The sequence below is a fragment of the Pongo abelii genome, chromosome 2 (genome assembly GCF_028885655.2).
Source record: "Pongo abelii isolate AG06213 chromosome 2, NHGRI_mPonAbe1-v2.0_pri, whole genome shotgun sequence".
Taxonomy (NCBI): domain Eukaryota; kingdom Metazoa; phylum Chordata; class Mammalia; order Primates; family Hominidae; genus Pongo; species Pongo abelii.
The window spans coordinates 25,744,363-25,805,310 of record NC_085928.1 but is presented as its reverse complement, the minus strand read 5'-3'; the positions used below and the strand labels follow the sequence as shown (position 1 = coordinate 25,805,310).

At 40.0% G+C, this 60,948-nt stretch overlaps 1 protein-coding gene across 6 annotated transcripts; it reads left to right on the top strand.

Annotated features, from left to right (window-relative positions):
• The first annotated feature begins 4,170 nt into the window (after positions 1-4,170).
• Positions 4,171-35,522, top strand: CD200 (CD200 molecule). Of its 6 annotated transcripts, none has more exons than XM_054550285.2 (6): positions 4,171-5,276; positions 13,486-13,567; positions 17,468-17,794; positions 20,063-20,335; positions 22,227-22,334; positions 34,251-35,522. In XM_054550285.2, exons 2-6 carry the CDS (start codon positions 13,495-13,497, stop codon positions 34,256-34,258), a joined length of 789 nt encoding a protein of 262 aa, XP_054406260.1. In that variant the 5' UTR covers positions 4,171-5,276; positions 13,486-13,494; the 3' UTR covers positions 34,259-35,522.
• Positions 35,523-60,948: the final 25,426 nt, after the last annotated feature.

The window sequence follows — 60,948 nt, the reverse complement described above, 5'->3', positions numbered from 1 at the left end:
TGTCTACCTATAGGTGCACTCATAACATTTTAATTTATTTCATGTGTTGTCATTGTTATCCTCTGTATTACTCTGAGAAAGAAGATGTTACCTGTTTGTGAAAAAGAGGGTGAGTGAAACAGGGCTAGTTTCAATCATTAAAAAAAGAAATTCCAAGGGCTCTGGCAAAATCCGTCATGAAAAGAGTTGTTATGAAAAAACTCTTCCACATGCTTGGTAATTCCCGCAGTGAAGGGTATATTTCTGTTAAAGTGATAGTTTACTCTGGAATATTACAAAGGTAGGCTGTTAGTTATCATTAATACTTATGGTAAATTGAGTTTAAGAGTCTTTATTGAGGACAGATTTTTGCACGAGAGAATATGGACCACAGACAACTGGTGGGAGGAAGCTCATTGAGAGGTAAAAAAAGGTAGAGACTGGAAGGAGATTTTTCAAAGAGACTATTGCAGTAGTCAAGATGAGAGTTGATGGTGGCCTGGACTAGAGTAGCAGCAAAGGGGACTGAGGGATTAAGGACAAGTTTAGGATGGCAAGATTTGCTGAAGGAACAGCTGTGGTAAAAGAGCAAAATATAAGAATTGTCCTGATGATTGTTTGCTTTTTGGTGTTAGATGAAGAAAACTTTTACAAATATGGGAAAGATTAGAGGAAGAACAAACTTTGGAAAGAGAATCCAGAGTTCAATTTTGAACATGTTAATTTTGAAACGCCTATTCTACATACAAAGGAATAGGTTAATTATCTCTATATATGAATCTGAAATATATGGAACATACAAGGACCAGTGGTGTAAATTTTAGAGTATAATGAATAGACTCTCCAAGGGGACAAATCATAGGTTATGACTCTCACTATTATAGAGTGGAAATAATATGCAAGTTCTGTAATTGGAGTATTTTTATGCCCAACTAAGCATTTGAAAATATACTTTGGTCAATCTCAAGAGAATTTGAATCTGAATCTCCCAATTTTTTACTCATAGCATACTCTTACAATGTACTGCCATGAGGGAGAGTGTTTGGGCTGTATTCCTCTTATGGATACATTAATGTCGCTATATCTCTAGGTCACAGAATATGTGTGAACCAATACTTCATTTGAGACAGCCTCACATGGAGAATGTAATGAGCCATTCTCTTCTCACATACAGGTAAATTGGAAGGTTTGTGAATTTGTTACTGTTATTTTGTACACTTCAAATTTAAGATTTCACCTTTCAAATTAAATCACGCATTTGGTAGCAGCAATTATTTTAGGAATAAATGAAAACAATGATTTGGTTAAATATATAATCAAATTTCATGAATTACTGGTTTCCAATGAGGTTATATTAATATTAATGTCTTTGAATATTTCTATTCATTCCCTGACTCAGATCCCTTCCCATCATCACCAATTGAATGACTGCTTTGATTTGCATTTTTTCAGATTATTAATAAGTATGAGTATGTATTCATATATTTGTTAGCCATTCAAGTTTCCCCTTCTGTAAAGTTCTTGTCTACATCTTCAAGTAATGTCTGGTTGGCTGTTTATATGTGCAAATTTTTTTTTTTTTTTTTTTTGAGACGGAGTCTTGCTCTGTCACCCAGAGCTGGAGTGCAATGGTGCAATCTCAGCTCACTGCAACCTCCGCTTCTGGGTCTCAAGTGATTCTCCTGCCTCAGCCTCCCAGGTAGCTGGGATTACAGGTGCCCACCACCACGCCCAGCTAATTTTTTGTATTTTCTTTTTTTTGAGACGGAGTTTTACTCTTGTTGCCCAGGCTGGAGTGCAATGGTGTGATCTTGGCTCACAGCAACCTCTGCCTCCTGGGTTCAAGTGATTCTCCTGCCTCAGCCTCCCAAGTCACTAGGATTACAGGCATCCGCCACCACGCCCAGCTAATTTTTCTTATTTTTTAGTAGAGAAGAGTTTTCGTCATGTTTTGAGGCTAGTCTTGAACTCCTGACCTCAGGTGATCCACCTGCCTCGGCCTCCCAAAGTGCTGGGATTACAGGCGTAAGCCACAGTGCCCCTTTTTGTATTTTTAGTAGAGACAGGGTTTCACCATGTTGGCTAAGCTGGTTTCGAACTCCTGACCTCAAATGATCCTCCTGCCTCGGCCTCCCAAAGTGCTGGAATTACAGGGGTGAGCCACCACACCCGGCCAGAAATTTTTTATATCTTAGATCCTTTACATACTAGATATTGATTACTTCTCCCTGTTTGGCATCACTCTGTTACATTTTTCAGTTATACCATTAGGGGAACAGAAGTATTTAATGGAAAACCAAAAGTCCACTTTTTATCCATAAAAAGTGGGTGGATTTAACAATGTTAAGTCAAACTATAAGTTGTTAATAAGTTTGAGTTTGGGGCATTGATGTCTTTATAGTGGAATTTCCTTCAGCCATAAATATATTATCCATTTCTAAATGTCTTTTAGGAAGGTTTTACAATTTTCTCAATGTAGGTGTAATTTTTGCTAGGTTAATTCTTTGGTACTTTTAATTTATTCACTATAATTAATGATATATAAAAAAATTTCTAGCCGGTTATTATTAGTGGTTTAGGAACATTTTTGGATTTTTTAAGTTAACCAATATTTGGAAACTGTGCTAAACTCTGTATTTAAGTTTTTCTGTTGATTTTGATTGTTTTTCATGAAGTTGATTCTCTCTCTTACAACTAATGACAGTTTTGCTTCTTTCTTTCCAATCGACACCTCTTTTTATATTTGATATCTGCAATAACAGTTATCTTTTTCTTGTTTCTGATTTAAAAGACCATGTCTAAAATTTCCTTACAGTTAAATATGACATTTGCTGCAGTTTGATCACTAAGCATAAGGTTAGGAAATATTTTCTTATTCCTATCTCCTTTGTTTTTATGATAAATATGTTGTTGAACTTAAGAAATAATTTATTGGTACTTGTTGAGATAATCATGAATTTTTCATAGCAATTTACTAATATGATAAATTACATTGACAGTTTTCTAATGTTAAGCCATTTTGGAAATTGTTCTGCTTTATATTTATAAGTAAAATAGGACTATAATTTTATTTTCTTGGATTATCCTTTCCTGGCTTTAAAATTAAAATAACACTAGCCTCAAAGAAAGATCTTAGTAATTTTATAATTCTCCCTTTTGAACATGAATAAGATAGATCTATTCCTCAACAATCCTCTAGGTCTGTTATTTATTTATTTATTTTGCAAAGCAAGTCTTTGATTTTGATTTACTTGCTTACTAAGTTATTGGCCTATTTAATTTTTAAATTTTTATGGCCAATTTGCCACTTTCAGAAATGTATTCATTTTGTGTAAGTTTTCATATGACTGTTCACAATATTGTTTTGTTATTTTTGCTATTTGTTGCATCAGTATTAGTTCTCCCTTTTCATTCTATATTGTTACTCTGTATTACAGAAATAATTTTCTGAGTATTACATGCCACCAGTTTGATCAATTAATCTCTAAAAAAAATTATATTTATTCTATTTGTGTTCGTTTTTATTGATTTCTGCCTTTAGTTTTATTATATTTTTCCTTCTCATTTTGTTGAGTTCCTTGTTTGCTTCTTTTGCTCAATATTGACATCTGATATAGTTAAGGTGATATATTAATTCTGAATGCTCCTTTAAATCTGTCCAGTAATTTTAAATGTCATTTTTTCCTTTTTCCCGCAGACCTTTTTTTAAAAAAATTATGTAAGCAAATTTCTCCTTTTTCAAAGGGTTTTTAATACAATGTTTATGCTTCATTATGGCTTGGAGTTTTTCCCCTTTTGTTCACTCTTCTGTGTCCCAAGTCTCTTTTAACCTAAAAATGTTGTTTTTAAGCTACTTTTTTTTTGTTTTGAAATAGGGTTTCACTGCATCACCCAGGCTAGAGTGCAGTGTCTCCATCATGGCTCACTTCAGCCTCAGCCTCCTGAGCTTAAGCAATCCTCCCATCTCAGCCTCCTGATTAGCTGGGACTACAGGCATGTGCCACCATGTTCAGGTAATTTATTTTTATTTTTTGGTGGAGATAGGGGTCTCACTATGTTGCCCAGTATGATCTTGAACTCCTGGCCTCAATCATTATGAAATTGGTTGCTTAACTGTATAATTTGAATCTGGATTTAAAAATAATAAATGTAAGATTTTGTTTTTAAAAAATTAGAAAATAAGATTATGAGAGGTGAGGAGAATTATGCTAAGGTATACATGTTGGGAAATTTAAGAAATTGACTTAAAAAAATAAATATATGTATTGTCCTTAGTAAGTTAGGAGAAAACAGCAGAATAATAAAATATAGCTCTTAATGTAGCAAGATAATATTTAGCCTAATGAAAGATAAGACAGAAGAAAATATACTAAAATGAAATATAAAAAAATTAAAAGTCCTATTATATCAGTAATTACAACATACAAATAGGTTAAGGCTGAGTGCAGTGGCTCACAACTGTAATCCCAGTAGTTTGGGAGGCCAAGGTGGGAGATTTTTTTTTCCAAGTGTGCAGTTAATATTCCTCTAATAGGGGAAGGTTAAAAATAAAGTGATAGGAAAATATATGGGAAAAATAAATGTAATAGAATGATGTACATATGCTTATGAAAAGACATGTATAGGAATGTTTATAGCACCACTATGAAAAATGCTTCCAATTTGAAAAACAAAGAAATGTTAATTAATAGAAGAATAGATAAATAAATTGTAATATACAGTATTTATAGAATAGGATACTATACATCAGTGAGAATGAAAAGCCACACTACAGGCAATAACATGAATGGATTTTTAAAATCTACTGTTGAGTAAAAAACCCAGAAACAAGTGAAGACATATGCTACGATGCCATTCATATAAAATTAAAAATCAGGTGAGCCTAGTCTATAGTGTTAGAAGTAGGAGAATAGGGGCCGGGCGCGGTGGCTCACGCCTGTAATCCCACCACTTTGGGAGGCTGAGACGGGCAGATTATGAAGTCAGGAGATCGAGACCATCCTGGCTAACACGGTGAAACCCCGTCTCTACTAAAAATACAAAAAAATTAGCCGGGCGTGGTGGCGGGCGCCTGTAGTCCCAGCTACTTGGAAGGCTGAGGCAGGAGAATGGCGTGAACCCGGGAGGCGGAGCTTGTAGTGAGCCGAGATCGCGCCACTGCAGTCCAGCCTGGGAGACAGCGAGACTCCGTCTCAAGAAGAAGGAGAAGAAGGAGAAGGAGAAGGGAAAAAAGAATCCTCATCATTAATGCAAGTGGAGGGAAACTCTTCACCAAAGAATTGATCACATCACGAAAGGTGAAATCATTACGGAATTGATTGCTTAAATATATAATTTGAATCTGGATTTAAAAATAATAAATGTAAGTTTTTTCTTAAAAAAAAAAAAAGTCCATTGGTTAAATTTAGCTTGAATCCTTTGCTACCACATCAAGAGCTAACAGTTCAACAACTGATCTCCACAACCTCCCACCTCATTTCCTTTCTCAGTCCAGGTAGCAGGAAAATGGAAAAAAAAATGATTTTTTTTTTCCAAACACTTTCTCAGTTTCCCCAGTGGTCACCTCTGAAAAGGGAAAAATGTCTGAAAATAGGCAAAGCTGAGTATAAACATCATTTAATTCCCCCTACACAGACAGCCTCCGCTCCTGTGAGGGCGTGGGGAAAAGGGAGTGGAAGAAGGGGGCTAGGGAGGAGGAAGAGGCGGGAGGTGCGGCGGGGGCACAGGTGACGCTCCTCCCGCCTCCCTAGCAGAGCTCCAGGCGCACATCCGCAGTCAGCCACCTCGCGCGCGCCTCCAGGAGCGAGGATGGAGAGGCTGGTGAGCTGGGCCGGGGCTTGGGAAGGAGGGCGCAGGGCGGGCGATGTCGAGCCGGTGGCCCTGGGGCGGGCGACGAGTGGAAGGCGCGGAGCTTCGGCTCTCGCCACAATCTGGTCCCGGGACTAGATCAGTGGTGTTGATGGCAGCGCTCTTCTCTAAGCGCTTTACCTTGCTGAGAAGCGGATTTTGCCTTCCAAAGGGTGGTTTACAGGCAGCTTCTGGCGTCCAGATTCTCCATTCCAATTGCCTGAAAAAAAGATGCACCAGGCCGGGGCTCCGGGGGCGCTTGATCCGCGCTGGCGAAGCTGGCGCATCCTCCGGGCAGGCTCGGCTCGGCTCACTGGCTCCAGCTCCCAAAGCTGGGGAGGCACAGCCTATTTTAAACTGCCCCCAAAAGGGAAGGAGAAATGCTGTATTGGTTCCATGTTGGCACCAAAAGCTGCGGCGGAGATACAGATTTCCAGGCTCGCTCCCTCCGGGAGAGCTCCTGCGTCTCCTCTTTGTTATGCAGCTCCTTTCTTCCTCCTAGCCCTTGCCTGGGGGAAGCCATGAAGGATCAGTTAAAGCTGAAGCTACACTTGAGAGAGCTGAAATGCTCTGTGATTATAATGCTTTGAAGGGTTAACCCCGGGTGTCTAGAGAAACAGACATTTTGTTTACTCGGAAGCAGCTTACAAGACAAAAAACGGAGAAGGTTTTCATATACCCCATTGGTATATGAAATCCAAATACAATGGTATTGGTATAAAAATCCAAATACAATGAATGCCTCAAGATAATTTTTTCATGTATGGTTTGTTGGCAAGACCACATAACCAATGATTTCACTGTCTTTCTTAACAAAGGAGAATGGTGGTCTGTGAGCTACGGTCTACTGCAAGCTAGACGCTGTTAATCTTCTTTATAACTATCCTTCTAAAAATGAATTATTACCTCGTTTTACACATAAACAGGCGGAAAGGCTGATATTTCCAAGTCCTTGTGACTATATGTGGGGTAATGTGGATTTGGACATAGAAACTTGCTGAGGAAGAGGCATGAATAGGGGCAATATTGCTACCAGGTGGGCAGCTGTCCGGTAAGACCCAGGTTTTTGTGAACCCTGGACTGCATGGCAAGGATTATGAGTGGGCTTCTTTGTTTTCAGGACTGTAGTTCCCCCTATATGATTTGATCGATTAATTTTTTTAGCTACCTAACACGTATTGGCGTTTACTATAACCTAGGCTCTATGCTAAGTGCTTTAATTGCCTAATTCTCATAATAACTATGTGAGATAACAGCAACATTTATTTAGTGCTTATTTGTACTGGCAATATTCTAGGAGCTTTATATACTACTTCATTTACTCTTTTTAACCATTAGATTGGTACTATTACTTTTCCGGAGTCTCAGAGAGGTAAAATGATTTCTTTTGCTCACAAATCTAGTATTTGTTTTAGCCCCGGTCACCTCCCTGTAAATATATAAATACTGTTGTTTTCAGATTGGTCATATTTTCAGTTATTCTGCACGGACTCGAGGAAAAAAAAAACTGTAAAATAAAAATATGTATCTATTTAAGAGTAAGGCTTTCCTTCTGATTTCCTTTGCCTCAATCACTGTGTTTTGTTTCTTAACATTGCTGGCTCCCAGTCCACAATATATGGTTTGGTATGTATCTGCTTTCTCTCTTGTCCTAAAACACAGATTTTCTCTATGAGAGCTTGTCCATTCTGCATTCTTCATCATGGCTTCTGGTAGAGCCTGGATTTCCACGTCAGAGAGAAGCCTAATGGTTTAAAAAATATCACATAGAATTGGAATGCCAGTATCTGTCTCCACAATTGCCTTAGCTGAAAATAAAACAAAATGTGTTGGGTGGGCACTGGCAATGGAGCCTGAGGAAACATTTGGCCTGATTTTTTCTGACTTTCCTAGATAATTAGATAGGATGGAACAGTCTCAGTAATACTAAGAAAATTATCGAGTTATATTTCTTTTCACTTCAAAACCAATGCCTTTGTGAGTGTAATACCCAGCAGTGGATGGGCAGGGTGAGCAGATCTTTGTAGGCTGTGAGTATGTATTCAGGCAGCTGAACCATCTTGGATTTCTCAAAGAGCAGTGAGTATGTTATTAGTCTTAGACCTATGAAGACAGGAAGAGAAGTCACAAAGAAGGGATATCATGCTTATGGTATGCTTGGGTATCGAATAATAAAATATATCTGCAAAGCATAATTTGTCCTAATGGCACCTTCAGATGATATAACCTTGAATTCTCTGTAGCCTTAGAGATGTAAGGAAAAAGCAACTTACATCACAAAGATCAGTATTACTGTGTACTATGATGCCACTGCATGGGGTCTAGGATGAGAGTCTAAGTGATTGGTTCTCTCTAGCTGAAGACAAGAAGACACTCAGGTATGTGGCAGCACTTCGGATAGGCCACAGGGAGGTGAGACATCATTCCTTCCAGGACATCTATCCTGAAAGATCCATCAGGAACACTGTGATGGAGATAGTGATGGAGACTCCCTGTCTCTGGCAGTTAGAGTGAGTGCTGAAGAAGAGCCCTTTTCCAGCAGGCCAGTCTCTAACATGATGCTGGGTCTTCACCCAGACCATGACAGCTCTGGTGCTGAACACACACAACCACCTCCAGGGTACAAGTTGGCCCCAAGAGAGCTGAGACAATATTGGCTCCAATTTTTATCATCTCATTGATCTCAAACCACAGACTCTAACCAGTACCATTGGGGGCCCTCTCCTTACAGCTATACTCCTAGGAAAGACCACCATCAATGATTACCAGGTAATTTTCTACCTCTACCTATGAAGGGACTTGGTTAGTAACTTCTCTTGCTAGAGGAAAAATGAAGCTTATTATATAAGATTCATGTTTGTGAAACACCTGTTATTTGGAATTGGTTTGGTACTTCCTCTTGAAATTTCCCTCATTAAGTTTAGGTCATGGCTGTTTCATAAGGAAAGAAAAGGGCATGTATTGACCAGAATTAAAATTAACAAATCCATTGAGTAGGAGGATATTAGAATTGAGTGGCTCCTATTGGACAGGAAAAGGAAGAGAAATCCTTGTGGCAGGTAAAGGAGGAGAGATTTAGATCCTTGAGAACTCCGTTCCCCCCTCGCTGCTCCTAAGCCCACAGGAAGAAGGCTATCACAAGACAATAAAAATCCCAGAGAAATTGAAAGGCAAACAGAAAGACCCAGCTTGGAGTGATAAGGAAAATGAATTCCAGCAGGGAAGTCATTGTATCTAAAAGGAATTGCAAAAACAGGGCTTAGTTAAGGCAAACACTGAGAATGAGGGGATGGGATTCCCACAGGTAGAATACCACCCTTTAGCAATGATCCTGACCCTAAAGCAAGGTCATTTAAGTGATTATCGTCCCATATTCTAGAAATAAGCTTCAAATTATAGTAGCAACAAATGGGGCTAAACAGGAGCCGATAAGAACATATAACTTCATAAAGGGATGCCTGTGATGGGTTTATTAAGGAAAAAGTGGTCAGGACATCCCGCTAAAGCAACAGGATTCAGTGGATATTGAGGTTCTTGGGGGGCAATGAGACAGGCACAAAGAGACCACTACTTTATGGAAGACTATGATCATACTGCTAAATACCATAAGAGAATAGACAGAGCCAAGTAAGAGACTGTTTCTAATGAAACAAGCAGCCAATGTCCCAACCTCAGGAATTTAACTCAGTCTGAGAAAGAAGAGTAGTTTCAAAACTGTCAAGTCTGCTTTAGTGCTATATTTTTTTTCACTGACAAGAGAGAATGAAAGACTGATAGCTGGGGGAGTGGCGGGGGGTGAGGGGTGTTGACAGGTATTAAGCATGCTGAAAACAGTGTCTCAGGGTGTGGGGTGTATGGTGGGTATATTTGGGAAGTAGTCATCTTCTGTCAAACTGGAAAGCAGATGGGTGTGTTCAGACAAGATCTGGAAGCTGTGGCATGGCAGACAAAGGGAGATAGGACCCCTTTGGCACTGGAGGAAGAGGCTTGAATCTTCTTGGAGCACTAAAAGTTCCAAAAGACCTAAGCAGAAAATGCTTCCGAAGAGGAGGATCTGTATAGCAAGATGACTGTAATCAGGCTCATAAAAGTAAGACCTTACATAAATACAAGTGAGGGGGAAGACATTTCATGTAGGAGGAATGGCTCAAGCAAAAATACCAAGGCGGGAAATTGCGTGGTGCATTTAGAAGTAGAAAAGGCTAGCTGGCAGGGAGGGGATACATAGGAAAGCAATGGAAATGAATTTGCAAGAATGAAAACAGGCTAAGAACTTTGAACAATTTTCTCTAGATAGTTAGGGGCTATAGAAGGGGATGGCATCTTGTGCAAAGAGGAATTTAAGGAAAATTAATCTGTTAATAGTGTGTAAATACATAAGCTGGATAGTAAACTTAACTAAGTTAGGGACTATATCTGCCTTATGCACCATTGTCTCCAAAGTACCTACCATAGTGCCTGGCATGAAGTCAGACTCAATAGAGATGATTAATAATCGAATAAATGAAAGAAGTATAGTTGTCCCTTGGGATCCATGAGGGCTTTGTTCCAAGACCCTCACAGATACCAGTTGGTGGATGGTGCAAGTCCCTCATATGAAATGCTGTAATATTTGCATATAACCTATGCATATCCTCCCATATATATAAACTCATCTCTTGATTATTTATAATTCCTAATACAATATAAATTCTATATAAATAGTTCTTATGCTGTATTATTTAGGCAATAATGACAAAAATCTGTGTTTGTTCAGTGCAGATGCTTTTTTAAAAAATATATTTTCCATCTGTGGTTACCTGAATCCACGGATACAGAACCCACAGATACAGTGGGCCAACTATATTGGCAAAAGTTCAGTTCAATAGAAGACAAGACTACCGCACAAAACACTTAGCGTTATGAGCTGAGACTAGGGTAGTAAAGAACAGACACTTCATGTGGGTACCAAGGAACAGACACTTCACATGCGAGAATCTAATGTGTAAAGTGACTAATTCCATATCTAGGTAGGGGAAAAATGATTCATCCTGGATGACTTGAGTGCCTGGGAGATAAAAGTACAAAAAAGTAGCTGTTTTGGGTCAAATGACGATTAATTTGATGTTATTCATAAATTTAATTATTCATCATTGGTTCATTTTTTTTTTTTTATTCAACTGACAGCATCTTAGGCAGAAGGAAAGATAAAAGAACTAATGTAGGAAATAGCTTGGTAATTTCAAGTCATTGAAAGAATGGTGAAGTGGAGCTTGGTGTTCAAAGTGGAAAGAACAGTGACATGAGATTGGATAGCATGTTTGTAGGTGCTGAGCTGCAGGTAGTGACAGATGGGGTCATGCTTTATTACTAGCAGAGCTTCTAGACAATGACTCAATGGCTTTCAGAGATTCCTTGGCTCTGTGGAAACCGGTTTAAATGCTTTTTAAAAACAGCTTCAAAATTGAATTTAACATATTGTTGCAGGGCAATGAATCAGGGACTGCTATGTGAATAGCAGTTTGGTAATTCCTCACAACAATGATTTGGTCATAGGCAATAACAATGTACTTTTGTGACGATGTGTCAAAATTTTTAAACCAACAAAACTTTATACATAGGAGAGGCAAGATAGTGTGGTAATTATGGTTATGAGCTCTGAAACCAGACTGCCTGGGCTTAAATCCCTTCTCTGTCACTTCACAGCTGTGTGACCTTGGGCAAGTTACTTAACTTCTCTGTGCCTCATATTCTTTATTTTGAAAATGATGATTAATAATAGTGCTTCCTATATAGATTTATATGAAATATTGGATGAAGTGCTTTATCTCAAGTGCTAAGAACAGTGCCTAGTACATAATAAATGTTCAATAAATGTTAGTATTAGTGGTTGAGTAACCTTATGCAAAATATAAGTTGGAGTATTATTTTAATGTATCATCTGGTGTGATTTTTTATTCCAGTACTTTATTTTTGTCCTCTGGTCTTTCAAATCAGACAATTAAGCTTCCATTGCCTTAGAGAAGGAATACTAAGCAGAAAATAAATTTTAGTTTCAAAAGCCAAAATTTTGCAATACGAAGAGCCTTGGCATTCCAGTTTCAAATGACTAAATGCTAGAAGACCAAGGATATAATGTTCATGCTAGAAACGGTTGATTGGATGAATGCAGAGTGGTGGAGGAACCAGCTTTTCTGGCTCAGGGAGATAAATATTTTGTAGGCTGGGAGAGCAAAATGGGACTGATTGATGTATATGCTCAGATACCATTTTGCCTCCCCAAAATAAGGCCCTGTGCCCAGGCCCCAGACATGGGAAGTTCAGGAGAGTAGAAAATAGAACCTGCAAGTAGTTGTAGAGATCCAAGAAAAAAATAATACCTGTGTCTCACAGTCCCCTAAAGGGACTGTAGGAAGCACCATGCTTGTCCATCATGGCAAGTGAACAGTAAAACAGGGATGGATTGATACACAGGAATTTAGGCAGAAAGGCTTGTAGAATTTCCTTTCATCCAGCACAAGGGGAACCCAGGGACAGCCTGGAAGAACATGAGCAAGGACCAGTTCATCTTGTGAGCTATAATTGCACAAACTAATGACAGTGATGACTTGAGGGGAACACAGCCATTTTAGCAAATGCTAGCATTATAGATGGTTGTAATCAATGATTAGCAGTCCTGTCTTACAGCTGGGTATTTTGTGAACCCCCAGGAATGCAGAGGCAATGCTAGAGATTGGGACAATTATGGGGTATTGTGGTGGTGAGAGACTGAATTGACAGAGATTATGCAACATTGATTGGAAGTAAATTATTATCTCCAGTTGGAATAGTAACATGAAATAAAAATAAAGTTCAGTTAAAAACAGATAAAAGTTACATTTTTTACTCATCTCTATTATGAAAAATAGAAATATAGAAAAAATAAAGGAAAAAGTTACGTTTCTTGCCTTTGCCCCTTAGTATGAACATACTTACAGACCAAATGAATGGATCCATGGCACTATTGCAGAGAAAAGTTCAACTGCCTCTATCCTGACTTATCATTTTATAGAAGGATGATGCCCAGAATAACATTATCTTAAATACTCCCAAGATTTAGAAGAAGGCCAAGGATTTCTGCCCAGACACATGAAAATAAGGCAGTGAAGGAAAAAATTAAAGCCAGTACTGCTTTTTAAAACATGCAGTTTATATATAAGACTTGCAGAATTAAAATCAACCTCAACAAAATTCAAGGCACTCAAATAATGTTCTTGAAAAGTGGTTACCCTCTGAGTTACATTTTTAACATTAACAGATGTGGATTTTTTGGGAAGTGGATGCTGTCTAACATTTGTATTCTCAGCATTTCCTGTATTTATTTAAGCCAGTTTGTTTTCCCCAGTGATCCTATGTCTTTGAGACCTCGCTCTTGACAATGGTGGCTTTAGGAGCAAGGCCCCAAATTGCCAGGGATTGCTATTGTGTTGAAGCCACGCTGCTGCTTTTCCCTCCTCATATCCTGAGCATGCTTTGTTATTTCTTCCATTTATAACCTCTAGTTCTGCTCCCACAAAACCAAAATTCTCTGGGGAGTAAAAACTTAGCTACAACATTCCCTGAAATAGCTATTAGATTGAAGCTTCCTTGGATTTGTCCAAATCCAAACCCCCATTTCTGTACTTTGCTTTCTGTCTTCAGGTGATCAGGATGCCCTTCTGTCATCTGTCTACCTACAGCCTGGTTTGGGTCATGGCAGCAGTGGTGCTGTGCACAGCACAAGGTAAAGAAACTCAATTCCCTTGCTTGGAGCCCAGCAAACACAATTTCTGGGGTGAAGATATTTAGCCAGTGTTGTTTGTGCTGTGCTGGTTCCATTTGTCTGCATGAATTATTTAAGCATGTAATCTGCCTGGAGTAGTGGAAGTGGTTCTTTTCCGCTTTCGACATTTTTGTTTTTGATGTAGAAGCACACTTTGATATTTAGAAGCTGTTTCCATAATAAATGAACCAGACTTATGAAAAAATCCTCTATTTTAAAATGTCATTTTTCACTTACTGAATTGAATTACAAATAGTGATTTCCTCTGTTTTTAAAGATATGGGAATGCTTGAATTCAATCTTTTTGGAAAGTAATCTGGCAGTAAGCCTTAAAATTGGGTGTGTTACCTTTTTACAGAAAAATGTAGAAAACAATGAAATGTGGAAGTTATATAGGCTCATATTATCTATTGTATAACAAATTTGGTTGTGCCATCTACTTATCTACCGAAGTTCCTAGCTCTTCCTCCTCAGTTCCTTGGGAGGCCACACTCACTTTACCACTGGCCTTTTCATCACTTGCAGTGTGATGTTGCTCAGCATCAGCCTCCACAGATGTGGGTGATGCTGGTGAAGATCAGATGGGCTTCATGCCCATCTCCAACTCTGGTCCACAACATTCATCACAGGACTTATCAACTGACCAGAGGAATCTAAGTAAGATTCCATAGAGGTAGCAAAGAATTGTAAATTTCTCCTAAACGATTTCTTCCATAGTCAAAAAGAAAAAAAAAAACTCATCTAAAAGTTGAACTCTAGTTTTGAGTCCCCTTTCACTCTGCCTTCTAAAAGCAGTAATTTCTTCAAATCTCTGGTCTGCAAAATCTCAACAAACTTTCAAGAAGTCTCAATCCTAGCAACAGATAGTTTCCCAGAACTTTTAACATCTTCCAGGAGTACACGTCATTTAGTTTTGAATCATGCAATACTCAGGGGTTCCAGCCTGTATTTGTTATACCCATCTTTCATTCCCTGATATTGTGGGGGAGTTGCTTGTTTGCTCAGCCTTCTTTTTTTTTCTACTTATACTTGGCAACATTTTATCCAGATTATCAGTCTTTAAAAACAAGTCTGGATGCTTGTGATCAAGTTTACATTTTGTGTAACATTTTATTAGTGTCTTTATCTTTATTAATTCACTGCGATATTTGAAAGGGAGGGTAGGAAGTTTGGAAGTAAGTGTATTCATTTTTAAATATCTCTTCTTTTCTATTAAATGTTGCTAGAATTAGATGTTTCTCTGAGAACTGTCTTTCTCTCTCTCTTCTTTCTTTCTCTTTCTTTCTTTCTCTCTCTCTCTCTCCGTTTCTTTCTTTCTTTCTTTCTTTCTTCTTTCTTTCCTTTCTCTTTCTACAAAATTTCACTCTGTCACCCCGGCTGGAGTGCAGTGGCACAGTCTCAGCTTACTGCAACCTCTGCCTCTCGGGTTCAAGCAATTCTCCTGCCTCAGCCTCCTGAATAGCTGGGATTACAGGTGCCCGCCACCACGTCTGGCTAATTTTTGTATTTTTAGTAGAAACAGGGTTTCACTTTGTTGGCCAGGTTGGTCTCAAACTCCTGACCTCAAGTGATCCGCTCGCCTCGGCCTCCCAAAGTGCTGGGATTACAGGCATGAGCCACTGCACCAGGCATGTCTTACCCATTTCTATAGATTTTTAACATATTATGTTCTTATTGTCATTCAGTTATAGTAATTTATGATTTTTTCTATGCTTTCCGGTGTACCTAAGACTTAAAAGAAGTATGTAAATTTCTAATTTTATTGTATTATGAACAGTGTTCAAGACCATACATAGGGTAGCAACTTTTTGTAGCCTATTTTGAGTTCAATTTGGAGGAATGTTTTGTGTGTGTTTTGAAAAGATTATACATCCTTTCTTTGAGTAAAGTGTGTGTGTGTGTGTGTGTGTCTTATGATATCTTTATTCGTTTAGTATGAGTTATTGGGTTTGTAAAGTTTATTATTTCTCTTTCATTGTATTGACTTTCTCAAAAGTTTGGCTATTTGTTATTATTTTGAGATTTTCCATCAAATAATCTATCATAGTATTAGTTGCTAATATTGGAGAAGAGAAGAAATTTATATTTATACACAGAGAGAGAGAGAGATCTACATACATATAAAGTATATAGTGTATATAATATAAACATATAAAACATTGATAATATTAAATACCTAAAGTACATATATAAATATATATTGTTTTTCAAATTTTCTTTTCTTTGTGACATGGACTTACCTTGTCACCCAGGCTGGAGTACAGTGGTGCGATCATTGCTCACTGCATCCTTGAACTTCTGGCCTTAAGCAATCTTCCTGTGCTATGCTCCTGAGTAGCTAGGATTACAAGTACATGATGCTACGGCTGGCTAATTTTTACATTTCTTGTAGAGATAAGGGTCTCATCTCTTGCCCACGCTGACCTTGAACTCCTGGCCTTAAGTGAGTCTTCTACTTTGACTTCCCAAAGCACTGGGATTACAGGCATCAGCCACTGTACCTGGCAGTTTTTCAAATTTCCTATATAACTTTTTTCCTTTAACAATTGTTTAAATATATTAAATTGAAGGTTCTCAGTATGATTGTGAATTTAACTTTTTTCTTTGTAATTCTATTTTGCTTTCTATATTTTGGAGTTATGTTATTAGGTGCATAAAAGTTTATGATTACTATAATAGATCTGATTTTAAATTGTTCCTTTTATCATTTTGAAGAATACTTTTTTCCCTTGTTACAGTGGTTTTGTCTTCCATTCTTTTTTTCCTCTCCTTTTAGAAGTCTTACTGAACTGATTTTGGAACATTTAAGTCTACTTATTGAATTTTTCCTTAATCCCTTCCATATCATTATCTCTTTGTGCTACATTCTAGAATAATTTCACGGCCTGTTCTTACTTTTTACTAATTTACTCTTCAGTAGCATCCATTTTGCTAAGTCAGCCAATCTGTTGCAATTTTATATTTCTTATTTTCTATATCTCTAATTTCTACTATTCATAATGCTTTTATTATGCTTTTATTACACTTATATAATCACATGTATTCATGTCAAAGTATTTATTGTCTTACGATATCTTTATTCATTTTGTATGAGTTATTGGGTTTGTAAAGTTTATTATTTCTCTTTCATTGTATTGGCTTTCTCAAAAGTTTGGCTATTTGTTTTTATGTTGAGATTTTCCATCAAATAATGTATGATAGTAGGAGTTGCTAATATTGAGGAAGGGAAGAAATTACCACCATAGCATTTAGTGAAAGTGGAGGGTGTGTAAATTATTATTTGTGTGCCAAAGCTTCAAGATCTTCCAGAACATTGTCCCATAAATCTCTTTACCTATGTTCCTATACACACTCTTGCTTCCTGGAGGCAGACACCTCTGTTCCACCTGCTTCCTTTGTAGATTGTGTATGTTTGTGTGTTTATGTGGAATGCATAGGGCTGCTCCATCTTCTTTACTTGAAGTGGTCACTCTGCCTGTTATCCTTTGGCCTTTTCCTGCTCTTTGCTTCTACTTCTCCAAGCATGGACAAGATTGGTGAAGCTGCTATCCTACCTGGCAGCTTACATCTTCAATCTCATTTTACCTACTTCGCAGCTTACACAGATCATTCACAATTTCTTGTAACTGAGAGTTGCTTTCTTGTTTTTCTACTCTGCTACTATTCTTTAAAGATTGAACAAACATATTTGAACCTATATATTTCTCTGGCATCATGTAGGAATGTAAATAAATGTTTTCTTCTTTGCATTTTCTCTATCTTTCCTATATTTGACATTGAATATACATTTTATTTATAATCAGGAAAAAGTGTATGTGTGTTACAATCTTTAAATATAAATGTTCTTTTATGATTCCATAGTGCAAGTGGTGACCCAGGATGAAAGAGAGCAGCTGTACACACCTGCTTCCTTAAAATGCTCTCTGCAAAATGCACAGGAAGCCCTCATTGTAACATGGCAGAAAAAGAAAGCTGTAAGCCCAGAAAACATGGTCACCTTCAGCGAGAACCATGGGGTGGTGATCCAGCCTGCCTATAAAGACAAGATAAACATTACCCAGCTGGGACTCCAAAACTCAACCATCACCTTCTGGAATATCACCCTGGAGGATGAAGGGTGTTACATGTGTCTCTTCAATACCTTTGGTTTTGGGAAGATCTCAGGAACAGCCTGCCTCACCGTCTATGGTGAGAGTCTCTGAGAATCATTGTCTGTGTCTGGAAATACTATTTGCAAGAATGTTTGGAACATAGCTGTAGTGCCCAGTTTTTCAGGATTTTAACCACAGAAAGGGTCATGAGAAGATAGCCTTTCATGTCTACTATAGCTGTGTTTATGATTATTTGGAGAGTTCATGGGGCTACACTGAATTCTTTGGCTGGAGCTATCTTTTCTCTGAGGGATCCTGCTGTCAACAGGAGAAATTTGAGGACAATGGTGAGGGCAAGAAGTTCTCCATAAGCAGTGATATGATTCAGACCTGGCTTTGCCACTAGCAATCATGTGACCCTAGAAGGGTCCTATCCACTCTCCACTGGAGTTTCATTGTCTGGACAATAAGTGTGAAATAGATCATTTCTAGGGTCACTTACAACTTTGACTTTTTGGATCTAAGGACAGAGCCAGATTGGACTAGCCTTGAGCCAGTTATGATTGTCCTTCTCATTTTGCTTGGGGAGATAGCTCTTTCAGGATTGATAAGGGCACATAGAGCAGAGCCCTTTCATACCTGAAATGATGCCAACTAAAGATATAACTGGGCAAGAGCATCTTTTAAAATCCAAGAGGCTTAGTTTGATGAGATTCTTCTTAACTGACACACAGCTGAGATGAAAGATTAGGAAGTGGGAATAAGAGATTATTTTGGAGCATGGCACACATGGCAGTAGTTTTAGGGAGTAGAGGACAAACTTATGGTTATTAGGAATATTAAGGTGAGAGTTTAATCATGCCAATAATATTGCCCACAGGGAAGAAAAGGCTTAGTAGAAGAGAATGCAAGGGAGATAGGACAATGCCAAAGAAATTTCTTTTACTTATTTTGCCTATAATGGGTCCTCTCTGTAGAATCTCATGTCGTTTCTTTCTTGATTTCCACTTCTTTCATTCTCTCTTTTTCTGTTTCTCCTACCTGTCTCCTTCCTTCCTTTCCTCTCTCTGCCTTCCTTTCTTCTTTCCTTCCTATCTAATTTTTCTTCTTTTTTTCTTATGTCATATTTTTCTCATTTCTGTTCCTTTTTATTCTCTTCCTCTTTTCCTCTCATCTTTCTTTCTGTTAGTCTCCTTCCTTCACCCATAGACTTTTGTATTTTTTTTTTCCTGAAAAGCAGATGTCTCTGAGCTTTAAAGCTAGTAATTCTGTTCTCTTCCACACTGACCTTTTCCAGCCACACCTTATAACTTTCATGTAAGCCATTCTTTGATACATCATAGGACCTCAACACTCAGTCTGGCCCATCAACCATATTCATATTTTTTCACTTTTATTTCCCTTCTTCCAGTGCTCACAGACATTAGTAATCTTAGCCAGAGCCACAGTTCCATAGCCCTACTTCCCCAACCCAGTGTCTTCTACCTGCCTCTTGAACCTATAAGCACAGCCCAGGCTTTCAGTTAGCACTGCCATTTAATTATCTTGTGGGCTCCAAAGCCAACCACAGAAAGACAAGTTTACATTTGCTTAGAAAAGAAAAATTCTATATTCCAACAAAAATGAACTCACTAGTCAGGGGATTATCAAAAGGGTAGAGGCTACAGCTGACCTGGAAACAATTTTCTCACAAACTAGTTATTTTTTCTTAACTTAGGTGATTTCCAGTGCTCTTCCAACAGTCATTTCTTAATTTTTATGGTTATTAGCTATGAATTCCAAATTTGCATTTTGTGTAGCTCTTCCAAAAAGGGATTTTCCAGCTCTCCTCCATGTGTCTAATTCACTGGTCCAGCTCCAAGAAGAAAATGGCTATCTCTAAGCAGTAGCCTTTCTATGGGCTCTCTGTTCCAAAACTGCCCTAGTGCCTCTGATAGGTACAGGACACATGTATGGCAGTGCTGGTTGGTGGTTATTGTCAAGCCATTTAAGAGGAATACCCAGAAGAAGGCAGAGATGCTGCATTGCCCCTGGAAGAGAACAGAATAATTAGGACTGTTTGGGAGAGAAAAGTATCATCTGACTTCTCAATACTCTATGTCCATCTGACAAATTCTGCTACAGACAAATTACAGAAAGGGTCTTTCTCATCACAGGTTTGTACTAGGACAGTCTCCATCCTGCAGATCAGAAAATTAGACACAAGAGGAACTGGAAAGTGCCCAGTTTGGGTAGGATATGCCACGCTATCCTTCTAGCCTCCATTATCTTTCTATAAGCATATTTCCTTCATCTCTCTGAGGAGACTGCAGTACTCAGACCAGGTGCTTAACTGATAACAGATCATATTTATTTTTTGTCCCAGTACAGCCCATAGTATCCCTTCATTACAAATTCTCTGAAGACCACCTAAATATCACTTGCTCTGCCACTGCCCGCCCAGCCCCCATGGTCTTCTGGAAGGTCCCTCGGTCAGGGATTGAAAATAGTACAGTGACTCTGTCTCACCCAAATGGGACCACGTCTGTTACCAGCATCCTCCATATCAAAGACCCTAAGAATCAGGTGGGGAAGGAGGTGATCTGCCAGGTGCTGCACCTGGGGACTGTGACCGACTTTAAGCAAACCGTCAACAAAGGTAAGAGAAAGTGAGCAAGGTGGCTGTGGCTGTGTCTGTGTGCATGCACCTGGAAAGCAGTGAGTGTCTTGCAGAGGTTTTCAGCCTCTTAGCGTCATCTATTTGGAGAAAGAATGGGGCAAATAAGGAAAAAACAAAACAAAATTGAAGAAACAAATAAAGCAAGTTTTACTTTCATAAATGTAGTTCATTGCCCACACACCAAATGCTGTTCCTGAGATCCATTCATTTATTTATTTCTTCCACTCTATTAACATGTAATTAGGTCTGTTCTGGGCCAGATTTTGGGTTGAACACGGAAAGTGCAGCAATGAGCAAGACTCAGTCCCTAAGCTTCTGGTCTACTAGGGAATAGAGATAAATGAATGGGCAATTGTAAAACTGTGCATTGCATTCTTCAGTGAGAAAGCTATGATGCACCATGGGAGGATTGGAGGTTGGGAAAGAGGGGCTCAATCTGGGGGAGATTTGGAAGATTTCCCGGAAGAAGTGACATCTGCAATGAAATCACTGTATAATCTAGACTGTGAGAAAGGGACCTATCTGAAGTGCTTTCATCACCCATTTTAAAGCAAACTGCCTCCTATCCAAGTCCCTTTTTGCTTTCTTGTGTTTTTGTCTAAACTACTGTCTCTGGGCCTCATAGATACAAGAGGTAAGAATGACAGAGGAGAGAATAAAGGGAGCAGAGATTATAAAGACAAGAAGTTTTAGCAATAATAGCCACGTCTTTTCTCTGTGTAGTTTTGAAGCACTGACTCCTGATGAAGCAGTCAGTAATAAGCCTCCTAAAAAGTATTACTCCTCTTTTTTGGAGAAATTATGAGCAATAAACTGGAAAAGCTTTCTACACCCACCTCTTTACTGCAGTGGCCTTTGGAGTCCCTGAAAACCCAGACTAATCAGAAATTGGATATTTAGGCAAATTTGGTCAAAAAGACTTGCAGTGTTGGATTTGGATATTTGTGAAGAGATCTTCAGATTCAGCCATGGCAAAGGGTATATTTCCCGGAAAAACAAGAACCTAAAAGAGAATGTCTTTTTTTTTTTTTTTCAAGAATGCCAGATTTGACGTATATCACTTACACTGTTTATATACCACTTGTATAATGTTTGTTTATTCTGTGAACATTTACCAAAAGTCTTCCATGCTCAAAGCATTATGTCAAGCATTGGAACTATAGAAATCAAACAAATCCCTGTCTGAGGTCTGAGGTGTTCAGTTAAATAATGATGTGACGAATCCCATTATGGAGGTATGGAGAAGATGCTAGAGACTCCCAAATCAAGGAGTTCCTCATTTGCCTTTGCATTGCAACATGACACTGAGAAACTGATATTTAGGCTGAGTTGCATTAAAGACATAGATAAGGAGAAATTTAATAAAAACTTTGGGATGAGTTATCTCTGGGGGTTGAAATCATGAGATTCATGTTTCTTTCTTTGTACTTCTCTGCATTTTCCACAATTTCCTCAATAAACATATATTCTTTTAATAGACAGTATGGCAAAGAATATGTGCTTTAGAGGCAAACAGACTTTCAACCGAGCCTTGGCTATCCCATTTGTTATTCTGATTTTGATCTCAGTTAAATTCTCAAAGCCTCAGTTTTCTTTAAATCTGTTAGAAAATAATAACTCTTGGGGTGTTTTGAGGATTAAATGAGATAAGTTTAAAGCTCTGATTACATAGTAGCCAGATAAAACATGTTAGCTATTACTAATATCTAAATATTATTAAAATAATATGAAGTCATACGTATAAACTTACATATGTATGTATTTAAGGATAATTTTAACTAAAAGCTCAACTCTATTGCTTTATCACTTTTTGCCTCAACAATTTCCTCTTGTGACGTCATTTTCCTTTTTCTTTCTTCAATATCTATAGGCTATTGGTTTTCAGTTCCACTATTGTTAAGCATTGTTTCCCTGGTAATTCTTCTCGTCTTAATCTCAATCTTACTGTACTGGAAACGTCACCGGAATCAGGACCGAGGTGAGTTGTCACAGGGAGTTCAAAAAATGACATAAATTAAATTTGATTTTTAATGACAATTTGTGAGTCATTTGAAGACATAAATAAGGGAATGGCAACAATGTGTTTTGTTTGTTGTTTCCAAAATACAGAAATGTTGATGCTGTTTTAAAATGCGTTGGGGCATTTTCTTGCAATTGGACATTAAATTGGACATTTCTGCTTTTTGTTTGCTAAGATGACTTAAAAGCTAATGAAATCAAACAATGGTGATAGAACCAAAGAAAGAAGTCTGGCACCCACACAAGGTCCTTTCCACTCATTAATGAGAACGACAATCTCTTCTCTTTTTATAGCACTTCACAGGCCATCTGCCCATTTAAGAGACTGCAATTGTCCAATTATGATCACTCATTAAGTAGCACTTTCTGTGTTATACTCCCACGATGCCTCAAACACTATTAGCATCATGCAAGTGATCCATACTTACAGTAACTGTGTCATGTCGTTCTGCCCTTCTAGACTGTAAATTTCTCTTTATCTTTCACAACTCTCACAGCATCTTATATATACCAGGGACTGAATAAATGTTAAGTTACTGAATGAACTGATTGAGGACAGAGAGAATTTTTAAGGTGATTTTTTTTCAATTCCCTTTCTCCTGTTGTAAATTGAGTACCTCATAAATGCCAGTCTAAGATATTGTGAGAAATTATAAAACAAGAGACACTATAAAGCAAGAGCAGTGAGCTAGATAGAGAGGAAGAATGAAATGTCTTTGGTTTCTGTAGACAGTGCATAATTTATTGAAGCGAATACAAAGCTGCACTTTATTTTTTGTGTAATGGAAATTTGCTAGGGTGAAGGGGTAGTGTGGGAGTTTCCTCCATTTCAGATGACCGAAGGATAGGGGTCAGGAAAGAAAAAAAGTTGGCTTTGATTGCTATTTTAGACTTTGATTAAAAATCTCACTCATTTTTCCTTTCATTTTATGTTTTATAAAAATGTTTCCTTTTCGTTTTATGTTTATATTTTTATGTTTTTGTTCATGTTTCAAGTTTTTGACCACTTTATTTTGCATAATCTTCCAGATTAATTCTTCTGAATTTATAAAACACACAAAAGGCCTTCAGTGTCAGTGGCCCTTTTGCAAAAGTAGGTAAAGGTATTTGTTCTGTCCAGGAGAGAAGATCACAAATCAGTTAATCTTACTGCACATAATTATAAGCCCGTGGAACTCATAAGTGCTCCACAGAATAAAATCAAAGACAGAAGTCTGTTTGATTCTACTTTATCCAGACATTTTTATTTTCCAATTAGGAAACTGAAGCCCAGAGAGGAAAGCTGACTTCCTTCCGTAAGTTCATACAGCTTCTTAAGAGCAGGCTAGGACTAAACCCCGGTGCCCTGACCTCTGCCAAATGTTCTTCCTGTCATTACTGATGCCCCAATGTCTTGACTTGAAAGGAGCTATTGTTATCAGTTGCATTCACTTAATCTGTGCTTACTGTCAATGCCCTTTTCTTTTGGAAAGTGCAAGCAGACAAGTATAAAGTATTTAAATTCATTTTTAAAAGTCCCTCTTGGGCAAAAGTTTTATAATGCAATCTACTCAAGCCTGAGGTAAATTCTACTGGAAAGAGACACGCGAAATAATTACCCTTGTTCATTAAGCAAGTCTTGGATTTTCTGGGAAATATAGTCATTCAATGCCAATATCTGATTCTTGAAGCAAAAATAATCAGCTTATTTCTCTGCCCAAGTTTTTCCTCACTTATGAAATAAATACCTGAACCTATGTTGACTCCTGTACGCATCAGGATTGCCATTTACTGATGATGTCTTCATGACATATGGCCAATTGAATTAATTCCTCTGAATGTTCAGTGGCATATTTTCAATGACTGGATTTTTGACTCATTTCTTTTCCATTTGTGTTGCTTATAAAAGATACCTGAGGCTGGGTAATTCATAAAGAAAAGAGGTTTATTTGGCTTCTGAAGGCTATACAAGCACAGTGCCAACATCTGCTTCTGGCGAGGGCCTCAAGCTACCTCCACTAATAGCAGAAGGAAAAGGGGAGCCAGTGTGTGCAGAGATCAGAAGGCGAGACAAGAAAATTAAAGAGGGTGTTGCCAGGCTGTTTTACCAGCTCTCATGGGAACTAACAGAGAGAGAACTCACTCACACCAAGGGCATTAATCAATTCCCGAGAGATCTTCCCCCCTTAAACACCTCCCATTAAGCCCTACCTCTAACATCGGGGATCAGATTTCAACATAAGGTTTGCAGGATCAAGTATCCAAACTATAACAACTGATTTAGAAATTTTAACAGCCAGATAATTTGGCTTCATATACTTACAGCTAGTAAAACCAAGAGTCAATTATGCTGAAGCGTAAATGCTCAGGGCTAAGCAAATACTGGTTCATTTAGACCAAACTTCAGGTTATACAAAAAGTTGGGACAAAGAAAAGAGAAAGGAAAGAAAATCATAGAAGATAGTGACACTTTTTATTTCTGCAATTAACAAATTCTGGTTGATATTTTGTGAGGAAGGGGAATAGTCCTACACAATTGCCCTCCAGTTGTTTTCATCCTTACTTTTCTTTTCTTTCTCTTTTCCTTTCCATCATCTGAAAACATAAAATTTCCGAATGGGCAGGAAAACACGACTGGTCCAAAATAATACAAAGGTTTTGAACTTGGTGACCTCAAAAATGGTGATGTGAACAGAAACACTAAAGTGAAGAGGTGGAACTGAGAGAGAGAGAGAGAGAGTGTTTAAAGTTTGTAGAAAAGCAAAGGAGACAGACCAATTAGTTTTTGAATTTATTGAGTGTGAGCAGACAAAGAATTATCTTCATGTAGCTGTCCAGTAGCCAATAATAAAAATCTGGTGTAAGTAAGGTAAGTCTGTTAAGTAAGGTCAATTCTGTGTTGGGTAAATGACCAAAACAGAAGTTTATTTTAGGTCATAATCACTACTCATTGCTCACAAATGCCTAAGCAAACTTATAGGTACTGGTGTTATTTTTACGTAGAAGTTAGACTACCATTACTTTTCTTGTGATCCTGTATAATGCCAGAGAGCATGACGTTGGTTTTTTCCAACTGTGAAGTAGCACAGGCCATTTTTCTTCCCAGGAGAAAAATTCTCCTGGGAAGAATTATCACAGTTACTCCCCAGGGGACTACCATAGTAAGACTAATAAGATTTCAAAGAACATTCTTTTCTCTTTCATGAATCCAGTACTTTAAAACAGTAAGTGAGAAAGAATTAAAATTTCCTAGGGAAATTTTCCACCATCTCAAAATACTTCTTTCTATTAAAACCCAGTGATTTCATAAAGTTGTGCCTTTCACGTATATGACAATGTAGTTAAATTTGGAGTTGAGAATAATCTTTTATTTCTCATTAGTCAACTCGCCAACAATTACCTGCTTCTCAGAAACAATAAAAGAAACTTCACTTTGGGGCAGATCATCATAGACAATCACCTAATTTTTAGGCAGCTTTATTTTGTTTGGTTTGGTTTGCTTTGCTTTGGTTTGGTTGAGTCAAGGTTGCTTTGGAGAACAATAGAAAATTTAGACACTCATGTAAAATTTATATGCCAAACTTCACTTTTTTTTCAAGTACTAGCTAATCTGTGTAGAAGTATGTTTTTCATCTACATGAGCTGTATATTTATCTTGATTTCCTTCTCTTCACAATAACCTAACCTATGAATGGGTTCCTGGCAATGTATAATAACAATGGCAAAGTTAATAAAACGTCATTTCCTGGATAACAGCATGTGACTTTCTCCTATTTTAAGCTTAATACTTAATACTTAATACAAACAACAAAGGTGTTCAATAAACAATTTGTGATGATGTAATTGGTCATTAGTTGAAAGGGGAAAACAAAAAATATCTGTTCACCCCTCCTGAAATAACAACCTTTGCTTTGCTCAGAAAGCACTTTTGCTTCCTGTACAAAGGCTGTGTGAATGGGTAGCCCTCTGTCCAGGCTGTATGAATAAGAACCTTTGTTTTGCTCAAAAAGTACTTACGCTTCCCTGACAGAGGCTGGATGAATGGCACTACCCAACCCCACCCCAGTATCCTTATAGTTCCAGGAGGAAGAAATGTGATGCTTTACATGAGAAAAGCGATAAAGAATCTTCATTGAACTGCTTAGATTAGTATTGCTGGGAGAAATCTTGAATTCCAAGGCTATTTTTCTGCAAAAATTTTACAAATTTTATATGATTTACCTATCATGCCAAGATGACATATATAATCTTATCACAAAACCCTTAGCAAACAGATTCTTAATGCCTGGACATTCTTGCCTGGAGCTGTTCTTTGCTGTTCTCTCTAACATCCAAACCCACATGGGCATAGATGACCCAAATTTTAAGTTTCAGTCTGTATGTGGGGAACATCTCTAGGACTCAAGACATCTCAGTCTCCTGCCCAATAATTCAATGTGTGTTCAGTCCTCAAATGGCATACTCATTCCCTTGGCTTTTTGGCCATGGGGCTGTTTAAGGAGATTAGCTGTCAGTACCTGTTAGACTAATTAATGAAAAACAAAAAGGATGAGAAAATCTTCCAGCTGAAAAACCCTCTAACATCTCTGCTCCTTTTGCATTTTAGCTTGCATATATCCTTTACCTAGTGTCTATTACCAGTTTGTTTTTTTTGGAACCGTTGTGCATTTCAGTAGTATAGTCACACCCATATAATAAGCTTGCCTCTAAACAGATCCAAGACTCTAGCCTCTACTAACAAAAGAAACCACTGTATGCTACTTAAACTGGAAAAGATTGGGCCACTTAATGAAAGTACTCAACATGGCTTACAGAAGGGGAAACATCATAAATGCTGTATTAATTTTCTATTGCTTCTTTACCAAATTATCACACACTTAGCGGCTTAAAACAACACACATGTATTATACTACAGTTCTAGAGATCAGAAGTCCAACATGGGTCTCACTGGGCTTAAAACAAGGTGTTTGCAGGGAGACATTTCTTTCCGGAGGCTCTAGGGGAGAATCCTTTTTTTCCCTCTCTCTCTTTTCCTGCTTTTAGAGACTGCCCACATTCCTTGCCTTGCATCTTCAAAGCCAACAATGTCCAGTTGAGTCTTTTTCACATTGAATCACTCCTTTATAAGGAGTTTGTCTCCTTTTGCCTTTATAAGGATCCTTGTGATTACAATGGGCCCAACTGCATAATCCATCTCAGGGTCCTTAATTTAATCACATCAGCAAAATTCCTTTTGCCATGTAAAGTAACATATTCACAGATTCCTGGAATTAGAATATGGATGTCTTTGGGGTGCCATTATTATGCCTACCACAAATGCTAAGAGGGTGTGGGAGTGAGTTACTTAGAGGGACAGCTGTTTACTGACCTCCCAGTGGAAGCATTCTCTCTCTGTAATTCCATAGCCTTTGCTCTGTTCCTGGCAACTCTCTATCAGAGAACTTCAAAACCTGGTCAGAACCTCTGACCAGGCAAGGCTTTATTTTCCAAGTTTATATTTTGTCTCTCAAATCTGTAATGCAAAAGCATCACTTCTGCTTTCCCTTGTTTTCTATCACTAACTGTATGTAATATTACAAAATCTATCACTAACTGTAATATTAAAAAAACTTTTTTTCTTAGAATCTCAGTTCTTGCATATTTCCTGCTTCTCCCTATTTCCACCTTTTCACAGAGGAAGCAATTCTGACTTCCTTTCTCTTAGTCATAAGCATCCCGTAAACACAAGTTCACAGGGAACTGTGAAAGTTCAAAGTGGGAAAATTATATTTATCACTATGTGTGGTGATAGTAGGCCTAACCAAATTGGTCTTTCCCCATTTATCATAACTTATTAAGCTGGGAATTTCTCAGTCCCTAATACTTGCAGAGTCATGTTATGAGGTCATTATAGATTTTACGAGCCTCAATGCTTTTCATATCATTTTCAGAATTCTTCAAAATTCCCATTTATAGGCCCCAATTGATTTCAGCAGCCCATATGCAGTAGAGCAGTTCTTCCACTAACAATTTTTTTAAAGACAGCTAAAAATATATATTTGATGGAGTATATTAAGTAGAAAAAAATGTTAGAAATATCAGGAAAAAAAATTAAGAAATGAAAGTATGTTCAGTACAATTTAATTGAATAATTTTAATCTCTAAAAATAACCACATTGTAAAAAAATACAATTTCTTCTAGTAAATAAAGAACAAATGAAATTTTGTACTACAAACATGCAATACATGTTTTGCAAAAATCACAACTTCAATGTTAAGTTCCGCATTTCATAAGGCACAATTATGGAAATTTATGAATGAGAGGCTATCAAAAGAGAGCCTCTTGCCCTTCTCAGTATTCGAACTAGATAGAATTTCATGATGACTGACCAATGCTGCTAGTTCTGAGTCTCTGTGGACACTAGTTTATAAATTCTCTAACCTTCTCCCATTTTTACACAATAAAGAGAAATGCTAGCCTTGTATTTTGAAAGTCCTTTAAACAGTTCTCATTAAATACCTTTGGGATTGTGTACACAATTGTCTGTTAATCTTTTTAAAAACTATTACTTATTATGAATTTTTGTTTTTATTTTTTAATTGAAAACAGAAATTGTATGTATTTATGGTGTACAACATGATATTTGTATATATGTATACATTGTGGAATGGCTAAATCAAGCTACTTAACACGTGCATTGTCTCACATACTTATTTTTTTGTGGTATGAACACATAAAATCTACTCTGTCAGTAATATTCAAGAATACAATACGTTGTTATTAACCGTAGTCACCATGTTGTACAATAGATCTCTTGAAGTTATTACTCCTTATCTAACTGAAATTCTTTTCATCTTAACCAAGGCTGCGTGAAATAATTGAGAAACTGAATGCGATATTTATTTCTACAATATTTCTCCTTCAAGAGTTTAAAGTTTTCAACTGTTAATTTTGGCAAGGATGATTGCAAATGACATATAAAATTGGTTGTTTTCTAGTCAGTCATTTTTATTTGCAACAATGAACAATTACTTAGTGATTTTGATCAAATCCTGTCCTTTACAAATTAGCTGAGTACCTTTGGACAAGCCATTTAACTTCCCTGTGCCTCCTTTTCCTCATTGAGTAAGATGGGGATAATAATTATAACTGTATCTCATAAGAATGTTGTGAAGATTTAAACGGGAATACATACAAGTGCTTAGAAAAGTGCCTAATGGCCAGGCGCGGTGGCTCACGCCTGTAACCCCAGCACTTTGGGAGGCCAAGGCGGGTGGATCACGAGGTGAGGAGATCGAGACCATCCTGGTTAACAGGGTGAAACCCAGTCTCTACTAAAAATACAAAAAATTAGCCGGGAGTGGTGGTGGGCGCCTGAGTCCCAGCTACTCGGGAGGCTAAGGCAGGAGAATGACGTGAACCCGAGAAGCGGAGCTTGCAGTGAGCAGAGATCGTGCCACTGCACTCCAGCCTGGGCGACAGAGCGAGACTCTGTCTCAAAAAAAAAGAAAGAAAAGTGCCTAAAACGAATGATACGCTAGAACACTGGCCTGGGAGGAGAGAGCTGGAGTGCTTATTTGTAGCTGTCGCCAACTTCTGTGAAGTAAAAGTTCCCACCATAGCAAATTTCAAGCTACTAACAATTTAACCATCAGCCTGAGCCAATAAAGCTCTAGCACACCAATGCGGCAGACTAAGTTTGTAACAAATGTTCATTTTTGTAATTACTAAATCTAAGGTCCTTTTTCGTTTTATCGATGTATATTTTCATGAATTGTACAAATGTTCAAGGAGGGACGAGTCTAGAGAGGTAAATGGAGGGACAAACTTAGGAACTGTAGCAGTTAGGAAAGCTTTGAGGAAGATTTCAGGTTATCTGAATCTGTTTGGACACATGGGCATGAGTATTTGGAAGGGAGAAGAACTCATACAGTAAGTCTTAACGTCATCAATAGGTTCTTGGAAACTGCAAGTTTAAGCAAAATGGCACGTAACAAAACCAATTTTACCACAGGCTAAATGATAGAAACAAGACTTAAGTTTCTGGCCACAAAAACATCACCAAACTTTTAATAAAGACCAAAACATTTCTAATATTAAACATTGAAATAAATGTGAGCTATGCATACATTTAAGAGTAACAAAAACAAGTGAGATAATTATTCACTCAGTGATTTCAGCTCAAGGGCATGGGTGACCAGAGCCTATCCTGGCAGCTCAGGATGCAAGGCAGACACTGACACCAGACAGGACGTCATCCCATAGCAGGGGGCATTCACACATGCGCGCGCACACACACACACACACACACACACACACACAGTTACTCAGACTGGGACCATTTGGACATGCCAATTTACATAACATGCAGTACATGTTTGGGACGTGGGGGGGGAACCGGAGTATCCAGAGAAAACCCATGCAGACTTGGGGAGAATGTGCTAACTCCACACAGTGGTCCTTGATGGGATTCTGTTGTTTTTCTCATCAGCATTATAACAAGATGTTGTGGAATGAAAGGATGTTGTTGGAGGACCTGCTATATAAGTCATTTCAGTAGCGGTCTTGGGAGAAATTTGTGGGGACCCACTGGGGAGAGAGAATCAGAAAATGTGCGTTCTAAAAACATGCACGTACTGAAATGAGCTTGTGATGCCTAGATGAACTTGTGATGCCGAAAACTGATTTCCTGCTAGTGCAATTGTATCTCTTTTTGAAGACGAAAAACTGTTTTGCTTAGACATTTTTTTTGTAGGAGTGTGGGAAGAAAAATTACTCACTGAAGCTAGTGCAAGTCAAGGGTAGAGGAAGGGCAGTTCCTGTAAGGATGTGTATAAATGGATTTCCAGGAAACTAAACTGCCACATGTCAAGAAGAGCGGCTACCTGAAGGTGCTTGTAGATCCAAAGCTGCCCTAGGTTCCCCATCAGCACTGACGCATGAGTTTTGCATCAAGTTTCTCCTATCCTTACCACAACTTGGCTGTTCTATCTTCTCTGCACTAAACAATTTCTTCACTCTCTATTCCATATGTTTTAAACTTATCTTATTATTTTTGTTCCCTCATACATTGCTTCATAGATTACCCAATCCAAAAAGAAAGAAAAGAGAGAAAGAAAGAAAAGTGAGAGAGAGGAAAGAAAGAAAGAGAGAGAGAGAGAAAGAGAGAGAGAGAGAAACAGAGAAAGAAAATGGAAATATATTCCTTAACCACACAAAACGACAAAGAATCACATTCTCTACAAGTGTCCTGTGTATTTGCAAATTAGCCAGTACTTCAGGTAGTCCTTAGGTATTCTAGAGCTTAGAAGAATCCTAAAAGGTTTTGCTCTGGCAAGGGCTGTGAGTAAAGCATGGCCTTTGAGGCGACGGAGGGAGAAAGATATATAGAAACTTTATTTTAGAGAAAGGAAAAACTTCTTCAGACCAGATGCAGAATCAAGTAATCAACCATTCAAAGTCAGGCTTAATTTAAGAGCTTTTTTTTAAAAAAACAGACAAACAACAACAACAACAAAAATGTATACTAGTGATCTTTAAAGGAAACCATGCTATCATTTAGATTATTATTCTGGATTCCAGTCAGTAGTTAGGTCATATAAGAATTATAAATTCTGTTATTGATAATTGATAGTTCAAAATGCACAGTCTTACCACTCAGGGAAAACGCACTTAGATTTCACAAGATAAAACTTTATACGTGGGGATGAAAGGAGGGCATGGAGGGTGTTCTTAAATATTTAAATGGATGTTCATGAGACAAAAGGACTAGACCTAGAAGTTATTACATTTAATTCTCACAGCAATTGATAAGGAAAGTATCACCATCTGATAGGTGATAAAACCAAATTCACAGAAGTTCAATTCATTCATTCATTTTATAAGTATTTATTTTATAAGTATTTATTAATAATTTTTAATATGCTTGGCATTGTAATTAGCACTGGTAATATGCTTGGCATTGTAATATGTAACATGTAATAAGTTACATTGTAATATATAATATTACATTGTAATATGTAACATGTAATATGCTTGGCATTGTAATTAGCACTGGTTATTATACTATATTGAACTATATTATACTATAATGAACAAAACACAACCTTGCCATTTTAATGGAGATGACAGGTTAGAGGGACAGGCAGAGAAACGACAAGTGAATCAACAAATAAGGATACTATTAAAACACGAGATTTTAGCACAAGGAAATAATATAGAATAATATAAAATATAGCATGCAATGAAAGAGGATAACTTGAAAAGGGTACCAGTTACTTGGAATTTGTTACGGAAGACTTCACTGAGGTGGTGACTTTTAATCAGAGACCTGCTAGGAGAGAATAATAAGCCAGCCATGGAGGAGACAAGGGAAGAGTGGCTTTTAGCAAATTAATTGCAAATGTGAAAGCTCTAAGGCAGAAAAATCATTAATATTTTACAGGGCGCGGTGGCACACGTCTGTAATCCCAGCACTTTGGGAGGCTGAGGTGGGCAGATCACCTGAGGTCAGGAGTTCGGACCAGCCTGGCCAGCATAGTGAAACCCCATCTCTACTGCAAATATGAAAATTAGCCGGGCACAGTGGCATGTGCCTGTACTCCCAGGTACTCAGGAGGCTGAGGCAGGAGAATCACTTGAACCCAGGAGGTGGAGGTTACAGTGAGCAGAGACTGCGCCACTGCACTCTAGCTTGGTTGACACAGTGAGACTTCATCTCAAAAAATATATATATATACATATATATGTGTATATGTTTTAGAGCAGTGTTACTCCAAATGTGGTCTGAGGATGGTTGCCCATCCAAGAAGTGTTCTTTACTAGTCTGAAGCACAATAAGTATATAATTGAGAAAAAATGCTTACACTCTATGATAAGAATTTGACAGTAATTTATATCTGTTAAATCTGATAATTTTAAAATGAATTATGTTATTTTATGTCATTTTTCTAGTAATTCGTTTTTACTATTGAAATTGAAAATTATTGTTGGGAGAAGATGGTCTTTCCATGGTCCATTGATATCTGATGTTAGAAATATTGGGCAGGATCTAAAATGTGCAGAACTTTGCAGGTTCTGGTAAACAATTACCTAAGATTACACAGAGAGTGAGAGGTGGTGCCAAGATAAAATTCCAAGTCTTTTACTTCATCATCTATGTGCCTTGAGAGGTTTCCAGGCTCCCAGTATGTGCCAGAAAGCCACTGGCCCTTGGAAAGACCTCTACTTCATGACCATTTCTACGTGACATCCAGTGAGTTATTACCCATCAGAAACAAAGCTTATAAATAGAATACATTTTGATCATTTGGAATTTTTGAACATGTTCCTTTACTTGTAGTCTTAGGTGATTTGCTAAACCATTATTTCCTAGGATTACGTATGCCCTTTTATTTTTGTTTTAGTTTTGTTTTTTTTGTTGTTGTTGTTTTTTAGAGATAGTGTCTTGCTATATTGCCTGGGGCTGGAGTGCAGTGGTGAGATCATAGCTCACTGCAGCCCCAATCTCCTGGGCTCAAGTTATCCTCATGCCTCAGCCTCCTGAGTAGCTGGGACTACAGGTGCGTGCCACCAAGTCCAGCTATTTTTTTTATTTTCATTTTTTGTAGAGACGAGGTCTTAACTATGTTGCCCAGACTGGTCTTGAACTCTTGGGCTCAAATGATCCTCCCGCCTCAGTCTGCCAAAACACTGGGCTTACAGCCATGAGACACCACATCCAGCCTACTTTTGTTCTTGCGAAGAGACATAGTCCCCTCACATCATACTGGGTCAGAAATGTCTACTTCCTTGCCAATGAATATACACTAGAATAATTCTGTGTTTCTTAATCTCTCTATTATTTATCTTCTTAAAATCTATTATGATAGAATTTACAAGTGTCCAAAGTTAATACCTTGTTTTTCTTTTATCCAGAGCCCTAAATGAGTCACACAGCACCCTGAAAGTGATTCCCTGGTCTACTTGAATTTGACACAAGAGAAAAGCAGGAGGAAAAGGGGCCATTCCATTCTCCAAAGGACCTGAAAGAGCAAAAGGGTGGGAGCGAAAGCCTTAAGGATCCCACGATTTTTTACTGCCATCTGAGCTATTCAGTGTTTGAATCCCAAGAGGAAGTCATTTTACCTCTCAGGTCTGTTGTAGGACTTGATTTTGTAAAGCAATGCCATGTTATGTGGTTGAAAGGGCACTGGACTTAGTATCAGGAGCACTGAGCTCACAGACTGACTTGGGCTCCTACTGGTGGGGACCTCTGTTAGTCACTTTACCTCATCCAAAGTATAAAGGAATTGGACCAAATAATTTACCACATAGCTCTAAAACTTAATTTAAAGTGTAATTCCAGAAAAAAAAAAGGGAATAAGCAAAGGGGGAAGAATTGAAAGAGAGAGAGAAGAAAGAATACAGAGAGCTTACCTTTTGCCTTTCTGTTGATGTTACATCTCTTCTTCCCGTGTTCTTAGGTCTATGAGTCTGTTTCCCCATCATTTGGTATCTAGTCCAGTTCCTGCTTACTGCTTTGCTAATAGCTGGCCTTGCTAGAATCCTTGGTTTCACTGCTGTTCTTCATGTGCTTCTATGAGATTTACTCCAACAAAAATAGGACTGAATTTATTGTGAAGTAACATTGGCAATCTTAACTTATTCATTTAACTTATTTATTTTTATAGCTAGATAAATATTGTTAGTCTTAGACAATAGCTCACATTTTTTGAGAAGCATGCTTTCCCTGTCCATTTGTCTTATAACATGACCCAGCCCTATTTTACATCATTCTAAATTCAGCCTCATATAATGAAAATACATTATGAAAACAGATGTTTAGGAGATTTCCTGTATAGCAGTCAGCCAATTCATATGCTTTGTCTCTGCTGGCTTCTTTTTCCATGCATTAACTTTTCACAATAGCAGAGGAGGCAAATATGAGCATACAATCCCTTTGTTCTAAAGATATTGTTCCAGCTATGGAATGATGTTGAATCTTTAATAACCATAATCAGTTGCTTTTTCAGTATATTCTGCTTTGTCTGTGTCTATCCAGTGGCCTAGGAATTAAAGTGTAAGTTGTTTTCGCTGTTAAATTGGATATTTATATATATATAGCAAGATTTTCATGTGTTATTTAATTCTGTATTGTTTCTTATATTTGTAGTAAAATATTGAACAATTAAAAGTGTTGACTCCAAATATTTGGCTTATGATATTCTCTTGGGAAATGTGGAAATGAATGATAATCCTTGTCTTTTCCCATCACATGTAAAACCCTCCCCTCCTCTCTATCTTTCCCCTCCTAAAAGATGAGCTGGGCCGGGCGCGGTGGCTCACGCATGTAATCCCATCACTTTGGGAGGCCGAGGCGGGCGGATCTCGAGGTCAGGAGATCGAGACCATCCTGGCTAACACGGTGAAACCCCGTCTCTACTAAAAATACAAAAAATTAGCCGGGCGCCTATAGTCCCAGCTACTCAGGAGGCTGAGGCAGGAGAATGGCGTGAACCCGGGAGGCGGAGCTTGCAGTGAGCCGAGATAGGGCCACTGCACTCCAGCCTGGGCGACAGAGCGAGACTCCGTCTCAAAAAAAAAAAAAAAAAAAAAAAAGATGAGCTAGTGTTTCTGACTAATCACAAAAACACAAATCAGATGTCTGGCCGGTGTCAGCTCCTTTGAGTTGGTGCCTATGTCCTTTTGACATGACCCTGTTCAGTTCTGCAGCACTTCCTTATATGTGTTCTTTTGATTTTGCTTTTAGATACCAACCTTTGCAGACTGTTTAGCTCACATAGTTTTGAATTTAGTGAGAATCATCCCCTTGTATTTTTCTGTATTTCTAGTATCTCTGCTAAATTGGTACTAGATCAGGCAGGATGACTTAATGCAACAGTTCTCAAACATTTTGATCTTGGGACCCCTTTATGCATTTAAAAACATCATTGAGGATCCCAAAGAGCTTTTTCTGTAATGTGAATTATATCTGTTGATATTTAGCATATTTGAAATTAAAACTGATAAAATTTAAATACAAAAATATATAACCATATATCCTATTGGCTATCAGAGTGATGCCAACATCATACATCATATAGCTTCTAGAAGACTTCAGAGCACATTTATTAGAGAATGAGAGTGAAGAAGTCAAATAATTTATTGGTGTTATCATGACAATAATTTTTTGATTATGTGGACGCCCTGAGATGGTCTTAGGGAAAATGCTAAAGACTACTGTTTTAAAGTATTGGCAAAGAAGAAAACTACCTTATGGGAAGATTTCATGAGTCTTTCTCAAAGGAACTCTTTGCTAAACATCTATCTTCATGGTACCTAAGCCTTTCACCTTTTAACTAGGACTTTAGGCCATTGCATTACTGGGAGCTCCTCCTCAAAATGCAGAGAAAGCTCAAAGACTAATTTTTATCTATTGTTAATTATTCAATTTAAATTGGCTTATTAAATGGCTTTTCAGTTACTTTTCAGGATGTTGAGATACTTGGACTTAGGATAGGTATGTTTGATGGGGAAGACTTGGGAGGTTATAGAGAAATAAAGAGGAGAAGGAAAGGGTAATTGAGAGCATGCCTCTCTGCTGAGAAGGTGGCTCCATGTGGAACACCACAGCCTTGCTTTCTCCTCTATGTCTCCTGCCCTCTCACCCTGGGAGGCTGCTCACCAGCCCTTCCATACTTATCCTAAACTTTCAACTATGGGTGCTTTTTTGTATTTGTGAATTAGAAAGAGGTAGCTTGGGCTTTGCATATTTAAGCAGATTGGGAAAGTTGTAAACTTTTGAGTCCCTTAGAATAACTCTGTCATGTGTTTCTCTTCTTAGTAAAAATTTAGAAAAATTCCAGAGTAGTGCAAACCTGCTTAGAGAGAGGAGAAAACAGAAGAAGCCTGTTGTGTTTAACTGAAACTGAAACTGCAAATGAAGGGTTTTTTTTGTCATTTTGTTTTCTTTTTGGTTTGTATTCCTCAATCCGTGACTTGATAACGATTCATAAATCTAGGTTCAAAGAGAACAAAATCCATATTACTACTAGGAATCATAAGGCTTTGATTAAAATAATTTTTTTGAACTTTCTTCTATGGCTATTCTGAGCTTAGAAAGAGTATTTTATTTAATTTTTGTTGTAGAGACAGGGTCTCACTGTGTCACCCAGGCTGGAGTGCAGTGGTGCCATCATAGCTCACTGCAGCCTTGAAATCCTGGGTTCAAGCGATCCTCCTGCCTCATACTGAGTAGCTAGGACTACAGGCACGCATCACCATGCCTAGCTAACTTTTTATTTTTTGTTGAGATAAGGTCTCACTATGATGCCCAGGCTGGTCTCAAACTCCTGGCTTCAAGAAATCCTCCTGTCTGGGATTAAAGGGGTGAGTGACTTTGCTCGGCCTTTGCCTTTTAAAATAAAGTTTCTTAAATTATTTCTTCACAGCAGTGATATTTTTATTTTTTGTTTGTTCTCAAAATATTCCAGATTTGATTTCATCCTCCCCTCCACAGTTGCTCAGGCTAATAATTCACTTGCACAAAGTCACATAGAGCAGTGACTCAATCCATGCAAGCCAACATTTACACAGGCGTCATAATCATTTGTCTTGTGAGGTCCTGAAGGTAATTAACCCCATTTTTGTAGGTGTGAAAAATCATACTTTTCAGTGACTTCATACTTTTCAGTGACTTTCATACTTTTCAGCGACTTTCTTCCAGTAGCATTGTAAATGTGTTTTCGGCCAAAATTCCAACTCAGAAATCCCGGCTTCCCGTCTAGTGAACTCTCTTTTCTGCCCACCCTGCAGTGATTTATCTCAATCTTACTTGCCAGCATATCCTGTTTGTTCTGTACTTATATTCAGAATCCAGCTCCTACCTCCAGTCTTACACCTGACCCAAACCATTATTATTTTTTTCCTAGATCATTGTTATTCCTTTCTAATTAATCTTCACGCTTCTGCGTTCTTCCTCTTTCAGTCTATTGGAAACATAACTGTTCTAAAATATGTCAAGTCAAATCACATAATTCTCCTGCCTAAAATTTCCAAGTGCTTCCCATCTCACCTAGAATACAAGCCAAAGTCTTTACGTGGGCTATAAGGCTCTACATAATGGGGCTCGCTGATACTCTCTGAAGTCACTTTCTGCCACTCTCTCTCCTCATCACTTATCTCCCGGCTATTTCACCAACATTTCAGACATGTTTCCATCTCAGAGCCTTGACATTTCCTCTTCTCTCTGCCTGGAATGTTCTTCCTGCAGGTACCCGCATGGCTCATATGACTTTTCCCCTGAAAAATACTCCATAGATACCCTAAAGTTACTTTAATACTTTTAACTGGACTCATATTAGTCTAGATAGTGGGACACTTATCTCAGAAATTTGAAACTCAAAAAGAGAGAGAGTTGTGTGTTTCTAGGGGTAGCTTTTATGTTCCCGTGCAGTTAGAGAGGCACTGAAGCCCAGCCGCTCAGGTGAAGCATTTCAGTTACCACGATTCTGGATCTGGTTGTGTTTAGCTCAGTAACTTGTATACATGTTAGTTTATTTTCTAATAAATCAGAGACAATATTGCAAATGCAGTCAGCCCTCCCTATCTGTGGGTTCTACATCTATGGAGTCAACCAATCACAGATAAAAAATATCTGAAAAAAAATAACAATACAAGAATAAAAATAATACAAATTTAAAAACAATACAGTATAACAACTATTTGTATAATATTTACATTGTAATAGGTTTATAAGTAATCTAGAGATGATTTAAAGTATGTGGGAAAATGTGCATTGGTGATATGAATATACTATGCTTTTTTATATTAGGAACTTGAGCATCTGCAGATTTAGGTATCCATGGAGGTCCTGGAACCAATCTCCTGAGGAAACCGCTCAGCTGAGAAAACCATTTTCTAAGTTTATATATCTATATTCAGGACCTGAGAGCTTACCAAAACTTTCCTGAATCGCTTTACCTTATGTGAGGTTCAATGTTCCCGTCACTGGTGTTTGATGTCCCTCCAACTACTTTGGCAGTGAGAAGGTACTCATCCTGTTTGAGAGATAATATGCACAGTTTTGACATTACACTTTATTCTGGAGAATCCCTTTTCCATTGCATAGCTTTCCCTTGGCTAGAGTTGTTTTGTTTTCAACAGCATGTTTTTTAGCTTTGGATCTTGAAGAGAGAGAGCAGGAGAGCCAATAAACAAGTCTGGGGAGGGGAATGTTTCCAGATACGTCAGGTTAAAAATAACAAACCAAAACCCATGAATCACTCATTACAAAGACAGATTTGAATGAATTTCCATTCACTCTCATGAAGTTTCAAAAGCTAAATATATTGGAGAGAACATTTCAACAGTGGTGCAAAGATGAAAAGAAAGAAAACAAGTAACTTTATATAATTGAATCACAATTTTTGTTTCATTTATTTAACCAAGAGATGGAATAAAGGTGCTGATATTATTAGGTGAAGGTTGTGATAATTTTATACCGAATAAATATATAATTTTCTTATCATAAACTTTATGTTTTAATGAGTAGTTTTCATTAGAAAGTGACACTGCATTTCTCATCATTAGATTATGTGTTTCTGCCAGTAGCATTTATGCTGATCAGAACAACAGCATGTGTCTCACAATAGATAGCATTTATCAAGCACCATTTTAGGCATCTCACTGTACTGGGTCCTGAGAGGTATTTGCAGAGGAAGACACTACTAAAAATCCTGGTTCTGAAGAAATTAAATATTTAATAAAGGACAAAATAAATCTACCTGCATGTGTTATTTAGAAATGACTTGTGGAAATTCATGAAGTACTATCATGAATAGAAAATGAAATTCAGAAATACGTTATTTGTTGTTTTCTTCTTTCTCTTCCTTCCTTTCTTTTTTTCTTTCTCTCTTTCTTCCTTCCTTCCTTCCTTCCTTCCTTCCTTTCTTTCTTTCTTTCCTTCTTCTTTCTTTCTTTCTTTCTTTCCTTTCTTTCTTTCTTTCTTCTTTCTTTCCCTTTTTTACAGAGCCTCACTCTTGTTGTCCAGGCTGCAGTGCAGTGGCGCGATCTCAGCCCACTGAAACCTCTGTCTCCCAGGTTCAAGTGATTCTCCTGCCTCAGCCTTCCGAGTAGTTGGGATTACAGGTGTGTGCCACCACACCCGGCTAATTTTTCTATTTTTAGTAGAGACAGGGTTTTGCCATGTCGGCCAGGCTGGTCTTGAACTCCTGACCTCAGGTGATCTGCCTGCCTCGGCCTCCCAAAGTGCTGGGATTACAGGTGTGAGCCACTGTGCCCAGCCAGAAATATGTTTATTATAATTCAATTTATACTTTGATTCTACATAATTACAGATGTAATGCTATGATGTTTTGGGTATGGATGATAGGGAATAAAATTGGCATACATCGATCGTTGTTGAAATTGATGCCTTTATATTCTCCTCTTTATTTTGGGGTATGTTTGAAAATCTTATAATCCAAAGTTTAAAAAATACTCATATCTTACTTTGCTAAGCAAGAACACTAGTATCTCCTCTCTTTTCACAATATATTCAACTCTGCCACATTTTCATCTGGTTTCCAAATAAAATTTTTTCTCAACAACCTTGAATTCCATTACTATAGATTTCTATCAATGAAAATAGAATTCCAAACACTCTGCACTCAATCATTCATCAAAGCATGGGTGTTAAAATGAGTATACAACCATTCTCTTGAGAAATATCATAGTAGGAAAGAGCTGACAGGAAATCCAGGTACTGATGCAGTTTGGGTAAGCAAACAGAATATAGTTTTGGATTTAGAAAAAAATAAGTGTGGCCAGGATACATAGCACAGAGGTTTCCAATAGTTTCTCTTACCAATTGGTGTGACTCTCTTGACCACCAATGATTTATCAGAGGATACACTATTGCAGACAATCAAGTTGAAATGATACTCTCTTTACGCCTCTGGCAGCATCACTTCTTCATCTATGACCAGACTATTCCTGCTCGTGGCTTGAACTGGATGCAGGTGGGAGGTCACCCATCTGCGCAGGTGCCTCATAATTTCTGGAGTTATGCTACATACCACATAATTGCAAAACTTTTAACACATATTTTATTTATTATCCTTAGAAACTCCAAGCCATTATAGCCAGCTCCTAACACATTTTCAAATTCAGGACTGTTAAATCAGACATAGTAGTCATGCCTTTACACTCACTCCTGGCCTCATTTGACAGTGATCCTAAGGGACAATTGACTGAAAACACAAAATCCATTTAATTAGCATTTATTGTTGAACCACATGATCTTAGCCCATTACAAAATTGCTTATACTCCTTGCATTTCTGGAACAATGCTACAAGAAGCATTTTCAGGCATTGTCAATGTGTTTGCTGAAAAATGATTCTGAAGTTAAACTACATTATACTTCTTAGCGTTCCAAGTGAAAACCAATACTAGAAAAACTATTTTCCTGAAGCAATTGGCACACTCTCTCCTTTAAAAAAATTTTCTTTAAGTTCCGGGGTACATGTGCAGCATGTGCAGGTTTGTTACATAGGTAAACATGTCCTACTGGGGTTTGCCGCACCTATCAACCTATCCCCTAGGTATGAAGCCCAGCATGCATTAGCTCTTTTTCCTAATGCTCTCTCCCCTCCACCCAACCCTCCCCTGACAGGCCCCAGTGTGTGTTGTTCCCCTCCCTGTGTCTCCTTTTTTGTTCTAACTATACACAATCATGTGTTGCGTAATGATGATTCTGTCAATGACAGACTGCATATTCAACAATGGTCCCATAAGATTACATAACGGAGCTGAAAAAATCCTCTCACCTAGTGATGTCATAGCCATCATAAGGTTGTAGTGCAATGCATTACTCACAACATTTGTGGTGATATTAGTGTATACAAACCTATTGTGCTGCCACTTACATGAAAGTATAATACATACAATTATGTATAGCACATAATACTTGATAATGATAATAAATGATTATGTTACAAGTTTATGAACTTACTATAGTATACTTTTTATTGTTTTAAGTGTACTCATTCTACTTTTAAATATATAGTTAATTGTAAAACAACCTCAGGAAGGTCCTTCAGGAAGTATTCCAGGAGAAAGCATTATTATCATAGGAGATGACAATTCTTTGGATGTTATTGCCTCTGAAGATCTTTCAGTGGGATGAGATGTGGAGGTGGAAGAGAGTGATATTGATGATCCTGACCTTGTGTAGGTCTAGGCTAATATGTATGTCTGTGTCTTCATTTTTAATAAAAAAAAATTGAAAGAGTAAAAACAATTTAAAATACAAAGTGTTCATACAATAAGAATATGAAGACAATATTTTAGTATAGCTGTATAATGTGCTTGTGTTTTAAGATAAGTGTTGCTACAAGAGTCAAAAAGTTAAATTAAAAAGTTTATAAAGTAAAAAAGTTATAGTAAGTTAAGGTTAATTTATCATTGAAGAAAAATTATTTTTATAAATATAGTGTATCCTATATGTACAGTATTTTTTAGTCTACAGAAGTCTACAGTAATATCCTAGGCCTTCCTGTTCACTCACCACTCACTCACAGACAGCCAGAGCAACTTCTAGTCCTGCAAGCTCCATTCATGGTAAGTGCCCTATACAGATGTACCATTTCTAAATCTTTTCTATCATATTCTTATTGTACATTTTCTATGTTTAGATATGTTTAGATGCACAAATACTTACCATGATGTTACCATTGCCTCCAGGATTCAGAACAATAATATGTTGCAAAGGGTTGTAGCCTAGAAGCAATAGGCTATACTAGGTAGCCTGGGTGTGTAGTAAGCTTTAGTATTTGGTTTGTGTAAGTATACTCTATGATGTTTGCCCAATGACAAAATCACCTAACAACACATTTCTCAGAGCACATCTCCAATATTAAGTAATGTGTGACTATAAATGACTAATTTTCCTTCTTGCCTTGATGGTCAAGAAGCCAAGGTCCGATTAAGATGCTTCTTGCTGATTATTAAAAATAATACATGCTCATTATAAAAAATTGTTAACTACAGAAGAATAAAAATAAAGGAAGTAGAGACATAAAAAATATTAGTCCATTACACCACCATCCAGAAAAGCCACTATTAATTTGTTTTAAGAGCCAAATATGGTACTCAATCAATAGAATTGTATTTACCATTGTGGTTGGTACATGATTGCTCAACTTTTCTTGGTTCCAATATTCCCAGGTTACTACTTTTTAAGTATATATATTTTGAAACTGCTTCAAGTTACTTTGGTGAAAATAAGGGGCAATCAAAATTAATCCTTAAATAAACAAATATAGTGGAAAATATGAGGCAAGTATTTCCAAGTCTGGGTTTCCTGACATAATATCTACCCAACTATGTGATTATGAGGATTCATCAGATGAGTCCCTCGTTACACATAGAAAACTGTAAAGTGCTATAAAATAATAATAATTAAAACAGCTAACATTATTGATCACTTTACTATTTCACCAGACGCAGTGTTTATTGCTGTTCATACTGTGTCAATTAATATCCACAACATCTCTATAAAAAGGTACCCTTATTTCATTTACAAAGAAACAGCAATAACAAACCCTAGATGCTCGGGAAGGCTAAGTAATTTCTTCAGTTATAAAGCTAGATATTACTAGATGAAAAGAATTTTGATGTGTTAGAAATTTTTGAAGTGATTTTAATTAAAACCTCTTTGAGAATGTCTCCAGGAAGTAACACCTAAAGTCCAGCCTTTAGTCATTAAACAGTCCACTTCACTAGTTTGTAAGGTAATGAAAGAGTAGATTGAGGTCCTGTTTGGGGTTAGTAGTATAGCTATGTAGAAATATCATTCCTCTATTAGAAGAAACAAATAAAAGTGAGAAGGACACCTAACTGACATATTCAAAAGTTTGATGGAGAGCAATGAAGCACAGAGAATAAATGAAGAATCCACTTCAGAGAACTGAAGAAGGAGGGAATGGAGTGAAAAGAGAACTGCTTCTATCCTGAGCTAGACTAGGAGGTAAGAACTACTGGCTTAATCACGTGGTTGAGCATTCATTCCAACTAATATTTATTGAGCATCAATTATGAGAAAGGTATTCTGCTTGGCTCTATTGACATAAAATAAATAAAACAAGATGCTTTCTCTAGAGATGGTGTGGGAAGTCGTCATATAAACTGTGACAATGCTGGACTACAGGATGACAAATATTCCAGGCAGACATATCAGCATATGCAGAGGCAGGAGGTGTGGAACACCAAGTGAGGCTAAGGAAGGGAAGCATTAGGCTAGAGGTTAGGGTGGGCAGTGGAGAAAGGAACATGCAATGAACTGGAAACATAGGCTGGGTTCACACCACAGAAGGCTGTTCCAATATAGGAAGTGTGCCTTTGCATTTTGACCCTGACACTAAAAGGATGTGCAATCTAATGTTAGATGAATTCAATTGAATTGGTGAATATTTCCCTCAGTCAGATATCTGACTCCGTAGACTCAGGGTTATTCTAAAGACAGAAATTTGATATATTTCATTCTGGTCAATGGCAGGCTATATCAAAGGAATAAACAAGGAAATTTCTTGGTTTTGCCATTGTTTCATAGCACAAAGGGGACAGAGGAATTGGGTGATATATTCAGTTTCTGTAATTTTTGTTATATTTTAGTTTTTGTTATATATTTATTTATTTTTATTTTATTATATTTTATACTCAGGGGTACATATGCATGTTTGATACACGGATATATTATGTACTATTGGGGATTGGACTTCTAGTGTACCCATTATCCAAATAGTGGATTTCCTGTTATTTTTTTCCACATTGAATTGTATACGGGCCCCCATCAGATAATAGTAAAATCATTGAGCTAAGAGTCCCCAGAACTATCATGTCTGACCCCTATATTTTACAGATGAAGAAATACATTTTACTCAAGATTACACACACAGATAATGATGCAATTTTGGTTTTGGCTGAAAGGTCTTCATGGGTGGTTTCATTCAGAGGCGTCAGGAAAGGAAGCAAAAATTCTGAAAGAGTGTGAGATGGAATATTGAGTTTCATTGCTTCATAAATCAGTCAGATTGTTGTGTTCCTTATTCAGCTGCTCATGGTAATTCCCACTGAGGCAGTTGAAATAGTTGAGAGACAGGTGACTATGCAACAGGACTACATACACTGAAAGAATGGTCAGTTGCCCATACAACTTAATTTAATCCTCAGGACCAGTATCTTCAGGCCTTTCTCAAGCCTAGGTTTATATATACTAATTCTGTTTGACGATATACTGTCGTTGGGAATGCCCGACTTTATGGCTGGGTGGATCAATTACACAATTCATAATTATGGGCAAAAAGTAACTTGGCATCCCAATGATCAAGGACTTCCAGGGCTCAATTGCAAGCCAAAAGCTGTTTCTCAAAAGGAAATAGTTTCATTTTTCTGAAAATGTGCATGGCTTCACTCCAAAACCAAGCTTTGAATTGTAATTTTTTTTTTTTTTTTTTTACGGAGTCTTTCTCTGTTTCCCAGGTTGGAGTGCAGTGGCACAATCTCGGCTCACCGCGACCTCCACCTCCTGGGTTCAAGCAATTCTCCTGCCTCAGCCTCCCAAGTAACTGGGATTACGGGTGCCCACCAACACACCTAGGTAATTTTTTTGTATTTTTAGTAGAGACAGGGTTTCACCATGTTGGCCAGGCTGGTCTCAAACTCCTGACCCCAGGTGATCCACCCACCTCGGCCTCCCAAAGTGCTGGGATTACAGGCGTGAGCCACCACACCAGCCAAATTGTAATTCTTCTGTTGAGACTTGCCACAGGCTCCTTGTAGCATCCTATTTGACAGTTTGAGCACAATCACATCTACCCATGCACCCTCTTTCATGGGATCCATAGACCGTCTCCCTGTCTCTGCTCTTTTCCTTCTCTCTCCCCACACGTGTGCTGATTCACTTTACCCAAAAGCTTGAGATTTTAGCCTTTTGTAAAATAAGAATAAGTTACTATTCTTTTTCCCTTGCCACATCCTTTTCCTGAGGCAGTGAGCAAAAAGACCCCACCTGTTATAATGCACGAAAGGGAAATGGTAATGCATAGGAAGGAAAAGTAGACACTAACATTGTAATATTATTTTGGCACATGCCTGGAACATTGTAGAGCCTCAGTAACATCAGCCATTTTTTCCTTAATATGAACAAGAGGAAATCTAACAGCTTCTTCAACCATTGAAAAGGCAGTTCTATGAAAGAGAAAATAGATGTGTTCATTGGAGGTGGTAGTGGGTTGAATTGTGTCCCCACAAATATAGGTCTACATCCTAATCCCCAGAACCTATGAATATGATATTATTTCATAAGTGAGTCTGTGCAGATATAATTTAAGAGTCTAGACATGAGATCATTCTGGATTATCTGGGCAAGCCCTAAATCCACTGAAAAGTGTCCTTATATGAGACACACAGAGGACAGGAGAAGGCAATGTGACCACAGAAGCAAAAATTAGAGTGATGTGGCCACAAGCTGAGGAACATCTGGAGCCACCAAAAGCTGGAGGAGATAAGAACAGACTGCCCCTAGAACCTTTGGATGGAATGTAGTCTTGCCAACACCTTGCTTTTAGAACTGTGAGAGAATAAATTTCTATCATTTTCAGCCACCATATTTGTGGTCATTTGTTATGGCAGCCATAGGAAACTAACACAAAGATCCAGAGAGCAGGACTAGAACCAAAACAGAAAAAGTGAAGGATAAACTTTCTTATTATTGAATCTGCTCAAGAGTGTGAGAGACTGTGTTATGAAATAGCTGGCTTCAGTAATTGGAGTTGGGGTTCAGTGGTTCAATGGTCAAAAGGGAGAGAGGCTGGTGATAGGGTGAGATCTTATCTCTTTAAAAAAAAGAGAGGAAGAGAGTTTATTGGGTGGAACTGGAAATTTTTATAAACTCATGCTCTTATTTATTCAGATTTACATATTCCCGACCATAGTTTTTTGGAAGCACATCTCAGGAATTCCCAGATTTTACTCACGCTGTTGCCATAACCTACGGTGGGGTTAAGAATAATACAATTGGTCCAAACAGGAAGATTAGTTTCCAGGGAAGGAATAAGTCACTGTTGATTATGCCTGGAAAATAGGCTGGAATCATCAGGCAGAGCTTCGCATCTGTGCAGCTATCTCCCTGCAGCTGATTTATCTAATGCTTTCTATGATTGCAAACGAACAGACCTTCCAATGGACAAATAAAGAAGCTGCATTATTTATATTAATATAACCTCTTTCTATGAACCTCTAGCCTGCCTAGGACATAAAATCACATAGTTTCAAATGACATTAAAGTCAGCTAAACAATTTTTCTTGCCATTAAGAGAGTAGAGAATTAATACTTTGAATCCAGTTAGGTTACCTTGTTAGATGACTGTTTGGAATCCACAGGTAGGAGTTCTTAACCTGGGCTCAGGGGCATGTAAGGGGACAACTCCACAGTCCTCTTGAAATTCTAAGCAATTTTGTTGCTTTCTGGAAGGACCCTAGTGACCTCCATATTCCTAAGTTTAATGACTTTTTTTTTTTTTTTACCTCTTCTGTGCATGTCTCACATTAGACTCTTTCCTGAAATTCATTGTCATCTGTAATATGATGTGCTCTTGATTTTCCCCTCATCTTTCCAGCCCGTCCTCCTGTACTTAATTTTTAAATTTTGCAATTCTTTAAAACTTGGATAGAGGCTCTCTTGTTTCCTAATAGTGTACTCTTTCCCTGTGTGATCTCATCCATGCCATGTCTTCAGTTATGATCTATACACTCGCAAGTCCAAAATTACTACTTCTAACTCCTTGGAGCTCAGATATTTGTATCCAACTGCCTACAAAACATCTCCACTTGCTGACTTACAGGCAACTCAAACTGAACAGGTCCAAAGCTGAACTCCTGGTCTTTCCCAGTCCCATAACTGGTCCTCCTCCAGTTTTCTCTATTATAGTGAAACAGGAGAGTTCCCTGATCCCCCTCGAAGGACATGTGATGGGTGTGGCTCGCCTGTTCAGTCACCAGCACTCCTCAAACCCCTTATGGGAGGGGGAGCACACAGACAGGCAGGTGAAGGAGCCTAAGTGGAGTGTGTTACAGTGTGCCCTTTTAGCCTTGCCATCCACGAATGGCTTGGGTGTTAACCAGCTCAATGGACCCTCTGCCTTTCTGCAAGGGCAGAGGGGCAGTTCAACAGCTTTCTGTATCCTGAGCTCTTGCCCAGCATCTTGGAAAACTCAGGTCACACACGGGCTTGAAGGATGAATGAGGGGTTTTATTGAGTGGTAGAGGTGGCTCTCAGTGGGATGGATGGGGAACCAGAAGCAGGGAATGGAGTGGGAAGAAGATCTTCCCTGGATTTCGGCCATCTCGTGGCTGAACTCTTCTCTGACCACCCCAGCTGGAAACCTCTCGGTCTTCAGACATTCCTCTTCTTTTCTCTTTCTCTATTGCACCATTTTGCAATCCGTCTGCTTGTCTCCTCAGCTTCTCATCTGCTCATCTGCTTCTGGAGCCTGGGGTTTATATGAATACAGGATAGAGGGCATGGTGAGCCAAAAGGCAACTTCTTCACATGAAAACAGAAATGCCTGTCCCCATTTAGGGCCACAGGACTTCAGGCTTGAGATAGGTGCCTTTGCCAGGGAACCACCCTCTTCTAGCCAGTGTTTCCCTGTTTCCTGTCTGTATAAACAGGGGATGGTGTCATCATCCATTTGGGCACAGGGTTTGCTAGAGGGACAGGACTAATAGGATAGATGTATATATGAAGGGGAGTTTATTAACAAGTATTGACTCATGCGATCACAAGTTGAAGTCCCACAATAGGCTGTCTGCAAGCTGAGGAGTAGGGAAGTCAGTCCAAGTTCGAAAACCTCAAAAGTAGGGAAGCTGACAGTGCAGACTTCAGTCTGTGGCCAAAGGCCCAAGAGCCCCTGACAAACCACCAGTGTAAGTCTCAGAGTCCAAAAGCTTTAGAACTTGGTGTCCGACGTTCAAGGGCAGGAAGCATCCAGCACGGGAGAAAGATAAAGACCGGAAGACTCAGCAAGTCAGCTCCTCCCACCTTCTGCCTGCTTTATTCTAGTCTTTCTGGCAGCTGTTACATTGCGCCCACTCAGATTGAGGGTGGTCTTCCTCTCTCAGCCCACTGATTCAAATTTTAATCTCCTTTGGCAGCACCCTCACAAACACATCCAGGAACAGTACTTTGCACTTTTCAATCCAATCAAGTTGACACTCAATATTAACCATCATGCACACAAGGCAGAAATCTGGCAGGAATGCATAATACTTCTCCATTTGTTTCCATTTGATGAAGCAGGACTTTGATCAAAGCCTTATTACTGTAACATCCTAAATATAAATTATACATCTCTGCATCTCTACTGCTACTGCCTTTATTCTAGACATTATCACCGCTTGTCTGAAATATTGCCAATCCATTCTTTACAACACACCCAAGTAATCTTTCTAAATTCTGATAATGATGTTACATAACTCTGATTCATATTCTCCAATGGCTTCCACTGTTCTTAAGATAGCCAAGATCTGTAACAGGGTCAACAATCTGGCCTCTAGCCACTTTGTCAGCTTCATTTGATACTACTTCCTCTGACTCTGTGCAATTCACCCATGATGACAGTGTCAGTTATCTAATGCCATGACTGTGTTGTAAACCACCACCAAATCTCTGGGGCATATCACCACCATGTATCACTCATGTATCTAGGATTCTATTGGGGATTTGGGGATGAGAGGTCGGTCACAGAAAGCAAATTATCTCTACTTCACGTTTCTGCCCTCCTCCTGCTTTTTGAGCAACTTTGCAGAACTATGTTGACATCAATTTCTTTTGGAATTGTCAACACAAAAAAGATGTTACAGAATCAAATTTTAGAAAATAACTGCAAAATAAAACAGAAATTTTTTAAGGAGAGAGGAAGGAGATGATGCATTTGCTGTCTCTTTATGAGCCAGATACTGTGCTATGAACTCAACTTATATGGCTTTATCTTTGCAATGAATCTACAATACTGTATCACTATTCACATTTTACAGGGGAGGAAACTAAAGGTCAGTAGGATTAAATAAATGCAGTTCTCAAACTTCACAGTTTTACTTTGATATAACCCACATTTTCAGTTTTCCTTTACTTGTTCTTTGTTATGCTTTTCAATCTCATGTTGAAATTTGATCCCTAATGTTGGAGGTGGGGCCGAGTGGGAGGTGTTTCTGTCATGGGGGCAGATCCCACGTGAATAGATTAATGCCCTCCCTTGGGGGTGAGTGAATTCTCACTATATTAGTTTCTGAGAGAGCTAGTTGTTAAAATGAGCCTGGAATCTCCCCCCTTCTCTTGCCTTCTCTGTCGCTATGTGATCTCTGCACACATCATCACCCCTTCACCTTCTGTCATGAGCGGAGGCAGCCTAAGGCCCTCACCAGACGTGGATGCCCAAACATGAACTTTCCAGCAATCAGAATTGTGAGCCAAATAAACCTTTTTTCCTTCATAAATTACCCAACTTCAGGCATTCCTTTATAGCAACACGAAATGAACTAAGATATTCTTTACTATATTTTAAAACGTGATAGTAAAATTAGACATGATTAAGAGACCACAGTCTTAGCAGGATATTCCAAGAATGGACACCTTTGCTTGAACTCCACTGAGGCCCAAGGCCACTCTACTGGAACATATGCATTTACTTCTTTTCTTTGTCTCTATGGCACACTTTTCTTTTCTACCTTCTCTTCTCCTTTTCTCTCTTTTTTTAATGTCCAGACTCCAATTTCTATCACAGGTCTCCCAGACATTGCTGAGGAGGCTATAGTCCATTACGTACCTATCTTCTAAACTGTCAGAAATGCTGAGAATTCTCTACTGGGCTTAATGAAAGAAAAACAGCACAGGTTTCTAAGTCTGAGGAATGCAAGATAGAATCTCAACTCTGCCAATTTTTTTGTTTGTTTTTTTTGAGATGGAGTTTCACTCTTGTTGCCCAGGCTGGAGTGTGATGGTGCAATCTCCACTCACTGCAACCTCCTCCTCCTGGGTTCAAGTGATTCTCCTGTCTCAGCCTCCTGAGTAGCTGGGATTATAGGTGCCTGCCACCACACCAGGCTAATTTTTGTATTTTTAGTAGAGACAGAGTTTCACCATGTTGGCCAGGCTGGTCTTGAACTCCTGACGTCAGGTGATCCACCCGCCTCAGCTCAGCCTCCCAAAGTGCTGGGATTACAGGCGTGAGCCGCCGCACCCAACAACTTTGCCAATTATTAATATTGTAACTTTGAAAACATTTTCTAACTTTCTTCAGACTTGAATTTCTTATTTGAGGAGAAAAAAAAATAAGATGCAATATCTTCTTGCTTGAGCCTACTAGCCTTCAAATTAGCTGCAATTAAATTGAGAGCGAGGCGTAGAGGTGGGGAAGCAAAAAAGTAAGGCAGGCTTGAAAACTATACGTAAGAAGTATATCTAAGAATATTGTGTATGTCCTGGAAACAGAACTCACTGGGAGGAAAATAGTATAGAAGACTTGTCAGTTTCTGAGGAAACTGGATTGCAAAAGAAACCGCAGGCATGACTAAAAATGCTTGACTGTTTAAGACACTGAAACAACAGCTAGGCCACCTCTTGAACAAGCAGCTGGTGAACGCACTCTGTAATGCCCATTTCTGTTCCCGATCTTGTGCTTGGCATAGGCCCTAAATATATGTCTATTCCCTCCCATATTGTATTCCCACCCTTAAGGACAATTCTATTTTCTGCTTCTAAAGATTAGGTCCCTAGGTCTAGGAATAAATTGCCACTACCCATGCTTTGGGCCTTTCACTCTGGCAGGGGCTGCAAGAATCTGGCAGCTAGCAGAGCCCAACGGTGTTTGGAGAAAGAAATCCCTTAATCACCACGGTATAACTAGTGAGGTTACTTCTCTTCCATGAAGACATTCTGCCTCTCCTCTCTGATTGACTCATCTATTCTCCTAGTAATGCTAGTCCAGCGTGGAAATGATAGCATTTACTTACACATTATTTACACCATATACTCCTTTTTTAGTCTTTTGAACACTCATTGTGCCACCAGGAAAACTCTTCAGATCTTTGATCACAACTAAAAGTTAGAGTATATGGTCTGACTATGACTTATGGGGACTGTAGGTGGAATGTTTTTAAAGGGTGTGTCAGCATAGACAGGTAGCACGTCTGTCCACAGCATGCTTTTTTGGTCCTCTGTGAATTATTATTTTTTTTTTTAGATGGAATCTGTCTCTGTTTCCCAGGCTGGAGTGCAGTGGCGCTATCTTGGCTCACTGCAATCTCCGCCTCCTGGGTTCACGCCATTCTGCCTCAGCCTCCCCAGTAGCTGGGACTACAGGCGCCTGCCACCAGGCCTAGCTAATTTTTTCTATTTTTAGTAGAGATGGGGTTTCACCCTGTTAGCCAGGATGGTCTCGATCTCCTGACCTCGTGATCCATCCACCTCAGCTTTCCAAAGTGCTGGGATTACAGGCGTGAGCCACCATATCCGGTTGGTTCTCTGTGAATTTTTGACAAGGTTTGCTTGGTGCCTCGGTTCTGATGGAAAGTACACATTTCTGCTGGCATGTCAGAGTCCGGCGTAGACTGGTACACAGTGGCACTAACATTTTGCTGCCTCCAACCCCTCCACATCCCAGGGCATTGAGGTATATGTCTCCTTTAAGGAGTGGAGAGCAAATGGAAAAGGTAGGGAGGGGAAAAAAGCGTGTAGGAAGTGAAAAGAAGAGAGAAAGAAGGTCTATAGTTCCCTTCTTGTGAGTCTCCACTGGGCACACACCTGCTTCTTCATGGTGAAAGCCTGCTAATGTGCTCCATGATGCTTTCCTTTTTCTCATCCCTTCACCCAACCTACTTTCCCATTACAGCTTTTCCTCTATAATCCACCAAACAGTAGCCAGGTCAGGTTCAAAGGAAGATAAGAAGCCTGGAGACGTACAACTGTGATCTATGTTACTGACATAACAGTACTGTAGTTCCTAAATGAACAAAAGAAAAAGAAAACTAATTTATTACTGTCCCAGAGTAGTAGCCAGGACTGACCGTTGCTAAAATATCTCCCTTTCTCCAACTCTGCAAAGGAATTGAATGCACAATAAAAGGAGAGCACCTCTCCCAGAGTCCTCTTACTTGCTCCTTCCCTTCAGTGTTTCTTTGCATCTTTACCTGAGGGCTTCGCAGACTTTATCCTTTTCATCCTGAAAGCATTGTTTCTTTCTAGGATGCTAAGAGTTATTTTCCTGGTAACTTAGCCCATAAGAGAGACTTAAAAAGCACTAATTCCATTTACTCCAATTAAAATAATCAAATACACCATTCACACTAAGGTATTACAACTATTTCCAATCAAGAAATTTTCATTTTAAATATAGAATTCTAGAAAAGCCTTAATTAACAGAGCAGAAATAAAAAATTGGTCATGAATGACCTCCTCCACTAGCAAATGTGTTTTGTTTGGCCTACCAAGTGTTTTAACAAAATAGAGAAGTTTTTTAAAAACCTTTTCTACAGAAGTATGAATTCCCTGGCTTGCTTTTTAAAAACCTCAGCCTGTGTTCGGTGATATGGTTTGATTCCGTTTTCTGAGGACAAATTCAAGCCTGCTGCAGAAATTTGCATAAGTAACAAGGAGCTGAATGTCAATCCCCAAGAGGATGGGCAAAATGACTCCAGGACATGTCAGAGGTCTTCACGGCAGCCCCTCCCATCACAGGCCTAGAGGCCTAGGAGAAAATGGTTTCTTAGGCCAGACCCAGTGTCCCCATGCTGTGTGCAGCCTAGGGACTTGGTGCTCTGCATCCCAGCTGCTCCAGCTGTGGCTGAAAGGGGCCAACATAGAACTCGGGCTGTGGCTTCAGAGGGTGCAAGCCCCAAGACTTGGCAGCTTCCATGTGGTATTGAGCCTATAAGTGCACAGAAGTCAAGAATTGAGGTTTGAGAACCTCCGCCCAGGCAGAAGTTTGCTGCAGGGGCAGGGCACTCATGGAGAACCTCTGCTAGGGCAGTGCAGAAGGGAAATGTGGAGTCAGAGCCCCACACAGAGTCCCTACTGGGCCACCACCTAGTGGAGTTGTGAGAAGACAGCCATTGTCCTTCAGACTCCAGAATGATAGATCCATCAACAGCTTGCACCATTTGCCTAGAAAAGCCACAGACATGCAATGCCAGCCTGTGAAAACAGCTGGGAGGGAGGGTGTACCCTGCAAAGCCACAGGGGTGGAGCTGCCCAAGATCATGGGAACCCACCTTTTGCATCAGCGTGACCTTGATGTGAGACCTGGAATCAAAGGAGATCATTTTAGAGATTTAAAATTTGACTGCCCCAGTGGATTTTGGACTTGCATGGGCCCTGTAACCCCTTTATTTTGTACAATTTATCTCATTTGGAACAGCTGTATTTACCCAATACCTTCCATTGTATCTAGGAAGTAACTAGCTTGCTTTTGATTTTGCAGGCTCACAGATGGAAGGAGCTTGCCTTGTCTCAGATGAGACTTTGGACTGTGGACTTTCGGGTTAATGTTGAAATGAGTTAAGACTTTGGGGAACTGTTGGAAGGCATGATTTGTTTTGAAATGTGAGGGCATAAGATTTGGAGGGGCCAAGGGCAGAATGATATGGTTTGGCTCTGCGTCCCGACCCAAATTTCATCTTGAATTGTACTCCCGTAATTCCCATGTGTTGTGGGAGGGACCCAGTGAGAGATAATTTGAATCATGGGGGTGGTTTTCCCCATACTGTTCTCATGATAGTGAATAAGTCTCACGAGATCTGATGGTTTTATCGGGGGTTTCTGCTTTTGCATCTTCCTCATTTTCTCTTGCCACTGCCATATAAGAAGTACCTTTAGCCTCTGCCATGATTCTGAGGCCTCCCCAGCAATGTGAAACTGTTAAGTCAAATTAGACCTCTTTTTATTCCCAGTCTCAGGTATGTCTTTATCAGCAGCGTGAAAACAGACTCATACACTCGGCCAGAGGACTGCCCGCTGCTTCCCATAGACTGGCTATGATGCTTGGTTTGCCAAGACCCCACCACATCTTATCTTGTCCACAGGGTGTTACACTCATTTCGGTTACCTCCCTGACCCCTCACAGAGCTTGAATCTGCAACTGCTGAACTAAGTAAATTAACGCATATCTAGATTTCAGGTGCCCCTTCTTCCTCTCCGGAGTGCTTTCTCTGAGACCAACTCTACCGTTTCCCAGAGTCAGAAGATCCCTCTCGTGGCTCTACACACTACTTACTGCCTGTCTTCTTCTTTAATTTGTCTGTTCCCCTTCCCAGCACATGCACACATCTTGAGTGTGGAAACAGTTTTGGTGTTCTTTGTAACCACAGCCCAATCCACATGATGAATATTCCTGGCGGGCAGATTAAATCTTACCCAGATTAGTATGTGCTTTACTTGGTATTTTCTGTGAAATTACTTCCAGAAAGTTCTTTAGTTTGTCACTTCTTTGGCTATAGTTAGGCAGCCAATGGCAGGACAATTCTACAGAAATGAAATATTTTTTCTAAAATCCAAGAAAGATGATAAATGAGATTGATTAAATTTCAGAAGAAAAGTGGTAAAGCACTATTTGTGTAAACCAAATTCTGTACGTGTCTTAGCCTAAGAAATAACTACCTGGAACACAATTTATATCTTCATAGCACATTTTCTCTGTATACACAAGTCCTACTCCCTCTTGAAGCAAGGCTTAATTGTCCTCTCCTTTTGAAGGATGTTCTCAGATTTTCTAGGCTAAGATCCAACAGCACTTTGACAAATTTCTATTGTAATGCTTTATTTGGTAAGTATTTATGTATTTGTTTTCCCCAGTGGCCTGTGGTACAGAATCTACGTTATTCTTTAAGTTTGAAATAACCATCAGAACTAGGCTGAGAGAAGGTGCTCAATATATGTTTGTAGAATAAAGTTGCTTCAAAATTGGTATCATGAGATGAACTTAATTGTTTCTATTTGAAACAATATAAAAAACAGAAATTATCTGGCAGTGTTACCAGCAGAAAGTATCCAGGTTCTTGGCATCTAGAACAAAGAATTGGACAAAGCACACAAACAAAACGAGGAAAGCAAGGGCAGGGATTTATTGAGAATGAAAGTATACTCCACAGTGTGGGAGCGGGCCGAGCATAAGGGCTCAAGAGCCCCACTTACAGAATATTCTGGGGTTTCAATACTCTAGAGATTTCCCATTGGTTACTTGGCATATATTCTATGTAAATGAAGAGAATGAAGCGAAGTCACAGAGTCATTTACTCAGTATGTGCCATATTGTAAATAGAGAGGATGTTACCTGGTGTGTGTGATCTAGGTAAATGGAGAGGATGAATGTGAAGTTACAAAGTGTAAATCATGTGAATGGAGAGGATGAAGTGACTACATGTCTGCAGTCTGAACTACCTGGGAGACTGAAGTGAAAGGATCTCTTGAGCCCAGGAGGTCCAGGATGCAGTGAGCCGTGATTGCGCCAATGCATTTCAGCCTGGGTGACAGAGCAAGACCCTGTCTCATACAAAATAATAATATGATATATAAATTACCAGTGTGCATAACATGCAATAAGGGCAAGTATTCATTAATAAAATGCTCACAAATATGTACTTTGGATTATGCTATAAAAGGTATTTCTTCCCATGAGTTATGTGAAAGTGCGAAAAACATTGATTTAAAATGTGACTGAGGCTCCGGCTCCCTCTCCCTCTCCCTCTCCCTCTCCCTCTCCCTCTCCCTCTCCCTCTCCTTCTTCGGTCTCCCTCCCCTTCTTTTTTCGGTCTCCCTCTGTTGCCGAAGCTGGACTGTACTGCCGGGATCTCGGCTCGCTGCAACCTCCCTGCCTCGGGCTCCTGTGACTCTCCTGCCTCGGCCTGCCGAGTGCCTGGGATTGCAGTCGCGCGCCGCCACGCCTGAATGGTTTTTGTATTTTTGGTGGAGACGGGGTTTCGCCGTGTTGACCGGGCTGGTCTCCAGCTCCTGGCCTCGAGTGATCTGCCTGCCTCGGCCTCCCGAGGTGCTGGGATTGCAGACGGAGTCTCGCTAACTCAATGCTCAATGGTGCTCAGGCTGGAGTGCAGTGGTGTGATCTCGGCTCTTTGCAACCTCCACCTACCAGCCTCCTGCCTTGGCCTCTTAAAGTGCTAAGATTACAGCCTCTGCCCCACCGCCACCCCGTCTAGGAAGTGAGGAGCGTCTCTGCCTGGCCGCCCATCGTCTGGGATGTGAGGAGCCCCTCTGCCCGGCCGCCCTATCTGGGAAGTGAGGAGCGCCTCTGCCCGGCCGCCCATCATCTGGGATGTGAGGAGCGTCTCTGCCCGGCTGCCACCCCGTCTGGGAGGAAGTGGGGAGCGCCTCTGCCCGGCTGCCCCGTCTGGGAGATGAGGAGCACCTCTGCCCGGCCGCCCCGTCTGGGAGGAAGTGAGGAGCGCCTCTGCCCTGTTGCCCTATCTGGGAAGTGAGGAGCGCCTCTGCCTGGCCGCCACCCCGTCTGGGAAGTGAGGAGCGCCTCTGCCCGGCTGCCACCCCATATGGGAAGTGAGGAGCGCCTCTGCCCAGCCGCCCCTTCTGGGAGGTGAGGAGCGCCTCTGCCCAGCCGCCCCGTCTGGGAGGTGAGGAGTGCCTCTGCCCGGCCGCCCCGTCTGGGAGGTGAGGAGCGCCTCTGCCTGGCCGCCACCCCGTCTGGGAGGAAGTGAGGAGCACCTCTGCCCAGCTGCCCCATCTGGGAAGTGAGGAGCGCCTCTGCCCGGCTGCCACCCCCTATGGGAAGTGAGGAGCGCCTCTGCCCGGCCGCCCACTCTGGGAAGTGAGGAGCGCCTCTGCCCGGCCGCCCACTCTGGGAAGTGAGGAGCGCCTCTGCCCGGCCGCCCACTCTGGGAGGTGAGGAGTGCCTCTGCCCGGCCGCCCCGCCTGGGAGGTGAGGAGCGCCTCTGCCTGGCCGCCACCCCGTCTGGGAGGAAGTGAGGAGCACCTCTGCCCGGCCGCCCACTCTGGGAGGTGAGGAGCGCCTCTGCCTGGCCACTCCGTCTGGGAAGGGAGGAGCGCCTCTGCCCGGCCACCCCGTCTGGGAGGTGAGGAGCGCCTCTGCCCGGCTGCCACCCCGTCTGGGAGGAAGTGAGGAGCACCTCTGCCTGGCTGCCCCATCTGGGAAGTGAGGAGCGCCTCTGCCCGGCCGCCACCCCATATGGGAAGTGAGGAGCGCCTCTGCCTGACCACTCCGTCTGGGAGGTGAGGAGCGCCTCTGCCCGGCCGCCCCGTCTGGGAGGTGAGGAGTGCCTCTGCCCGGCCGTCACCCCGTCTGGGAGGAAGTGAGGAGCACCTCTGCCCGGCTGCCCCGTCTGGGAGATGAGGAGCACCTCTGCCCGGCCGCCCCGTCTGGGAGGTGAGGAGTGCCTCTGCCCGGCTGCCACCCCATCTGGGAGGAAGTGAGGAGCACCTCTGCCCGGCCGCCCCCTCTGGGAAGTGAGGAGCGCCTCTGCCTGGCCGCCACCCCGTCTGGGAGGAAGTGAGGAGCGCCTCTGCCTGGCTGCCCCATCTGGGAAGGGAGGAGCACCTCTGCCCGGCCGCCACACCGTCTGGGAAGTGAGGAGCTCCTCTGCCTGCTCGCCCCGTCTAGGAGGTGAGGAGCGCCTCTGCCCGGCCGCCCAGTCTGGGAAGTGAGGAGCGCCTCTGCCCGGCCGCCCTGTCTGGGAGGTGAGGAGCGCCTCTGCCTGGCCGCCACCCCATCTGGGAGGAAGTGAGGAGCGTCTCTGCCCAGCCGCCCCGTCGGGGAAGTGAGGAGCGCCTCTGCCCGGCCGCCCCGTCTGGGAGGTGAGGAGCGCCTCTGCCCGGCTGCCACCCGGTCTGGGAGGAACTGAGGAGCGCCTCTGCCCGGGCGGCCCCGTCTGGGAAGCGAGGAGCGCCTCTGCCCCGGCGGCCCCGTCAGGGAAGTGAGGAGCGCCTCTGCCCGGCCGCCCCGTCTGGGAGGAGAGGAGCGCCTCTGCTCGGGCGGCCCCGTCTGGGAAGCGAGGGGCGCCTCTGCCCAGCCGCCCTGTCTGGGAGGTGAGGAGCGCCTCTGCCCGGCTGCCCTGTCTGGGAGGTGTACCCAACAGCTCCGAAGAGACAGCGACCATCGGGAGCGGGCCATGAGGACGATGGCGGTTTTGTTGAAGAGAAGGGGAGGAAGTGTGGGGAAAGGAAGGAGAGATCAGATTGTTGCTGTGTCTGTGTAGAAAGGGGTGGGCATAGGAGACTCCATTTTGTTCTGACTAGGAGAAATTCTTCTGCCTTGGGATGCTGTTGATCTATGGCCTTTCCCCCAGCCCCCTGCTCTCTGAAACATGTGCTGTGTCAACTCAGGGTTAAATGGATTAAGGGTGGTGCAAGATGTGCTTTGTTAAACAGATGCTTGAAGGCAGCATGCTCTTTAAGAGTCATCACCACTCCCTAATCTCAAGTACTCAGGGGCACAAACACTGCAGAAGGCCGCAGGGTCCTCTGCCTAGGAAAACCAGAGACCTTTGTTCATGTGTTTATCTCCTGACCTTCTCTCCACTATTATCCTATGACCCTGCCATATCCCCCTCTCCGAGAAACACCCAAGAATGATCAATAAATACTTCAGAATTAAAAAAAATAAAATAAAATAAAAATAAAAAATAAAATGTGAAAAAAAAATGTGACTGAGTTATTAATGTCTGTACAACTCAGCAGACAGTTCAGTATATATTTCAGTAATTTTTTTGTTAAAAAAAAGTTCGAGACCAGTCTTGCCAAATGACAAAACCCCGTCTCTACTAAAAAATACAAAAATTAGCCGGGCTTGGTGATGCACGCCTGTAATCCCAGCTACTCCAGCTACTCCGGTGGCTGAGGCACGAGAATCGCTTGAACCCAGGAGGCGGAGGTTGCAGCGAGCTGAGATGGAGCCACTGCATGGCAGCCTGGGTAGCAAAGCGAGAATCCATCTCAGAAAAAAAAAAAAAAGACAAGACATCTCCTTTCTTCTTTGTAGCAGAGCTGAGAGCTGGCATACAAACTCTGAGGGTTCAGGTTCCAACACTCAAGCTTTTTTTCTTTCTTTTTTAAATATCTTGCTGGCAGAAAACTGCTTTCCTCTAAGCTGCCATTCAGGGCCCAGTGAAAAATGACCCTGAAAAATCCACCATCAAAGATCAAGAGAGAGCCCTCAAACTTTGAATGCTCCTGGCAAGATCCCTCCTCCCTCATCTCTCAAAAACACCAGCTTTGTCACCATTATCTAATATGTCTTTATCTCTATTTATGTCGGTCATTGCAAGAAACCAGGGACTGATTCTTAGGAAATTGCTCATTCCTTCTTATACTCATTTTGATAAGGCTCTGTTAATTCCTGTTTTTGATCCTGCCTCTCACCAATCCTCAACCACTGAACTCCTTCAACTCTGTTCCCTGGAACTCCAATAATCAGCAAACTTGTCTGTGGCCTCAAGTTTTTTCCTAAAGGTTCCCTTCCACCTCTTCTTGCACTAACTGAACTTGGTGCCCCCTGGAGGACAGTGTCCCCTGCAGCCCCCTGCAGTGGTTTTGCCTTT

Excerpts from the sequence above, each read along its gene's own strand:
- CD200 (XM_009238526.4), top strand. Across the intron at positions 13,568-17,467 it reads GGTGCTGTGCACAGCACAAG|TGCAAGTGGTGACCCAGGAT; the intron begins GTAAAGAAACTC and ends ATGATTCCATAG. Across the intron at positions 20,336-22,226 it reads TAAGCAAACCGTCAACAAAG|GCTATTGGTTTTCAGTTCCA; the intron begins GTAAGAGAAAGT and ends CAATATCTATAG.